Source organism: Vicia villosa, linkage group LG2 (genome assembly GCF_029867415.1).
Source record: "Vicia villosa cultivar HV-30 ecotype Madison, WI linkage group LG2, Vvil1.0, whole genome shotgun sequence".
Lineage (NCBI taxonomy): Eukaryota > Viridiplantae > Streptophyta > Magnoliopsida > Fabales > Fabaceae > Vicia > Vicia villosa.
In genome coordinates, this window is record NC_081181.1 from 205,449,954 (window position 1) to 205,522,042 (window position 72,089).

The window sequence follows — 72,089 nt, forward strand, 5'->3', positions numbered from 1 at the left end:
CCGAGCTTTTTGAAGGTAGATAACGGCATTAAGCTCACACTAGCACCCGAATCAATTAGAACCTTCATGAAAGCTCTGTTTTTTATCGTGCACGGTATTGCAACTGATCCAGGATCTTTTTGCTTGATTGGTATTCTCTTCTCTGGTGAGATTGCACAACATTTCTCCTTCTTAACTACCCCTTCACCCCTTGTTGGTTTCTTTTTAGATATCACTTCCTTCATGAACTTCCTGTACATTGGCATTTTCTCGAGTGCATCAAAGAATGGAATATTGCTCTCTAACTTTTTGAAGTATGTGGCAAACTTCTCAAAGTCTTGCTCTTTTTGGTCCTTCTTTGCTACTCGAGAAGGATACGGCAACTTAATCAATGGTGTCAGCTCTTTTTCTCTTTTCTCTTCAGTTGGCTTCACAGGTTGTATCACCTCCTCTGGCACTTTCTTATTTTCACGCACTTCAAGATCTACTTCGATGATATCATACTCGATTTCATTTTTTTCTTCTGGTTTTGATCTCCTCAGACTTCTTGTTGAGATGACATTCACATTCTGATGCTCCCTTGGGTTTGTAACAGTTCCACTAGGTAAGGCACCTTGTGGTTGAGCATTGGCGAGTTGTTGTGCTATTTGACTCATCTGAACCTCAAGATTTTTGATGGATGCACCCGTGTTACGAAAATTACTCCTTGTTTCTTCTTGAAACTGAGAGCTTTGAGCTGCCATTTTTTCGATGGCAATCTCCCAATCTGCTTTTCTGGGGGCCTGTTGCTGAGGTTGTTGATAATGTTGTTGAGGAGTTCTATACTGTTGCTGCGACTGCTGACCTTGATATGGAATAACCTCTTGTTTAGGAGCATTCCCTGGTTGATCCTTCCATGAAAAATTTGGATGATTTTTCCACCCCGGATTGTAGGTATTTGAGTAGGGGTTGTTTTGCTTCAAGAACTTTATTTCCTCCACTTGCTGAGCTGTAGCAACACACTGAACAGTAAAATGAGGTCCTCCACATATTTCACACCCCACCGGTTGACTTGCTTGAGCCGGTTGAACTTGTGCTACTGTTTGTTTTTCAAGACCCATCTGTTTCAATCTCCGCTCAACTTCCGCATCTACCTGATCTTCTATTTTCACAACTTGCGTTGACAATTTCATATCCACTAATCCTTCAGGTTGGCTAACACTACGGTCATATAACTCCAAGTGTTCATTGGCCGCAATAGCTTCTATGATTTTTTTAACACCAGTGGCTGTTGAAAAGTTGGATGAGCCACCAGCTGCTGTGTCAATCAATTGCTTAGTCTTCATTTTAAGACCATTCAGAAAATTCTGCATTTGTTCAGTGACATCCATGTTGTGAGTTGGGCATGCCACCAATAACCTCTTGAATCTCTTATACGCATCTCCGAGTGATTCTCCTTCCTTCTGTTTAAAGTTAACAATATCATATCTTTTACGAATATAAACAGCAGCCGGAAAATACTCATTTAGGAAGGTTGACTCCATTTGTTGCCATGTGGTAATACTCCCAGCAGGTAATGAGTAGAACCACTCTTCAGCGTCATCCGCTAATGTGAACGGAAACATAACCAACTTCTTTGCTTCTTCAGAGTGTCCTTCTATCTTTAGAGAAGTTGTCATGGTGAGAAACCTTTGTAAATGCTTATTAGCATCTTCATTTATTCTTCCCGAAAATGGTTTCTTCTCCAGATGTCGAATTGTTGCTGGGTGTAGCTGAAAGTGAGCAACATCGACCGGTTGATTTACAATTGTCATCCGGCCAGCTGGTGCATTTGCTCCACCATAATCACCTAATAGCCTTTCTACGGGAGCTGCCATCGTTTCAGCCTCCGAATCTGAATGCTCAGAATGAATAGAGAGAATTTCCTCGTTATCAGATTCCGAAGCTGTCAGAATGTCTTCTAACGCTTCCAGTTGTTCTTGCTTCGCTTTTCGAAGCCTAGCTCGCAATGATCGTTCTGGCTCTGCGTCAAAAATAAATTCTGCTGAGGCCTTACCTCGCATACAAAGGTTAGACGATTGTTAGTAATAAGCAAATGAATGACAAAAAAAATAAAATAACAGAAAAATAATTTTAGTTGCAAAGCAACAAAAATTCAATTGAACTATTCTTCAACTTATAATTTGGCAGTCCCCGGCAACGGCGCCAAAAACTTGATCGGAAAATAGCAAGTGTACTATTTTTACCGATGTAGTAATAAGTGGATTAATTTTCCCAAATATCGAACTCGCGGACTGCGTAGGAATTATACGTTTAAGAATAGTGCAATGGAATAAAAAGTCATCGGGGTGTTTGAATTTGGTTATTTAATTGAAACAACAGCTTAAATAGAATAAAGTGCTTAAATGTTTTGACTAATGAAAGAGTATGAAACTAGTTAGGATGGATGTATGAATTGCTCTGTAATGAAATAACTACCGATTAACAGATTTACTTTAGAAATTCTCAACTATCGACACCGAACATTGATTTCCCTAATTCCTTAGTGAAAACCTCTTGAGACAAAAACCCTCTCTTAATTCCTTAACAAGATAATTATATCTCAAGATTCTAAAAGACATAATCCGGATAATTTGATCGCTACGCATCAAACCCTTATTCCTAAGTGATTCTTAATTATAGCGTTATGATTAAAAATGCCTTGAGGTAGTTTTCCGACAAAACCCCAACCGTAAATCAACACATATATTTTCCAATATATTGAAGCAATAAGAACTTTTAATCATACAATGAATTTCATAAAGATAATCCGAAAATTAACGGTAAATAATATTCATTACATCACATGATCCAGGGACATCAATCCTAACAAGTAAAGAGCTTAGCTACTCATGGCAATTATCAAGATAACAATGATTAAAGATGAAGACATTACAATTGGTTGAATCGGAATTGATCTTCAATCGCGGATGCTCTTGAAGATTTCTTCGCTCCAAGCCCTAGTGCTCTCAATCTCTATTTTCACGTTCTCCGACCGTCAAAAAGTGATTTTCTTCTTTCCAAACAGTGACTAAATACCTCACAGCAAATATTCTCATACGAAAAGTCCATCATACCCTTACTTAAGTGACAGATTTCATAAGTTAAAAATCAGAATTTTTCTGCGCACATGTCTGACACGGCCGTGTCATGGGACACGGGTGGCCGTGTCAGACCCCTGACTTCTTGGTTCCAAGATTTCTCAACTTTTTCTCTTCAGCATGTCTGACACGGCCGTGTCATGGGACACGGGTGGCAGTGTCACAACTCTGTCTTCTTGGTTTTCATATTTTCAAGTTCTTCTCTTCAGCAAGTCTGACACGGCCGTGTCCCATGACACGGGTGGCCGTGTCACAGCTCTGTCTCACCAAAATTCACTTTTTCTTGCCTCGAATCGTGCCCTGTATCTGCTTAACTTAAAACACTACCAACACAAGATCAAAAGCAATGGAAAAACGACAGAAACTAGAAAAGATAACACACCAGATTCAAATACAAAGGTAAACAAAACTAATTAAGAACTAGACTAAAACGACTTAAAATACCACCGAATGAAGTGCTTTTCCATTGATTCGAACATAGGAACAAGGTGAAATTGGTGGCCGATCACAACCCCAAACTTAGCTCATTACTTGTCCTCAAGTGATGGACGAGAAAACAAGAGGACACCTATGAATTTTTCTTATTCTCCACACCACAACTGATGCTTCCACACTTGATAATTACTTCGTGTCAAAGTGTTCGATCCCCCTCCCCGAACTTTTCCGTTGTACTTCAATTTTGACTCATTCTTTTACCTGCAAGCTCAATCACACTCTCACAACTTCTCTCGGGGTTAAGTGTTTCACTCGCTCATCAAGGCATACATATCTACTCTTTGTTTTGTAAACATTCTAACATACTTCCACAATATCAACAACACACACTTTTAGAGGACTTATGGGTTGTAACGGGGCTTGGGGTAGGCAGGATAAACAAAGAAAGTAGGTACTATGGTTTATGGTTCGGTATTAACTAATTAGTCCGATATCTTTTTGCACATTACATCATGTTTGGGGTGTTTAGCGCTTTTTTCGCTTTCCGGACTCTTAACTTCTTTACATGATGGCAAGTGTGTATCGAAATCATTTTTTTCTCTTTTTTTTTTCACAACACATCTCTTTTCATGTGTTCTTTTTTTTTTTCACACTTGCCTCCTTCTTTTGCTACCGGACTCGGTTACCCCAAACTTAATTTTTGCTATCGGACTCGGACTTATAGTTCATACCAAATATAGAGAAAACAAGAGGGGCTATAAAAAAAAATAATTTTTTTGTTTTTTTTTTTTTTATTACTAAAAGAACAACAAGGATGATGGGTAAAGATTGGTTAACGAGGGATAAAAGATAACAAGGTTGGGTAAGAAAGGCTCAGGGTTAAACAAACAATAGTGCCTCAGTGTGTGTGATCAATTTGTGTACTATATGAAGAACAAATGCAAAATTAGAGTGATGATGCCATACCTGATGCTCTCTCATGATGAAATGATGTGTTTGGCTTGTATATTCTCACATGTTAGGTATTGCTTACAGGTTCAACAATGGTCTCCATTTTGTACAACTTCATGTCCGGTTCGGGTTGCTCTAAACTCATTCACTTGGCACCATCAAGTTGCGTCTAGCATTTTCTTCAGTTGTGTCAACTTTCACAGGTGCCCAGGGAACCAATTTAGGATGCGTCTTTCCCCTTTTTCACCTTCATTCTCATGATCCTTTTCTCTAGAATTACACTCATCCTGGTGCACAAAATACTCAAAACACACATGCAAATAACAAAAACAGAAATAACATGAAATAACTTAAAATGAAAGAACCTCCCCCACACTTGGATTTAACATTGTCCTCAATGTGTAAGCAAGCATAAGGGAGACTTACAGTGCTCACTGAGGCGAAGGTGGAGGGTTGATAGGGGGCCCACCACTATGAAAACGACTTTGTCAAAAAAAATTGCGTTTCTGTCTGACACGGCCGTGTCACGGGACACGGGTGGCCGTGTCAGAACTCTTCCACTCTTCCAAAAATTGATTTCAAAAGAAAATCCTTCAGGGTCTGTGACACGGCCGTGTCACATGACACGGGTGCCCGTGTCACACCTCTGATTTCCCAAACTTGATTTTTTTTGCGCCACTTCTTCAGGATCTGTGACACGGCCGTGTCACATGACACGGGTGCCCGTGTCAGACCCCTGACTCTTCCACAATTTGAATTCTTTTCTCTAACCGCTTCTCGCCTCGCAAAAGACACACTGTTTGTACCTACAGAATAAAAAATGCAAAAACACATAAAACTATTAAAAAGAAATCCCGTGGGTTGCCTCCCACGAAGCGCTTCGTTTAACGTCGCATGGCTCGACGGTCCATTCCCTTCTGTTATGGGGGATACTTCCTCTTCCACACCATGTTGCTTGTCCTTTCCGCAACCCAGAACTCATCTAGATTTAAAGGATGGGCCACTTTATGCCTCAAGTCACTTTCAACTTCCATCTCCTTACCTTGATGTTCCTTTTTCTTTCTTTCCTTGATTTCTTTATTGGACTTTGGAGTTTTTATATGAGATGCCGCCACCTGAGAGATTATGCTTGAGACCTTTTTTGGGGTTGGTGTCATACCCCAATTTTTGACCTAAGATACCACCTCATATCATCTGCATATGCATCATTTGCATCTCTAACAAATTGCATAGCTTGTGTTTGCTACTTGTGACTCAGCAGGATTTAATCAGGAAATCACTCATCAATACAAGTAACAATCAATTAGGGTTTTGTTCTCCCTTCATTTCAAATGAATCATCTTCATCAACAATTAACATTTGGTCCTCAGAGATTCATTTCAACAAGCTCAAAGACTTTGAATCGACTGAGTTAGGGTTTTGACTGAAGACAGCATACTCTTGACTTTTGCTCAGAATTTGACCTAATGGCTTGGGACATGATATCAAGACCTCAAGTGCATCATTTTGACCTAATCCATTGGCTCATAACATCTCCTACACAAAGATTGATCAGACAAATCCTCAGATCAGGGTTTTAAACTATCAGGGACTGAAATCAGGGATCACATTTGGGAAACCATAAAAACCCCCAGGAAGTCAATCAAAGGTTTCAATCATCCTCAAATAATCCCTATGACAACATCCAATGGAAATTACATCTCAATTCAAGATCCACAGTCATCAATTTCATCAGGTCGACAATTAGGGTTTTTGACCTAATTCACTGAGCAACTGACTTTTTAATCAGGACATGGTGTCACAACTCAAACCATGGCTCAATATCCTCTAATGCTTCAATATGATCCATTCATACCATTCATATGGTGAGGATGGCCTGTTTCATTTGAAATCTCCAGAAACGCGATTCGTCTGAAAAAGTCAACTCAACAAGATCACCATTGACTTTTGGGGAATTTTGGTCAACCATGACTTTTGAAGTTTTGAATCATCAATATATGATATATGAAGTCATTTGATCAAGAAAAATCAAGAAAATCAATCAAGAATCAAAAAGTCAAAGTTTGACTTTTCATACTTAGAAATTTTTCTAAGTGTTTTTCATGGTTTTTTCCAAACTTTGAAAGGGAATTTCTCAAAATTTCACCTACAAACTGAAAAAAACTTCCAACATGAAAGTTGTAGATTTTGATCCAATAAACAACTTTGACACATATAAATTTTTTCCATAAGATCAACCATTTAAGAGATATGGTGCTTCAAAGTTGGTACTTTTTGAAAGTTTCACTTGAAATCTCATTTTCTTCAAAGTTCATGGATCTTTTTCACCCACTTCCTTAAGGATCTTGAAGAAACTTTCAACTAAGCTTTTGAAGTGTGTAACATGAGCTTTCCAAAATGTCCAAGAGCATGAAAAAATATGGAGTGTAGCTATGGTTTTGAATTATGCATTTAGTGATCATTTTCACTTGAATTTTCACCATTTTTCACTAAGTTTCAAGACTACATGACCTATAATTCAAGCAATGATGCAAAGAAGCAATGATTGAGAGATATTTTCTGGTTTAAGATCAGATAGGAAAGAGATAAGAAGCTTGGCCAAAATAACCATGGTTTAGTTACTTTAACCATTTGCATTTAATGTGAAAGATTCCATTTTATCTCTTAAGCCAAATCATCATTCTTGAAGCCACTTGCAAGAGCTCTTCATTCAGAATCCTTGGCCTATAAATAGAGGTTCAAATCATCTTCAAATTCACACCAAAACCTCACAATTATAGGTTTTCTCCCTTCTTTCTTAAGTTGCAAGTTTCAAGTTTCAAAGTGAGGTAGAAATCCCAACCTCCAAACCTTTGAATTTCTGGCCAAAGTGATGGTTCTAACAACTCATAAACATCATATGGGATGTGTTTGAACCACTCACACACCCCAAAAACACCTAAATCTCAGAATCACTCTTCAACCACCATGTTTGCATAAAGAGAGCCTTATCATGCCAAAATCAAATCCAGGCCATTTCTGTCCAAACTATCACTTCTAACACCTTCCATATACTTCATATGAATGATCCAAACACTCACATATGACCTGTAACATCTCCATCTTCAAATTCGATTCATACTTGAAGCAACTGCAGTTCAGGTTCCATAGCTTAGCTCAGGTGAATTCAAACTGTTCCAAGCATTCAAACATGTTCCATAAGGTCCATTGATGCTGTCCAGATCAAGAAACAACATCTGTAACACCTCCAGGCACGATTTCAATTTCCAGTTTGGCCGTTTTTGAAGGTAAGCCTCATGAACTTCAAACTCTATCATACATGCATCATAAATGAAAAACTGCCATACTATCTTGTTTCTGCACATGCATAGATCATTAACCCTCAATCAATTGCCAATTATCTTGCACAAACACGATTTCAGATTGAATTAGGGAATTAGGGTTCTTCATGTTCATCAGAAAATTAATGATTTTAGAGTGAAAATAAATGGAATTAAATGGTACCATCATGTTCCTCGTCCAAAATCGAGCAAGATAGGCTATTCACTTGATCAAAACAATCCAGTTTTCAGAATTTTCAAATTTGAATTGGGTTTGTGTTCTTGGCGCCATATTTTTGAAACTGAAATTTGGAAATTGATTCAAAATATATTTTAATTCGTTGCAAGTATTAACAGACCACGCGCGTGGTCCAGTTGGCTAAGTTTTTGAATGGTAACCTCAAGGTCACGAGTTCAACACTCCAAGGGACCAAACCTTCTTTTTTAGCACTATTTTTCTTTCAATTTTTTACAAACTTCATCTAATTATTTAACTAACCAAATCAATTCATTTTCTCTTCATTTTTTACACACCTCTTATTTAATATGTATATTTTGACAATATCAAAAAAAAATCACAAAAAAAATATTTATTTGATACATTTTTAATTGGTTTTAAAATGACTTGTTTTTAAGTAATTTTAATACTTTTAAATATTATTTTTCATTTGATTTTCAAATTTAATCACTTGTAAATATTTTTTGAAGCAAACCCTAATCATCTAAATGTTATTTGAAGACAATCTTCTTGTTTATCTTGATTAAATTGATTTCTTTCAAAATTCAAATCGTTTTAAAAACGAGCAATCACGATTCTTTTCAAAAACGGTAAACCATTTCTTTTTGATTTTCAAAGGAAACTATTGATTAAATCCTTTTAATTGATCAATTGATTTTCAAAACGATGTGGGGCCTCTCGAATATTAGAGAGTATAAGTCCCTTTCGTCTTTCTTTGTACAGAAAACTTTTTTCCAAATAAACTTCCAAACAGTTTTTTTTAACAAACAAATCTTTCAACTCTTTTTTAAACCATCCACCATGTTTTATGAAAATAAAACATGGGCCTCTCGAATATTAGAGAGTATAAGTCCCTTTCCTTTTCTTTATACAGTTTTTTCTTTGTACAGAAAACTCTTTCAAAACAAATCTTCAAACAGTTTTTCAAAAGCGAAACCTCGCGTCTGTAAATAAACAGTCAACCATGTTTTGTAAATAAAACACGGGCCTCCACGTAGGTATAAGTCCCAAGCCCCTTTCGTACATACCCACTCAAGTACATGAAATTAGGTATTTCATTGTACGCCTTTTGTACATATCTCAATCAATGTGTTTTTTAACTTTGAATGACAAACCAAAAATGAAGGTTTCTTTAAATCTTCCCAAAAATATACCATGGGCCTCCATGTAGGTATAAGTCCCAAGCCCTTTTGTGAATACCTGTTTACATAGTTTTGAATAAACTCAAATGGACCTCTCCCCGAGTGTGAGTCCCGAGCCCTGTGTATACAAATGGATCATGCTTACAGGTATATTTCCTTCATAAACTCCATTATATACACACACTTTGTCATATATGTATAACTGTTCATATTTGTTCATGTACTTGTTCATGTTTGTTCGTACTTGTTCATACTTGTGATTGTGTTATATGCTTGTTCAACTTAGTATAACACTAGGTTCCCCATAGCCTCCTATTGGGCTTCGTGCAAAGAATCTCCACTAGTTTAGGTTAGGACATAGAGTATGGTTTCCCGGTGAAATCGCTCTAAGAACTCAAACCAACTATACCATGCCTCCCCTTGGGCTTTGTACAAACGAGTGACCCTCCCATAGCCTCCTCTTGGGCTTACAATGCAAGGACCCCGGATTGTCCCTCCCATAGCCTCCTCTTGGGCTTACAATGCAAGGACCCTCGGATAGCCTCCTCTTGGGCTTCGTACAAGGATCCACGGGCTTCTTATAAGCATCCCCAATATCCAAATCAAATACCCTAGGAGATTAGACATTTTTCATCTCTATGCTAGGAGTATCTCTTATATATCATCACAAACAATCAATCAATCAAAAATCAAACCTTTTTGCCACAAGGCTGGCTAATCAATCAAACTGTTTTACCACCGTACTGGATGATTAATCAAAGTTTTTGTCACAAGGCTGACTTCATTGAAACTTTTGCCACAAGGCTGGCTGATTAATCAAAGTTTTTGTCACAAGGCTGACTTCATTAAAACTTTTGCCACAAGGCTGGTTAAACAAACAAAAACATCTTTATCATTCTAAGCACCCTAAGTGGCATGGCCCCGGGCTTATAATGAAAAGATTTTTAAACAAAATCAAACAGATGTATGTGATGATATAGATTAGATACATCTAGCATTTAGACGACATTTGTCTATTTTTCTTTGCTTCCACTAGCATAAGTGGGAACTACGATTGCTCTGACTTTCCCAACATCCCTTTGAGAATACGTAGGCACAAGGTCGATCCTTGGCGAGCAAAACAAAACAAAAAAACCATTCAAACCTTAGCACCCGTAGACCCCGAGCTACAGATGCTCTGATTCCCTCTAGGGGATATGTATGCAGAGGATCGCGATGATCTTTGCGAGCATAATCAAACAAACACCTTAGGTCCCACCTCTTTCTCACAAGAACCTCCACCACAACAAGAATGGAATAAAACATAACAAAGAAACCTATAGAGTACTATAGATATGTTGGGTGCTAATACCTTCCCTTCGTATAACCAACCCTCTTACCCAAAGATCTCTCCCCCCACTTTTAGGTTATTGCAGCTTTTTTCCTTTTCCTCCTTTGGAAATAATAAAAAGTTTGGTCGGTACAAAAGAAAAATCATTTTTTATGAGCACCCGAGCCCAAAGAAGGCATCAGGTGTCTCATCCCACAAAAAGAGGCACAAAAACGGTTTTTCGCCCGCGACACATATCATCTTATCAATAAGCGGCTGGCAGTTTGCAATGGTGAGCTTCTTGCTATCAAGTAACACCCTCTAGGTATTTGAAGGGCATCTTGCCAATTTGGAAACCAGTTTCCTCCAAAATAAATCTTGCTCTTTGGTTTGCTCATATGAAGACCTGTGGCTTGGGAGAACCCCCTAATCTTGCTCATGATAAGTCTGACAGAAGTGATATCAGCCCTGGAAAACAATAAAGTATCACCAACAAAACATATATTCACAATATTCAATTTGGCACACTTTGGGTGAAAATTGAAGTCAGGGATATCTTTCAAAGTCTGTAGAACTCTGTACAGATATTCCATAATTAGAACAAAAAGCATAGGGGAGATGGGGTCCCCTGCCTCAACCCTCTCCTAGCCTTGAGAATACCACTTGGTTCACCATTGATGGAGAATTTGTAAGAAACAGAAGTGACACATGCCATAGTCCAATCAACAAACTTATAGGGGGAAATTTGTATTAAATTTGTTTTGTTATGCGCATTTCCTTATTGAGTGTGTTAAGAAAATCATACTTAAGAGATTTGTATTAAATTTTAGACAGAAGTATGATTAAAACCTATGGGTTTTTTTGTACAGTAAATATGAATTCCATTGTGTTAGTTTATCTGAACAACAAGTAATTTTTTTTCTATAAACGTCTATCAAAATAAATTCTCAATACCATTTGTATATTCACGTAAATCTCATGTAATTCGAAGACAATTGCGGAATGAACTTACTAATCTTCAACAGACCAATCTTGGCCCTTGGTGCACAATATATAATTTAATTGCAATTGTTGGTTTCCATGAGAAATTTCGTAGATGCCCTCCAAAATAAAACTTCCACAAATGAGTTTCTTACTTGGACCAATTGAAGGAAAAGTGTTGATTACTCTCTTGTTAGGCATGAAGTTAAAGAGATACAAATTTTGATTAATGATGCATGTTATAATGATTATTTTGGATAAGAGGAAAAAATGCTCAAATTCTATTAGATAAGGCATTGCATATGCATGACAAATTTTAAAGAAACGAGATAAGGAATAATTGGTTTAAAAATAGATAAGATAGGAATACAAAGTTTTTTCACAATACAATTAAATTGTGATATGCGAGTAAAAAAATCACTAAACTAAGACATGAAAATAATTTTTTTAGAAGAGAACATTGCATTATATAATCTTGTTATTAAATTTTACAAAAATTTGCTTAGCTCAAAAAACAATTGCAATTATATTGATTTGGTTGAGAGAACTACCCCACATTTTATAACTCATGCAGATAATGAATATCTCACTATAATGCCTTAGTTGAAGGAAATTAAGAATACAATTCACAATATGGATGATAATTATGCTACAGGCCCTGATGGATTTGGGTGGTGTTTTTTCCAAGCCTATTGGGATATAATAGGGACTGGTGTAATCAATTCAGTGTATCAATTCTTCGATCAAGGTTGGATCCTTCTTAATCTTAATTATTTAATGTGACTTTGATACCTAAACAATATGAAGCATATTCTATAATGCAATATAGACCTCTTGCACTTGCAAATTTTCAATTCAAAATCATCACTAAGTTCATTGCAGACAGGTTGGAAATCTTAACTCCTAAAACTTTTCAGAAGACTAAAGAGGCTTCACTATGGGAAAACTTATTTATGAGTGCATTTAGATTACTTCAAAAGCCATTAATATGTTGGAAAAGAAATCCTTTAGAGGTAGTATGAATTTGAAAATAGACATCAAAAAAATCTTTGATACTTTATATTGGAAATATCTTATTAAAGAGAGACTTAGGAGACAATTATATATGTTGGTGGATTAGGATATATTGACATGTTTATCAGTTGGTATGACACTAATTTCTAACCACATTTTTTTGAATCTGACCTTATGATATTTTGTAAAACTACTAGAGAAAGTGCTCAAGTCATTAACCATTTTCTCCAAGAATATGGTTAGAATTATAGTCAACACATTAGTTCAACTAAATGCAATCTTTCTGGATGGGATACTTTTGAATATATGTTAAGGCACATTGCAGATATGCTTGGATTCACTGTGGAATAAACACCATTTAACTATCTTGGGATTCCTATATTCAAATGTAAGCGTAGAACTCATCATCTTCAAGTCATAGTAGATAGAGTATTGGTCAATCTATCTACTTGTAAGGGCCACCTTCTTTCTATGATAGGTAGGATCCAATTGGTTCAATCAGTCATCACGTACATACTTTTGTGTAGTCTTAGGATTTATGAATGACCAATCAATTTTGTTAAAAAAACTAAATTCTTGCATCATTAATTTGTATGGATAGGTAGCTTAGACAATAGAAATTTGATTACTAGTCTTGTAATGTTATTCGCCCACCTTTGTTTGAAGGGGGCTTTGGTCTGGCAGATATTAAAAAAAATAAAAGAGCTACTTGTTTATCTCTTTATTGAAAGTTGATGACTATATATAATCAATGGTCTTCTAAGCTTATTATTAGATACTTCAAGCACATAAAATTAATCATGCATCATATTTCTTCTTCAATATGTCATGACGTGAAGCATTCATTATTTTCTTTATGGAGGAACATAATAAATGGCAGGTCGGTAATGAGAAAAATATTAATTTATGGACTGACAATTGGTTGGGATACAAAATTAAAGATTTGCACATAGTCTTGTAAATTGATATTCAACTTATGCAAACTACTAAGGTCAATTAAATTATCCAAGACTTCAATTAGAATATTTCTCTTGGATTATCCATTTTTCCTCCTTAAATTTGTTGAAGACATTTTAAAGATTAATTTGTTATTTGATAATAATACTACTGCTGATAACTCATTGGAACAAGATCTACAAATGTTGTTCTATCTTTTAAAGATGTCTACATATGTAATAAAAGGGATTACACCAAGCGTTCTTGGACAAAATTAATTCATTTGGCTTTCCTACATACTACTTGCTAAGTCATTACTCATTAGTAACTTGGAATCTAATGTATATTGTTATTGCAATATTAGACAAACTAATTCGAAGGAAAATGCATATGTTTTTGAGGTGCTCTCTCTACCATCATAATGTGAAAATTAGCGTGTAAAATTCTTTTATACTATTATCATAAAAGTTTGAATAAGCCAGTCTGACCAATATATGACCTGGTGTACATTAGATCCAAATCACGCAAGTCTTTCTTTTAAAATATAGAACATTTAGGCTTTAATAAAAATATTTAATTGAAAAGACTATGTCACATACCATAGTAAATTCATTTAAGACTATAATAGTAATAATAATAATAATAATAATAATAATAATAATAATAATAATAATAATAATAATAATAATAATAATAATAATAATAATGTGAAAAAGTATAATTTAATTTTATAAAATTTCAAATTAAATATCAATTTTCATTATCTCGAAAACCTTAAAAAAAATTCAAAACAATTTATGAATAATGACTTTGTTTCTATAAATTCTCTCAAATAAAACGAAATAGTTTCATAAATTTTGTGTCATTAGGTAAGATTAAATATATCAATCAAAATAAATTTTTAAGAGGCTTATCTCTCTATGTCAGACTCTATATCCCCTCATTGTTTTTCCATACCTTATTTTATTTATTTATTGACTTTGATAGTTAAAAAATAATAATTTTTAAGATGATTAATAAATCAATCAAATTTTCATAAGGTCATTCTAAAATAAATCTACGACGAATTTCAGACCCATACCTAAATTATCACACATAAGTTTGACAAAACCAAGCACAATCTATTTTTATCTCTAACTGCATAAAAATTAATCTTTGCTTTTTCTTCAAGTTATTATTACCTTTTAATGATAATCCTAGAAGTAGAAAATACACTTTCTTTAAACCTAAGCATAGACATTTTTTTTATATAGGTTTATATGATTTTCTCCTAGAGTCTTCATTTGTTTTAGAAAGTAAAACAAAATTGATAATGACGGGCATATACTTTATTCAAAACTAGGACCATATGTGTCCTCTTCAAAAAAAAATATTAGGATATAATATAAATAGTTTTTCTTCTTTATACACATACTTCCAATAGAAGCCCCTATGTGTGGCCATTCGGTATAAAGCATAAAGCATGTGGAAAAGCATCTAACAAAAATATCAATATATTTTTTCTAATTAAATCCTTGTGCAAAATAATAAACATTTTAATTGAAAAAAACATATTAAAAATCTAAAGTGGGAATGTGTGGACCCCCCTCTGACTTCCACTTACTTATTCCAATGATATAAACAAATAAAAAGTTAGATTTCCAATCAAATGAAGTATCCCTTCACTTACTCCTTCTACAATATTTCTATATTTCAATGATTCCTTCAAATTAATTTTCTTTTTTTTTTTCTTGAACTAAAGTTAGTGCCAGCTCTATTCACAATATATAGCATCAAAAAATTAGTAAAGTATCTCCTTTATTTTCTTCTAACAGTACTTTTTCTTTAAAATCTAACAACATATTTTATTTGTGTAGTCATTTAAGTTTTTTTAATAACAAAATTAAGTCAACAAAAAAGAGAATAAATTTATAAAATGAGTTTGTAAAAATGCAAGTACATATAGCACTGAAATCTAATACAACCAAAATAACAACTAGTATTAAATCAAGAAAACTTTAAATTTAGAACTAATACAATGAGTTGATACACAAATGTAAGGGTTGAAAAGTTTTTGGATCAAGTTCTGAATAAATTCAGATATTGATCCAATAACTTTGTAGTCGTGATAGATAATCTAAGTATTTCTCTCATCTCATGTTAAGTCTAAAAAAATTAAAACTTTCTCTATTTTAATCAACTTTCCCATTCCTAATCTTAATCTTATGCTTGTAAGCATAACACTTCAATTATTACAACTCTAAATGGTCCCAAATATTTTCCAAACCCTAAATAATTCTAAATGTAGTTGGCCCATCAATGGTTATCTTTTGAAGAGTCACTTCCTTTTCTTTCTCTTTCAACTAAAAAAAATTCCTTTTCCCCACTCTCTTTTTCCATTTCCCTCATAAGAACTAACTAACTTTAGATTTTTAAGTGGGCATTCTTTGTCTTTTTTTCATGTTTCTTCTCCTTTCTTTTATCTTATCATTCCCAACTTGGCTAGGTTTGATAAGGTAGATAAATGCATGCCCTAGTTGTAGGGTATTGGTTTAATTAATTATCTTGATGTTCCTCCAAATGTTGGTGTCCAAAAATCAACTGTTGTTTCATGAGTCACTGGAAATGTGCTTGAAATCGGTACCAAACATAGACCTCGACTTCTTAGATCTTGCTTCGCGCCATCGGATTTTTTTGTTTTACCCGAATTCTGCATTTATAAAATGTTTAAACGCATTATAAGACAATTAGGGTTGGATAATTATATTATGCTACCGCAACTGAAATTTTAATGCAAAATTATTTTGTATAGTTTAAAATTGCATAAGTTAGAAGTTGGAACATTAATTAATGTGTATAATAATAATAATAATAATAATAATAATAATAATAATAATAATAATAATAATAATAATAATAATAATAATAATAATAATAATAATAATAATAATAATAATAATAATAATAATAATAATAATAATAATAATAATAATAAATTCCTATGTATGAAGATATTATATATTCTACCTGTTGAATCTCTGATGAAGCTCCACTTTTCATATATGGAGTGCTCAAAAGCTGTTTGGTAAAAACAAAAACACAGCACAAATACATGAGATGAAAATCTTGTTATTGAGTTAAATAATTTTTTAATCTTGTAAAATATTATATTATCAAGTTTATTGACATTAGGGTCACAATTTAGTGATTTCAAAAATAACAAATAAATTTGAATAATGGGACTTACTGTAACCTGTTCATGAAGAAATTTGATGTATTCAATGGCTTCAGAAAGCACTGAGGCTGTATCAGTCTGACAAAAACAACACATTTTTTTTTATATTTTATCAATAAATTTAAAGCATATAATAATAATACATCATGCATATATAAAAATAAATAAAAAAAAGATCAACAAAATTCACTTAGAATAATTTGATTAACGAACCTTTCCAAAAGGAGACACCAATTGTTGGAGTGCAGTGATTCTGTCTCCCATCTTTTCTTTTCTGACCTAAGAGGCAAGAAAGTTTTGAAATAAATTTTTGATAAATTGATATGTCAAAGGGTTTATGGACTGAAAGAAAAAAAGAAACAAAAAGAAAAAAGAAAAAGATATTAAAAAAAAAAGTTTAAAGAGCTTTCCCTTATTGTTAAAAGGTTAGTTGCACTTATTGTACCTTAAAAGCTGGCAAAGTTGATGGAGTTTCGTTACGAGTCCTTTTGGGTGCTGGCTCACTCCCACTTTTCTTCACCACAGTATTCACTTCACTTATATTCTGCAAAATTATTCCCACTTTTTTAATTCATTTAAATAATAATAAAGACAACTAAATCAACTCATTAGTCGCATATATATAGACGCTAATAAATATCGTGTTTGTTGTTTGTGATTTGCATTCTTATCAACTTGAATGGTGAGTTGAGCAATGGCAAAAGAGTACTAATCATGAGCATAATTTTAAATTACGGTAGTTTCTGCAATCGCATCAGGCCATATTTAAATTATGATTTTAAATAATATGTTTTGGCTCGCTTAAGGAACCATATTAAACAATTTCAATTGTGTGTATATAATTCTTCTCACCAAAAATTAAAACTTCATAATTTCAAATCCTAATCTTCCTCTAATGTAATGAAAAGTCTTAACTATAATAGCCTCTCAATTATCTATTTCAAGCATATCTTAATCAAATTTCACGCTGCAACAACAATACACATCACAACATGTTCAATAGCCGCAGTCGCAACACGAGCAATTGTAATTGCATCTGCGGCCGCAATTTCAAGCCGAGATCGGGAGGTTCATAATTAAAGCAAAAATTCTAAAAACCAACATAATGTACTAATATTAATGAAATGCATTAATGTAATACCTTTGAGTGTGAATCAAAATTTGGTGTGGAGAATTGAGGTTGCAAAGAGGGGAAGAAACTTGACCTAACATCCTTAATAGAATTAGGAGCCTCAGAAGCATTCCAAAAAGGGGTGTTATTAGTAAAATGCAACTGGTTATTTGTTGATGATTGTTTTGGAGGTGAAGTTCTCATCAAAAACTGAGGAACTTTATTGTTAGACCAATTATTACAAGGCATGTTCATATTCAACTCATTATTCGAGTTCAATAATCCATAGTTATTTGTTGCATATGGAAAACTACTCATAGATGAGCCTTGTAAAATTGATGGTGTTCCATATAAAGCTGAAGAATCCATTTGAATAACATTGCTGTCTCCAGAACTATATTGAGGACTAAACTGGTTTTGATCCAAAGAAAAATTTCTATTCACTTGTTGACACATTCCCATCACATTTTCTTGCTCGAAATTGTTCCTTGTTGAACTCAAATTCTCTTCCAATATTGACCTGAAACTGTTTTCTGTTCCCTTTTCATCACCTCTTCTATATCACCATCAAAATAAACACAAAAAAATGTCTCAATTTAAATTTCATGAAAATTAATTTTGACCAATTTATCTAAAATTTTGATATAATCAAACGCATTTTACCGCAATATAAAAATTTGCAAAAAAACTACAACTGCAACTATAACCGCAATTTAAACTTATTTGAGTATGGTAATACATTTTAGAAACAATTAGACTAAAAGATGAAAAATATCTTCTTAAATCGAATATTTGGATTTTGAGGGAGAAAATCTTTCCCTTTAAATCTAATAGTTCAATTTTGAGATAGGAATTTTTCTCTCTAACATCACCATATTCCATAGAAGATTTTGAGTAGGCTTGAAATATTTTTTTCCTAAATAGTTAATTATTATCATATTAAAAATCTAAATATTTCACTTACATCAAAGATGGCTGATTCCACTCCATGGAATGAGAAGAAAGTCCCAAACCCATCATATGCAAGTTGGGGTCAGTAGAATTCGAAGAATCTTGATTTTGTTCGAGTTTCCGAGTATCATGAAAAACCACAGAAGAATTATCCAAGGAAGATCTTGGTTTAATCTCAACCATATCTGAATTTTGCCAACCAAAATCAACAATATTATTGTTGGTGATGGCAGAAGAAGAAGATTGTTGTGATGTTCCACCACTTTGATCAAATCTCATGTTTCTTGATGCTGATTCCCACCAGTTTCCACTTGTATGATGAAATTGATCATCATCAGCCATAGTTTGATGAACTAAATATTCCAAAAAAAATGCAAAATCTTGAATAGATAAATAATGAAAATTTAGTATATAGTTTTTGTGATGTGATAATATAAGTTTGGTTGTATATGAATGAGTGAGAGAGTTAAGAGTTTGAGAAAAATGAATGGAAAACGATTCTTGAGTTGTGATGTATTTATATTGGAAGGTGAAGAGAGAAAGACAATGAGAAAAATTAATGAAGGAATTTTTTTTGTAACCGACTAACAGGAATATGGTTGACACTTTGATAATTCAAAGGGTCATTGATAAGACTTATTAGGAATTAAAATCTATTCAGGTTTATTTTTCTTTATAGACTTTTGTTTTGTTGTCACTTTAATTAATAAAGTTGTAGGTCTTCCAGCTGTTTGTTGTCTTAGATTTTTCAATAAAATTGATTTTTTTTATTTGAAAATGACACATCTATGTAAAGGTTATAAACAAATAATAATAATAATATTAATAATAATAATAATAATAATAGTAATAATAATAATAATAATAATAATAATATAGATAAATAGATAGACAAATAAAGTGCTTTTGAAAAGATTTATGTATATTGTAAAACTTAATTTTACTTAATTTTATTCATTAATCTCAATCCTTGAAGTTGAGGCCTATAACACAAGAGCTTTTTTAAGAAAAATACTGTATTATAGATAAAGAAGCGGAATAAATTTTTTTAATCTAAAATTTCAATTTTTTATATTATAATATATGTTTTTGATGTTAATAAAAAATAAAATAATTTAGTATAAAAATTTATGTTTAATGTGTAAAAAGTAAGTCAAGATGTAAATCTTTAATGCAAGGTCTAAATGTATTGGACTAAGATTTTAAGAAATGATCTTTCCATAAAAATATCTAATGAAATTTAAAAGACTTAGGAAGATTATTAAATTAAACATAAAATAAAAATTATTTGCTTTTAATAAATAAATCATAAAATGTGATAGTACAACGTCAGTGTCTGGTTTAATAAATAGGAGGTCTGCAAATGAATTTTCTTTGAAGTGTGGCTTGGGATAGGAGACCCATAATCCCCTTTTATATATTTTTTTTCTCATCTACTATATATCTATTGTATAGCTAATCTACTATATAGTTATCTAATATCAACTCTACTATATAGCTAATATTAAGAAATTGGCCAAAATATCAAAATTACCTTTTCTACTAAAAAATATTACACTATAAATTGGACAAAATAGTAACTAACAAAATCATTCGACCACTTTTCTGTTGTCCAATAAAAATCAATGTTTTTGCCAAGTGTCAATTGCATATTTATGATTCCATTTTTTCTCCCCAACACACATCTTCTCTCTCACTTCAAATTTCTTTCGCATTTTATTTTCCCACACTTTCTTACTTTCATTTTGATTTTTCTCCATTTATTTATTATAAAAAAATATTAATAATCTATTTTTAAATTTTAATAACATTAAATATTTATTTATCCCACAGGTCACTGTCAACACAATATTTTATTTTTTAATCGATCATTACACACTTTCTCTATCTTAATTAAAATTTCAAATTTCTTTCACATTTCATTTTCTCACACTTTCTTACTTTCATTTTAATTTTTCTCCATTTATTTATTATAAAAAAAATATTAATAATCTATTTTTAAATTTCTATAAAATTAAATTTTTGTTTATCTCACGGGTCACTATCAACACAATATTTAATTTTGTTTAATCGATCATCACACACTTTCTCTATCTTAATTAAAATTTCAAATTTCTCTCATCTTTTCCACACTTTCTTACTTTCATTTTGATTTTTTTCTCTATTTTTTTATTATCCCTAAAAATATAATTTATTTTTTGATTTTAATAAAATTAAAAATTTTGTTATCTCACGGGTCACTATCAACACAATGTCTATTTTATTTTAATCAATCACTGTATTTATTTGAGAGATAATATCCTTATTTTTATTTCTTTTTCTTTCTCCATCTCACGATTCTTTTTTTTATGATTATTTAATACAATTAAATTTATATGATTATTTTTTATTTTACATTTGTATTTAAATATATTTTATATCGCACCAAATAATTTTTTATTTCACCGGTCATTATCAACACAATAGCTATTTTATTTTAATCAACCATTACTATTAATTGAGAGACAACTTTTATTTTTTTAATGTTAATATTTCATTTTTACTATCTCCATCTTACAGATTTTTTTATAGGATTATTTAACATAATTGAATTTATAGGATATTTTTCATTTATAATTAAACCATTCATTTTAAATTTATACGTATCTAATTAAATTTTATACAATATCAAATAAATTTACCCGTGCTTCTGCACGGGTATCTTACTAGTATATCTATAAAAAGTTTGAATGTACTATTTTGTTGCTTAAGAGTTTTAAATATATTTTTTAGAGAGGACATCTCAATCCATCCCTTGATTCTCTTAACTACTCGGCGAAATTCCAATTATACCTCCTGTTTTTTGGAAATATATATTAGAAAGCATTTTTATTTGACAAAAAATTAGTTTTTTCCAGAGGTGTATCTACGAAAGTAGTTTAAAATCGTAAACGTTGGAAAATTTTCATAATACTCTACTATCTATCCTTTTCTAGAAGATTGACCAAATTTTCATTATTGTCATTTCCTAAAAAAAAAAATTACACTACAAATTGGACAAAATGGTAACTAACAAAATCACACTACCACTTTTCTATTTTTCATTCAGTATTGGCACTACCAAAACTTCTACCATCTATTCTCACTTTTCTCTATTCTCTCTCTTACTTCATTATATCCTCACCATTTCTCTATTGTCTCTCTTACTTTATTTTAAAATGTAATAAATCAATATTTTTTATCATATTTTTTACTTATAATCATTAAAAATGTATTCATAAAATTGAATAATACTATATAGTCATTCAAACAACTAACTCTTTATCTTACGGGTCACTATCAAATTATTACCTTAATTTGAAAATAAAATTCATATTTTCAAATGTCAATTTTTTTCTTTCTCTATGTCTCAAGTTTTTTATTATTATTTAATACAATTGAGTTTATATAGTAATTGTTTATTTTACAATTATGTAATTTAAGTTAACATGTGTATCTAAATACATCATTAGTCAATTTTATCATTATATTTTGTATAATCATATTATTTGTTGTAATATTTTGATTTCATAATTTTTCATTGTACTTTCACAATAAAAATGATTTTTCATATGTATATCTAAAATAATTATTACGTCAAAATTAAAATAAATTCACTCGTGCGGACGCACGGGTACGTACCTTCTCTGTTGAAAACAGTCTAAGAAAGGAGTGCATAATTGAATAAAATCTTTTCACCACTGGTAGATGATTTCTTTTCTGAATGAACAAAGTAGATTTTCATGTCTTTCTGAAATGTTCACATGTGAAATTATTTTAACTCAGAACCTAATATTCATACTACTTATATCTTATTAGTAAAAAAAATATTGTGGATCATTATTTTAACTTAGAACCTAATTTTTTTTGTGGATCATTATTTAAACTTAAAACCTAATTTTCATACTAATAATATCTTATTAGTAAAAAAAATTAAATGATTAATTTACATTTTATAAATGCAATTTGGTCAAACTTCTTTACTTCACATTTTTCATACCGTTCATAAAATATTACACCTCAGATGACACACATACATTTACATGATACTAATATAGGTTACTAGACAACAACCCAAGATAAATTAGTTTAAATCATAAGAATATAGAAAGCAAGCGGCCCAACATGAACGGATGTCATTTATATCTTCTCGTGTGAATGGTGTCACATCGTTAAACAACTATAATTTGAACAAAATTTTAATTAGATTTACACAACAACAACAACAAAAACAACAACAACAACAACAACAACAACAACAACATTATTTAACTTCCAATCTCCACAATAAGAACAACAACATAAACATTTTTACTAACTAACAACAACAATAATAACTTAACTAATATAAATAAATTACATGCATATGAATAAAGTGATTAACATAGCCCATGAATCCCTAATGTCTCTAGAGATAATATACAACATATATTTCATAACATAATATTCATAACCATACCCGTTTGGTCTTCTTTGTGTCTACAAATAATTTGTATATAGGGGTTAATACACACAAAGCACAACATTAGCAAAAATTTAAAGAATTTCACAAATAATACCACTTATATTTAGGAAAATAAAGTTTGACTATTTATTTCTTTGATTACGACACATAAGATTGTATCCCTCCATACCTCTACATGTTGGAAAAAATTAAACATAAATAAAAATTATTGAAGGTAACATTTTACTATTACAAAGAAGACCACTTACGTGTTAGTAATTCTTTTCATCCTTGAATGAAGACTATAGCGTAACGAAAATTTCATAATTACACAATTTTGCTCTGGACAAATAATTATTTGTTGTCAATGATTATTTGCATAAACATCCATAATACTTAACAATGGGCACAAAAATTGAATATTAAATAAGAGAAAACACAATGTGAAGCTAATGTACCATTAGGGTTTTTCAAACATCGAATCCTACAACATAAATAAAATTTCATTACCAAATTGAATTAAACAATTAATAATGTTGAAAAAAGAATTTACTTACAATCTTATCAGCAACTCTGTGTGTTGTTAGACGGTAACAGTTTATCTAGAGGGGTGAATACATCCCCAAATTTAAATTTCAAATTTTAAAGGTTTTGAAAACTTTTAAACTATGGCGAATGGAAGTGTCGTGTTTAGATCGAAAGTCGTCTAAACCGAACAGGTTATTGGAACCTCGGATATGCGCACAACATTAGTATAGGATAATATAATACAAATGATTAACGAATTAAATTCTCAATCAACCGTTCTAATGTGATCACTAAGCAACCAATTTCTAATGAAATTTAACACAAAAATTCAAAGTGTAAAATTATCGAACACTTGGCGTGCGAGTGATTTTTGAGATTTTCCTTTAAGTTTGTTGATATAAAAATAATACTTTAAATATTTAACGGAAAATCTTTACGAATCAATCGCTCAATCAATGTGTGTAACAGCTTGATAATGAAAATTCAAATTTCAAGAGATAAAGAGATACAGAGAGAGAGGACACGAGGAGTTGTTTAGGAAGTTCACTGATCATCCTTTCTACGATTACATCTACCCCCTATTCCAATTTAGAATTGAGATATTAATTTTACCATGCAATTTTTTTTTACAATTGATGTGAAGCAATCCAATCCTACAAACTCTATGTTTGATGTTTATCCTTGCACTTATTATCCCTTGATCTGAGATTGATCAAGTCACCCAACAAACACCAAGTGATTCACTATCTCTCCCTATTCCTTTACAAGAAACCACCATTCTTCAAAGCTTTCACTCGGTCGAATCCAAATTACGATTTGTTGTCACCCAAGATTACCAATTGATTCATCAACTCACGCTACTCCTTTGCAAGAATCTCACGTTCTTTAAATCACTTTACTCGATCGAATTCAATTGCGTAACTCTTGTCGAAAACCCCGTAAATAAACACCTTGATCTAGGAGTAAAAACACACACAGTTTTTTCGATGAAACCCCATATGATTCTCAACCCTACCTTAGGTTACAACAAATCTAAATTGAAAATTTTCAACCAAGTTTAGATTGCACCCAAACAATGAATGATTATGTGTACTTAGTTTGTGTGTATGCGTAAATGAGATGTTGAAGATAATGAGAAACCTTAGTATGTGCTTATAGTTTCTTCAAATTGAAAAAGATGCTTGTATGATGTAGTTATAGTAGTCTAAGTTAGAGGCAAAAGGGAAACCTAAAAATAGGAAAAGGGATGCAAATTTTTAGAAAAACAACATCATGTGTTGACACATGTAATTCATGTGTCGACCTATGTTAATGCATGTGTCGACCTGTGTCAGATCATGTGTCAACTCATTCAAGCAGAGGCTACAGGCTTTAAAACTATAACACATGTGTCGACCTGAAAATTGTATATATCGACACATACACGTAATTTTTTTAGTATGTGTCGACACATTCCAACAAAAGCTACAAGCTTTATTATTGTAGTACATGTGTCGATCTATGAATGGTATGTGTCGACACATACACTTGTGTTTTGAGCAAAAAGTGATTTTTTTTATGCTTGCAATTGATTTTTAATGCTATGTAATTTATTTTTTTATGCATGATACCTGTTCCAAACATGTTCTAGGTGCATTCCAAGATCCCTAATGCTAAGGTGCACATGACGACTCAGAGATACCGTTCAATGTACATAAATGATAAAGTTTTTTATTTTCTATATCATTCAAAACATCTAATGGGAAAGTGCACTCACATATATAGTCTCTTATGTGGACTCGCCTCCATGTCTTTGACATGTTTTATTCTATTTCTCATGACGTGATAGTGAAGATGGGCTAAGATCAAGACTTATAGGAGGATATCTGAACTCTTGTTCTCTTTGCTTTCTTTTTTCTTTTATCACTATGTCCCCCTATTTATCATATCCTTCACCAGATAAACTCTAAGGATATATATTTTTTCCCATTATCCTTTCCTTTTTTACTCTTAGTCAAGAAATCAGGAGTTTTTCAAAATTCAACAAAGCTCTATAAAGTGTTCTTATAAATAAAATTATAAGTCACTTATAGAGGCTTTAAGTCATTACTCTTTTAATCTATAATATAATCCTCTGTAATCTATGTCTTAAAGCCCCTCCAACTCTCACCAACATATGATATCCATTTTATTCCAGCTTATCATCGTTTGGAAGAATAAAGTCATTTTACATTTACATAATAACGTTGGTATTAGTATTAAATAAATCATATACTTGTAAAACAAATCATGAAAGTTAAAATATATACCCCTAAGATCTATTCATATACTTGCTTTCAAGTAACCATCAATATGGTTTCAATCATCTAACAACATGTTCACTTTAATTCTACCAAGTAATGTTAGGTAACTCTTAAAAGTCGTAGGATTTTCCCATAGCACTTACCACTTTGTAAACAAAAATCGACCAACAACCTAACAATGATGTTACAGGATTTTTTTAACCTAGCCATAATCGTGCCACCTCTAGTATTTCTTTTACATTTAGTCTTAGTAGATGTGGTTGTAGAAGAGGTGGTGGTTAAATCTTTCCTCTTTGCTTAAACAACAACAACAAACATTTTACTTAAAAAAACATCAACACTTCCTAAGAAAATTTTATAAGTATAACCTCATAATCATTTTATTTAACAAAATATTAACAAGAAAACCTAAGAATTTTATCAACAAAGACACCTAATGTGATATTCATGGTACATATGGTATGTATTACTTAACAAATTCCTAACAACACTTCATTAGAATAACATCATAAACATTTTACTTAAAACAACATCAACAAAATCAACACTAAAAAGGGAAGAAGAAAAAACTTATTTCACTCAACTCGTGCTACATATGAACTTTACTTAACTCAAGGTATATATTAACTTTGTCAACTTCAACACAAAAAAAGAAAATCCTATTTCCATTTTTATCAACATAATTAGAATAATATAATCAATAAGCAATGAACTTTAATGGCGTAATGACGTTCAAAGGGAGGAAACATACGTGTGTGGGAAGAGTTTTGATATTCGAAAACTTACGTGTGTTGGAAGGGGTGGAGTTTTAAAAGCGGTCAGAGAATATAGGTTTAGATGTCAGGTCGTTTAGATAGAGATGGTGAGGATGAAAAATTTCTAGAGTATATTTTTGTAAAAGAAACGGTTCGGTTTCGCAAGAGAATAAAGATAAACTAAGTGTTGAAAAGTAGATTAATAGCTAGAGTATAGTTCTGAGAAATACATCTAAAAGATATTTCCTCTCGTTTGGACGGTCCAACCGAAGGAATAAATACAATAAAAAAATTTTAAATAAAAAATAAGAGAAAAAATATTTTTAAATAAATGACTGATATTTCCTCTCTGATCGATAAATCGACTGAGGGAATTGATACATTTAAAATAAAAAAATGTGCCAATTTAAAAAAAATAGAGAAATCATTTTAAAAATCTCTCAACTATTATTGGAAACTCTCAAGATCATTTAATTGGGAGAGGAGTAGGTTTTTTTATTTGACTGAACCTTTATTATTCTTGGTGTTCATCTTTTCCCTTAACTTTTATTTTTCTGCAATTTATTTTCTGCATTTATTCTTCCCACTAGTTAGTTTTTGAAAATAATTTTAAACTCTAATTTTACTTTCCAATAGTTTTCAAAACCCAGTTTTTTCAAATCACACAATTCACTCACCTTTTTATGTGTGAAGTCTCAAGTCAAACAAGTTGTATCGGAGTCTAACTCTTGTTTAAGGACTAATCATCTCAAGAGGAAGATGACTTCTAACATAATATCTTTTTTAAATAAACCACCACTTTTTGAAAATAGCAGTTTTAATAATTGGAAAGCTAAATTAAAAATTTTTATTCAAAGTGTATATCATAAATTGTTGGAAATAATAGTAAATGGTCTAGTTTTCCCTACTCATCAAGAAGATGATGAAATAATGAAAAACCTTATTCTCTTTGAACCGGAGAATTTTATAATAATGTCTTTAGATAATAGTAAATTTTTTTGATGTTCACCATTGTAAAACCGCCAAGGAAATATGGGATACTCTGGAAAAGATATATGGAGTTTCTCCAAGTATCAAACAAGAGAAGATGAACACACAAGGCAAAGAAGATATAGATATTAATCTTGGATGTTTTGCTAAATTTAGAAATATAATAGTTTTTTTTTTGGAAATTGTTTTACTGACAGATATCTAAGAATTAAGAATTGAAAATTTAATCCAACTCTTAAATCTGTAGATGGGTATCTTCATAAATTTCAGGAAAAATAGAGAAAGAAAGAAATCATATAGAAGATGAACAAGATGGTTCAAATACTCAAAGATGAGGGAATCCAAAATGAAGAATCATCATCCTCATTTTGCTCCTATCATACAACTTTTGTGCAATCGTTCAAAAGAACATACTCAGTAGTTGAACGACCTTCGAAAGATTCAACATAAAATGAAGGACACGCTTTTTTAAGGAATAATAAACAAGATGGCTAAGATTTTTCAACATTTAAACAAAGAAGAGGAGAAGAAACTTCAATCTCAAGGAGAAACATAAAATAATCTTTATCCAACAAAGAAGATAAAGCATGCTCAAAGACATCCAACGAGGGAGAAAGCCTCAAGCCTATAAATAGAGGCTCATTTTCTCGTTTCAAACCATCCATAATTTTATTTTAAAAATTTCATCTCTCTTTCTCTTTCTAAAGTTTTATTTAACTTTCTCTCATTATATATTTTAGCTAAATGCCTTTGTGAGAAAAGTTCCTTTGTGAATGAGGATATATTTGTAATTTTGGAAAAGATTGAACTAAAGGGAATCTTTTGTATACACATTGGTTGAATACTGTCCATTTATAAATTTATTTGGGATATAAGCATATCCTATAAAAAGATTATATTTGGAGATTGTGCGACCAGTTCTAAGTTTAGTTAAAGATTAGCTAGTGTTAAAATTTTCCTAGGTTCATGGTCATCCCGATTAAAACCAAGATAGGTTGAATCTCTGTCCAATATTAAAAGCTTCATAGGTTCAAGATCATCCTGATTAAAATCTCACAGGTTTTTGGTTAGATCGGTTAAAATCAAGGTATTTAGCTTTTTTTTAACTTGAAGACTAATCGCCCTAAGGTTTTGTGTTCGCAGAAAGAAGACTAACTGCTTTAATCCACCATTGGGAAGAAAGACTAGCCACTTCACTCTTAACACTCTAATGAAGAAAACACACAAATTCCCGCATCCATCATCTTGTAATAATTGGTTGAAGTTCAACCATTATTTCCTTGTATAAGGGGGTTCACAAGTCTTTCCTACCAAAAGCTCTCAACTATTAATGGAAACTCTCAAGATCAATTATTGGAGAAAGGAGTAAGTCCTTTTGATTTGAATGAACCTATATACCTCTTGGTGTTCCTCTTTTCCCTTAACTTTTATTTTTCCGCAATTTATTTCCTGCTCCTTAGTTTTTGAAAATAATATTAAACTCTGATTTTTTTTCAAACCACCCAATTCACCCTCTCTTTTGTGAGAAGTCTCAAGTCCAACAATTGGGATAAGAGATAAGTTCAAAAATATTGAGAAATTGAAGAAGAAGGTTGAGAGTGGAACGAAGAATGTGAAGTTACTTCTATGTGTTTTTTTTTCTTGGGTTTTTCTATTCTATTTTATAAGTGTGTGCAACCAAAGGGAGGGAAACCATGAATGTAATTTCAATAATGTTCATTAAAATTTGATGTTCAATGTTCAATGTATTTGGATATTAAATATTAAATGTAATTTAATGTTCAAATGATTTCCAATAATAAAAAACTTATAATTGTTTTGGTAACTATTGTTTCTGTATTTTAATGTTTGTTTTGACACTAATATAGCCTTTTATTGTGCACGATTGACAAAATTTTAGCACTATTATATAAAGAATTATGCATTATACTTTTATCACTATTAAAGTTAGAATAATGCATTAGAATTTTTTCACTTTTTTATATAATTTTAGCACTATTTTAGAACGTGCGATGCAAAATAATTTTAGAATATATTATGTAAAATATTCTATTAGAATTTGTACTTGTAAAAAAGTACAGAATGTGTGGCACCCCTATGCTGGTAGGGGTGGTCAGAGACCTTAGTAGTTTTTTGTGGGTTAGAGATTGTTCATGTGTCTAGTTCTTTGAGCTCTGCTAGAGTCTGCTTGACTTCTGACTTCTTCTTGTCGGACTTCTCTTTCAACTTCACTAGTTGTTTCTTCATATAAGATTCTCACTGAATCCTTCTTAACATTTTTAGTCTAATCTCATTCCTTATGCTCATCTATGATCACGTTCCTGTTGATCATAACTTGCTTGTTCACTGGGTCGAACAACTTGTATCCACCAGTCGAGTGATATCCTATTAGGATAATATAACTCGACTTGTCATCAAGTTTTCTTCTCAACTGATCAAACACATGTCTATCTGCTATAGATCCAAATATCTTCATATGACTTAATCTAGACTTGACACCAACCCAACATTCTTATGGCGTAATTCCTTCTAACTTCTTCGTCGAACATCTGTTTAATATGTATGTTGCAGTCGACAGAGTTTCACCCCAAAATTCCTTAGGTAAATGCTTGCCTTTCAACATACTTCTCACCATGTTCATGATGGTTCGATTATTCTTTTCTGCAGTTCAATTATGTTGTGGAGTGTAGGGTAGCACTACCTCATGCACAGTCCTTTCTTTCTAAAATAATATGTCGAAGCCTTTCGAAACATATTCTCCACCACCATCAATCCTCATAATCTTGAGCTTTCAATCACTTTGCCTTTTGACCATAGATTTAAACTTGGCAAATACCCCGATCACTTAACTTTTCTTCTTGATTAGGTTCGACCATAGTTTTTTACTAAAATCATATATGAATGTGACAAAGTATCTATTACCTCCAATTGAATATGTCTGGATTGGTACACACGCATCAGAGTATATGACTTCAAGGATTTCCTTCAACTTGCTTCATGCATCCTTGCTAAAGCTTTTTTTTTGTTGCTTTGCCTGCACACATTCCTCACACACTTTCGTTTGAAATGTCGATTATTGGTAATCCTGAAACCATATTTCTTCTTTTCAAATCTTTGATGTCTCTGAAATTGAGATGTCAAAGTCGATAATGCCATATCCACCCATCCTTGCTAGCTGCAGTTTCCACGCACTTGTTCTCCATCACATTAAGTTCAATCTTGAAGGTTCTATTCTGATACATAAAAGCCTTCAAGCTTAACCTTCCACCTGAGTCAATAACTTTCATCAGCTTGTCTTCAATTGACACTTTGTAGTTATTTTCAACCAACTTCCATATGCTGAACAAGTTACTTTTCATGTCTGGTATGTATAATATGATTGAAATTATCGACCTTTTGCCATCTTTCCATATAATTAGAACATCATCAATACCTTCAGCAGCTGAAGTATTGTCATTTAAAAATTTCACCATCTTCTTCATCGAGGGCTTTATGTTGACAAACCAATCTTTCCTTCCAAACATGTGTGATAAGCATCCTTAATCTAAGGAGCATTGATCCTCAAATCTCTCTTCATCTCTTGTTGTGACCATCAACGTCATCTCTTCTTCTTCTTTATGTTTTGCAAACTTTGCATCATTTTCTTGATTCTTCTATTTTTCAGGACAATCACTAGATTAGTGACCATACTTCTAACAATTGAAACACCAAATGTGACTTTTGTAATGTTTTCGACCACCACCTATTTCTCTACCTGCTACAACACTGCTTTAGTTTCTTTGGTATGCTAACTTTCTCTTATTCGAATAACTTCCTTCTCGCTCACTCCAACCAATTATTGTAGCCTCATCTACCTTTGTCTCCATTCCAACTTCCTTTGCCTTTCTTTTCTTTTGCTGACTGAGCCTGAAAGTCCACATCACTCTTCGACTTTCCTGCATATATTTTAGCCTTTTTTTGTTTATGAGATTCAAGCACCCGTTGAACCTCTTCCTTTATCAATGTTGACAAATCTTTTGACTCTTCTAAGCCAACTACCACATGGTTGAACTTTGGAGCAAATGACCTCAAGATCTTTGCAACAACTGATCTTGATGTCAACACTTCTCCATATACCTTGATTTCATTCACAAATTTTGTAACCCAAATGAAAAAATCAGTTATGCTTTCACTTTCTTCCATCTGAAGCAATTCATACGTTATTTTGTGAGTTTGTAACCTCACCTCTTTCACCTTTTTTGCGCCTCCAAACGATTTTTCCAGAATTTCGCATGCTTCTTTCGTTGATTCAAAATCACTCAACTTTTCAAAATTATCTGGATCAACACGTTGACAAATAATAACAAGAGAATATCTTCTTCAATTATTTGTGTGCTGCTTTTTCTTCATTTTCCGCGTCTTCTTTAAGCGGTGTTACCTTCTTTCACGAGATCCCAAAAATCTTCATAACAGAAGACAACTTTCATATTTACACAAATTCTTGTAATTCTGACCCTTCAGAATTTAGAGAGTCTATGGAAAATTCCCATTCGGATGATTCATTGCCATCGTATTTTTCTTCCCACAAATCGCTCATCCAATGCTCTAGATACCATATGTTGGAATTACACCAAACCTAAGGAGAATTCCTAATCAATCTTGATGAACAAGATTCAATCATACCGATCGAATTCCCTCTTGTTCTTCACTCATCAATCGAGTGAATCAACAAACCTTGGTTGCAAGATGATTTCGCTGCACAATTGTTAATGGAAGAAGAAAATAAAAGATGAATTGGGGAAGAAAGAAAATTAGTTTTTGAACAAAATAAGGGGAAGAAGACATTTCTGCAGAGTTTCTCTCTACCCTTAAAACTGAAGTTTATTCTTTACAACTACAAGTATTCAAGAGTATGCAATAATAGGGGTTACTCCCTACTTATAGTCGAGCTTGCTTGCTCCCTAAGTAAAGCCAAAAATAAAATAGTCCAAAATACCTAATTATGTTAACTACAAAAGTTAACCTAATTCGAAATCATGTCGAGGCAACTCCTTCGACAATTCGACACACACTAGACTATTTTCAACACAACCTTGTTTCTGTTAAGTAACATGCTTCGACACAAGGAATTACAATCTCAACAAAATATAGAATCTTCAAATCTCAGGGAAAAATCTATATTTGTTAAAAAATATTTTTTCGGACTCGTCATATATAAAACTGGGCAAATTGATGATTAACCCTTGATATTATATCTCGGGTATCACTAGACACGGTCTTGTTATGATTTGTCATTTTATTATCTGGTCAGTTTGCGTGGATGATGAAAGTTTTGATTGGTGTGTCAATAATAGTGAAAGAAATGGGGGAAAAGAGTTTTTTTTCCTCAAAATAATATTTCGGTATATCAAAAGTGAATTTATGCACTTTTTCTAACTAGTTTCATAACACTACCATCTTTCTAAACTTATAGTTGATAGAGTATTTTGTCTTAATTTTAAGATTAGTTTGAGTATGTGGTTTTTACTGGTTCTTTGAATGGATTCTGATCTATTAATGGTGATTATGTTGGTTTAATATTTAGCTGAAACTTCTTTCAGTGGTGTTTTTGTTTAGTTGAATTTTTTGGTTCTCTTAACTCTACGTTTGTTTTTTTCTTTCTTATTGGTGATCAATTTGACCTATCTTGTGCGATCTGAAAACATTTCTTTTGTAGTCTCTTGGTTTTAACATATTACTACTTCGCAAAATTTTTTAAGGTTATCATTATGAAATTTAACAAGTTCAAGTTAATCCAACCACATTGATACGTCACACATAAACTATTCCAAAAAGAAGAGTAAAATAAAATAATAGACAATTGGGAAACATGTGTCAACTAGGTAGGACCCAACAGGCGTGCAGGCGTGCGACGATTTTCAAAAGTCTCACTCGTTTTCCGCTGTAGAGCCTGTCAACTATCAACACCATTTCTTCTCTTGAGAGTCAGAGCCATGAAAATGACCCTTATGTCTTTTTTCACACTACTAGTACTAGTAAAATACTTTCTTTTTTTCAAAATTATTCTGCTGTCTTAATCATTTGCACATTGGCCACTAATTATCTATAGGGTTAACATGTTTTTTTATACCTGAAAATTCAAGGAAGAACCATTACTTTAACATTTGAAATTTGTGTCACACACTCACTAGTACATATTAATATGAACATAGATAAGAATCATGGATTTGAGTGTTGCTAATAATTTAGTGAATGAACTCCCCCAAAAAATGAAGACTCCACTTCAACTCTGATTTGGTTCATCTCTCACTGATTGAATGTATAATTTTTGTAATGAGTGGGAGTGGCTGACAATTGAGAAGTCAAACATGATGGAACATATATCCGCTATATTCATGGAGTTTTAATAAGGGTACAATTGACTAATGTTTGGAGTAAACATTTGATCTTTTTATTTTTATTTTTATTTTGGGTAAATATTCAACTTTGACCAAAAATTATATAATTATATAATTTAAATACTGATATTATATTAAAATAACTGAATTATATCAACTTACTGAAATATCTAAGTGATCTATGCATTAATTTACGTTCAAATAGAATTTTTAAAAAAATTATGATGCAATTAAAACTAGCTTCAACTTTTTACATTGATTCTCAAAACTTTAAGACACCTTTGGTAAGTATCTAATGAAACTCTAGGAGAATCAGAATATTCACTATTTTTTTTATATAATTTTCATATGATAATATTTTAAAGTAATATTATTTACTCAATCTTCATTTCATTTTTATTATAATTGTAGTAAATAAAAATAAAGAAATAAATTTGATTATAACTATTTTATAATTTTAAATATTATTTTAAAATATTAAAAATAAATAAGATCATATTTATACAATCGTGTAATTTTAACTTTTATAGTAAATATATTTTCTGCTTGTTGATTTTTTTGGGTGAGAAATAGTATCTGCGCGTAATTATAAAGTTTCCTAATATTTTATATCGAAAGAATTATAATGGAAAATAAAGCTCGGTATCAAGAGAACTTAACACTATTCTAATGGTTACTAATTTTAGTTGTACTGTTATTTGACTTTTTAATAGTGACAATAGTAATTTGACTTTGTAAATAGTCTAATAAGATATTTTGAGAGACCTCTAATGGATATTGGGATCCAACACAACATAGAATATGCTATAGCAAACGTGGAAGTCACCAAGATGTCAAAGGAATACAAGACAAAATTCCGGTTAGAATATTTTATTGAACTATAGAAGATCATCAAACCAATAGTATTAATTTTTTTCTTGGTTAAAATATCAATGTAGTTTGATTAATAAAAATTAGATAAAATTAGCTTATTTGCGAGTAATTTCTAATACATTTTGAGATTTGAGAAGAAATTTAAAATAAAGCTTTTCTTAATGTAATATTAATATTATAGTCAAATTAATAAATATTTGATTAAATATTATGTTTTAGATATTTTGAATTTAAAATTATTTATTAAAACATTGTAATCAATTATGCTTAATATTTCTTGATTAAAATCAACCCATCTAAGTCGCCTCATTTAAAAAAACAGTCATAATAGAGAAAACATTGTTAAAAAATTTAAAAATACTTAAAATAGTTAGATATAAAATTTCTATTATATAAAAGCGTTAAAAAAAAATTATATCTGTGAAAGTGATTTTAAAATTAATATCATAAGAGCACATTCTAAATAAATGATAGTACTTAATTATCATGAAAAGTAATTAAGGCCCTATGTGGAGTTCAAATTTATTTAAGAAAAGACACATGTTGGAATCAAATTTGTAATAATACATTAAAATATATACTATGCCCTAATAATACTTAACTTATTTTTATAGTATTCCTTATAACTTTTTTAGGAAAAATTTACAATATATTACAAATATTAATATTCAAATTAAAAATAAAACATTATATCTTATTTTTTTCAACATTGTATCCAATCGAGAAAGACATACCACATATTTCAAAAGCTACCATATGAAGTATAGTAGCCGGAGGAATTGGATGAGAGACTCGTCCCCACGACATGGAAATCCATCCACTAAAATTATTATTATAATTAAGTTATTTACGAGTTGTTAGAAGGGGCATGATGCCCATCTATGTGTGAATTTTTTAATATTTATGGGAAAGAAGAATAGTTTGGGTTTCTTTGTTAAGTATATTGAAATTTCACAGGAAGATCCTGGTCGCCTCTTACGCCAATACATAATAGATGGACTTCCACAAGAAGATCATTTAAACCTCTTAAGGTAATATATGAATGATAGACTTCAACCAAAAGTCCTTTGCCGCCTCCTAAGGCCTTACATGAATGTTAGACTTTCACAGGAAGATCTTTGTCGTCTCGTAAGGCAATACATGAATGATTAACTTCCACTTATATATCATTTCCGCTTCTTAAGGAAATACATGAACATTGGACCTCCTTAAGGATATCCTTTCCTTCCTCAACAGAAATACAAAGAACTTATATATGGAGAAATCGACTCATCTAAATGTCTCACCTAAGGAACCTAGAGACTCATCATATAGACTCTTCTAAATGCCTAACCTGAGGGACTTAGAGTATTATTAGACAGGCTCATATAAACGCCTAGCCTAATAGACTTAGAGTCTCGTCAGACAGGCTCATCAAAATGTCTCACCTGAGGGACTTAAAGTCTTATCATTCAGGCTCATCCAAAATGCTTAACCTAAGGGAATTAGAGTCTCGTTAGATAGACTTGTCTAAATGCCTCGCCTCAAGGACTTAGAGTTTTTCAAATAGGCTCATCTAAATGCCTCGCCCGAGGGATTTAAAGTCTTGACAAATAGGCTCATCTAAAAGGTTCACCCGAGGAACTTAGATTCTCGTTAGATAGGTTCATCTAAAAGCCTCGCTTGAGGTACTTTGAGTCTTATTATGAAGGCTCATCTAAACGCCTCGCTTAAAGGGACTTAAACTTTCCTTAAATAGGCCCATTAAAACACCTCGGATAAGAGAATTAGAGTCTCATTAGATAGGCTCATCTAAGCACATCGCTGAGAGACTAAGAGTCTCATTAAACATTCTCATTTAAATGCCTCACCTGAGGGACTAATAATCTCATAAGACGGGCTCATCCAAGTGACTCACTTAAGAGAATAAGATTCTCATCAAACGTGCTCATCTCAATGCCCCACTTAAGGGTCTAAAAGTATCATTAGACATGCTCATATAAACACCTTGATTGAGAAACTAAAAGTCACGTCACATAGGCTCACCTACATGCCTCGCTTGAGGGACTTAGAGTCTCATCAAACACACTCATCTAAACTCATCGAATGATGGACTTAGAGTCTCATTAGACAAACTCATCTAAGTGCACCACCTAAGAGACTAAGAGTCTCATCAGACAGACTCATCTAAACATCACACTTGAAAGACTAAGATTCCTATCATGCATATTCATCTAAGCGCATCGCTCATTGGCCTAGGCTCCACTAACACAAATTCAATTAAGTAATGTGTCCTTTACCAAACTCTTATGCTTGAGGAACAATGTAGTGATATATTTTGTAAGGCTCGCAAAATGCTATAAGATCTTATTGCCCACAAGGGGTAACGAGATCATATCGCCCACGACAGGAAGATATCGCCCGCGACTATGGGTGTGTATGGTTGGTTATTTTCAAAAACTAAACCATAACAATTTTAAAACCATTTAAATGGTTTGGATATATAACCAAAACCAAATTTTAATCAAATTTAGTTATAAAACCGATTATAAATTTGGTTATGATTATATAACCGATTTTTTTTTAAAAATCCAGTTTTAAAAATTATTTTTTTGAAAAAAATTTTTCAAAAAAAAAAAATTATTTTGAGAATTAAATAATTGGATTTGGATATTAACCGGATTATAACCAAATCCAAAATAATTTAACCGGTTAATAACCATTTAATTATATCTGGATTATATGAACGGATAACCAAGCCATTAATAACTAAACCGGTTAATAACCATTCTATTATATCCGGATATTTAAAAATGGTTTAGGTTTGGTTATGGATTTGGGCATCACATCCAGATATTTTACACACCCCTACCCGCGACACGCCCCACTCGTCCAAGGTAGAAAATTGTGAGAAGTGACTTGTCATGATCAGAGATAATGCAGGAAAGGAGTCAAGGGAATAATCCACGTCTCCTTATGACATAATGATTCAACGGTTCACTATCATTACTAAAACGGACGGTTTCTATTTCCGAGAAATCCTAAATCCAAGCTCATATGCCTTTATAAATATCTCAACTTTAGGGTTGAGGAAGCAGATTACGATATTCACCAAAGAATACCCTTGTAACAAAGTTTTTCACCTCGTGAGTTTGCTCTAATCCCACAAAAAATATATCTAAAACAGGGCTCCCACTCTCGTGAGTTTGCCATAACATCCAAAAACACTTAAGGATCTAGCAACTTTAACTAGCGTAGGGTTGCTACAAATCTCTACTTTTTTTAACAAGTACAATAGATAGTTTTGTCATTTTACATATAATATACAACAAATTTTAACATGTCATAACTAACTGATATAATAAATTATTTATTTACTCATATTTTTGAAAAATAAAATGATTTATATTATTATTGTCGATGAATTTTATAAAAGTTATTGAAATTTTTCATAACATATAGATTGTTTGTATTTTGTATTTATTTATTATATTTAAAAATGATTTAAAGTTAATTTTAAAAATCCGTATTTATTTTTGCAATAGTAATTTTATAATTTGAATATATATATATATATATATATATATATATATATATATATATATATATATATATATATATATATATATATATATATATATATATATATATATATATATGGGTATCAAACACATACAATAAAATATTAATGATATCATTTGTGTGCATTAAATTAAATACACAAAAGAATATGTCTATCATATTAGAATTATATCATATTATGTTATATCATATCACTTTAAAGCTTTTTATTGAATTTTATCTTTACTATAGAGAAACTCTTACTACACCTCTTAGATTTCTTACGCACCATGTGTGCTTTCAATAATAATTTTCTGCTTCTGTAAATGTATTTCCGAAAATATTTTTTATACTTGCGTGAAAATGTTATGTAGATGCACATTCGAAACACGCTGTAGGTACATCTACGAAATAAACTCATAACCAGTAAACCAAAAAAACAATATTTGTACTGAATCTATGTGAGCATGTTTTTCCGACCATCAAACTGTTGCTTATTATTAAAGTCACCATCGACATCGACCGCCTTTACAACTACCCCTTCAACCTTCGGTGAAACTTCGACAGAAGGAACTAATTCTCTTGAGATATTATCAGGGTGCATCGTACCTATTCGTAACCAATAACAGATAACACAAAATTATAAGACTGCTGCAAAAAAACAACATAGACACCTTCCGTAGATGCACCTCTGGAACATGTTCATCTTCAGCACGTTCCGTGGATGTACCTACGGCAACAACATAACTTCTTTTTTTTTATAGAAAATTGATGCATAATGTGGACAATGCAATGTATAAAGATGACTATTTACCTGAAATCCAGTCTTCTCTTGCTCCCTTTGATTTGTTGCACCAAAAAGTTGGAGCTTTGGAGTGGAAAATAATATTGATTAAGTAGGGATTTTTAGAGTGGTGAGAGTGAGTGTTGAAGAAAAAATGTGGCAATGGGAGAGTGATCATGCTGGTTCAAACTATATCAGATGCTTCTGTAGGTACATCTACGGAATATTCTGGCGCTAAGCCATTACGTAAATGTACCTACGGAACAATCCCGAACTGAATTTATTTGTAGTTTTTGCCAACTAACACTAGTTTAAAATGCTTCCGTATGTGTAACTACGGAAAAAAATCATTTTTTTTTTTAAAAAATAAGGTGCTTTTGAATGTACATCTACGGAAGCATGAGACATAATTGGAATTTCGTCTGGTGTCTAAGAGACCTAATGGGTGTAATATATTCTCTTATTTTATCATGTACACCAAAGAAACCATAAATTATTCTAATTTTTTCTAATTAGACGATATGAATAAAAGCAAGATAGGAGAAAAGGGAAAGAACATATTGGATCATAATGGATACCACTAAGATATCCGTGCATCCACACGAGTAAATTTATTCAATACGATATAAATTTTATTTAAATATTAATATAAATTTAAAATGAATGATTAAATTATAAAATTAATAATAATAATAATATAAATTCAATTTTGACATTTGAAAGTAATTTTTTTTTTTAAATAGAGACAATTGTTAACTAAAATAAAATCGGTATTTTGTTGATAGTGGTCCGTAAAATAAATATAAATTTTGATATTTAAAAATAAGAATTTTGTATCTAAAATAAAGATAAATGTTAATTAAAATAAAATAGATATTTTGCTGAGAGCGGCCGGTGAGAAAAATAGAAATTTTGACATTTGAAAATAAGAATTTTGGATCTCAAATAAAGACAAATGTCAATTAAATAAAATATATATTTTGTTGATAATGGCCCGTAAGAAAAATAAAAAATTTTGACATTTAAAAATAAGAATTCAGTATCTCAAATAAAGACAATTGCTAATTAAAATAAAATAGGTATTTTTCTTATAGTAGCCCGTGAAAAAAATAAAAAATTTGACATTTAAAAATAATTTTTTAACAATCATAAAATAATTATATTTTCAGTTAAGTAAATTTTTATGTATTCCTCTTCATTCTATTAAAAAAGATTCTATTTATTTATGCTTAGAAAAAATTAGAAAAGGAAAATGGAGATAGAGAAAATTAAAATGAAAATAAAAAAAATATAGGAAAGAGAAATGTGAGTGAAATTTAAAATTTGAAAATCTAATGGAACCACAAGTCATGTTTATGTTGATTTAGAATGAGAATAATACATACAATAAACTATTACTAAAAATCTCTAATGTAATATAAATATTATTAATATTAAAAGGTAATATAGGGCATTTAGTAATATCTTTCTTTAATGGATATATAATTGATTGATAGTCTATGGTTGAATGAAAGAAATTTGATCGTATTTTTCTTTAACGGATAGATAGATAGTTGCTTAGAAGTGAAAACGGACGATTTGAATTTAAGCAGTAGGGCTAAGTTTGGAGACAAAAAGTAGTGAAGGGTGACCTTCCCCATATAAATAAGAAACAAGAAATGATTAGCGCAAATTGAGCCACACGAGTAAGCAAAAACGTGAAAAATAGCTATAAATCATGTAGTTTTTCTGCCTTAAATTATAAATCGTGTTGACAATTCTACATAAGTTAAAAACTTAATTAATTTATAAGAAAAAATTCTATGAATTATTTTACAAAAATAATTAATAATATCACAAGAAAAGAATCATTTAAAAAACAGAAATGAATAACAAAAAATATAATAAAAATATTATTAATTTTTTAATAATTTTATAAAATGATTTATAATTTAGCACGTGTGTTTATGGCAATCCAGCAACGTGTTTGACTTTGCCATATCCTTTACGAGTATACCAGTACTAATTTTTAATCTTTTTAATGTTGCAAAAAGTCAACTAGTGTGATAGTATTGAGTTGAAAATCTTTTTGTGCCTTATAGACCAAGTAGTCACATATACTCATAATAACTTGGTTTACTTTTCGTCTTCACCAAACTCTGTTTAATTCTGTCTCCATGAGCATCAAGTAGATATCACCAAAACTTCCATGAGCATCAAGTAGATATCACCAAAACTTTTTTTGGTCTACGAGATTAAAAAAAAAATGATAATTTCTTTCTTCACATTCCTATGAGGTTGACCTCCAGCGAAAACCCCTAAATACCACTACTTTGGAAATTTCGAAATAACTTTTTTTTTTCAAATTTTCTCAAAATTCGGAAATGCATTTCCGAAATCCAATTTTTGAGATTTCAGAAGTACACTTCCGAAAAAACCCAGAAGTTTTGAAGTATAGAATTATTTTGAAATGGTGGTTTAAAATTAAGATCTTCAAAGATTTATACTATTTATTAGTTAATAAATTGACAATAATGTTTATTATGACAAATATATCGATTTTAATTATAGGGAACAACTATTTTAAATTTTGGACCAATCAAATAAAACATCTTATAAATGGAATATTTTAGAATAAAAAAAGATATTTTAATGATTTTGGAAATTTGTTATATTGAATTAATAATGATACACAAAATTAGAATGAATTTATTATATTAGAATGACCCAAAAACTGTCATATTCAGTTCATTTTATTTCTATCAATTAATAATTTTTTTTTCATTTTGATGCTTTGTTTCTTTATTCTTTTGAATCTATCAACTATTATTTTTAGTATATTAAAAAAATTATAAATTTTGATTCCTCTAAATTATTTGCTACTATTTTAATTAATTTTTTTTTTTGCAAAGTTTCACGTGGTGCACTTGTGTATTTCAAATGATTTTTTTATGACATTTCATCAGTACAAATTTAAATTATTATTAGTTTAATAATTTTCCTATTTAAATTTTAAATTTTACTAATTTATTTATAAATTTGAGTTAAGCTTTAATTGTTAAAATTAAAATTTTATTTGAATTTTTTAATAAATTTTATTAGTTTTAGATATTTTATAATTAACGTAATAAATTTTAATTAAAGTTAAAATTATATTTTGTAATTAACTATTAAACTATTTATATTTATAATTTAGCTATTTTATAATTAATGTAATAATTTTTAGATAATCTCAATAGTTTAGTTAAATAGTTACAATTTTATAAATAATTTATTTAATAATTCAACTATTTACTTTTTAAATAGTTAATAATAGTTAAAAAATAAATTAATAAAAATTAAAGTTATAAATAATTAAATTAGTACAATAATAATATTTTAAAGTTTTATCAATGATATACTCACGGTACTTGTATATTCAGTATATTAAAAATATATAATTTTTTTGATTAATTTATATGTTCTAATGATTATTTAATGATAAAATATATATTAAAAAAATAAATGAAGATTAGAAAATAAACAATTAAATTAAGAAAATAAAATTTTTATCAAAATGAAAAGAATTAATATTTAAAAAGAAAAGATTGAATAATTATTTTTACTAATTTAAAATTTTATGTATAGAATTAAAGTACCAAAATTAAAAGAATTAGTAATTGGCAGACATAAATATAATTAAATATAAATTTTTATTTTTTTAAAGAACACTAAATCTAATATTGGAAATTAATCAATTAATTTTATTAGGCAATTATATAATCAATTAATTTTAATCTAATCTTGGTAATTATATAATTTTAATTAATACAATTGATTCACCTTGATTTTTGTTTTTTTGTATCAGACAATATTTCGGAAGTGTACTTCCGAAATATTCCAGGGGAGATGAAATCGGAAGTGCATCTCCGAATTTACCTTTTTATTGGAAAAAAATGGTGTTTTTGGAAATACATCTTCGAAAACACCTTTTTTTTTCATAAAAATAAAGTGTTTTCTGAAGTGCACTTCCGAAATTAATCTTTTTTCAAAAAAAAGTGGTTTCGAAAATGCATTTCCGAAATATAAGGACATTTTAGAATTTTCGCCGGAAGTGACCAAGAAGGTTGGGAGGTTGATAAAGAAATTTCCAAAAAAATTGAAACCGTTAACTTGGAAATTTTGATTTTCAATTTTTTTCATTATTCAAGTTGGGATTTTTTTAAAGTATTTTACAATACCTTTCCTCCAATATCCAAGTTCGATTTTATTTAAATTCAATACTTTGATACAAATTCTATAATGGCATTTTGAATTAGTTTCACTTTATTAAAGTGTTTTCTTAGTATTTTATTCTCATAGGCATTTAAGAAAATTTGTTGCCTTGAAAATTTTCAATTAGAAGGATACATTCTAAGATTGTTTTTATCAAAATTGAACAACAATTTCTTAGAAACGTCATAGTGCCTTAATGAATTGGGCCTCTAACATTTGTAATTTTCATTTGAGAATTTCTTTATAGACTCGTATAGGGTGAAAAATATTTATGAAAATTTTAAAATATCTTTCAGATATGCATATTCGAACATACATTTTTTTACATTTTAAAATATTTTGGATATGTATATTCAAAATAACATTTTTTTACAATGATTTATGATTTAATAGATGAAATTAAAATATGAGGTTTTTTCGCATATGCATATCCGAAATCACCTAAAAAGGGGTATAATAGATATGCACATGCGAATTTTGCTCTGAATCAGTCATTTTTGTAAAACACTTCAACATTACTTTGATAAAATCGGAGAAACAGAATAACTAAATTTGATACCTTTTATCCGATAAAATGAATTGGAAATAACAACTACGTAAAATAAAATAAAATATAAAAATACGGTACAAATGTTGTTCTGAAAGTGCAAAAAGTACAAATATTACAACACGAAATAAAAGTCATAAAACTTAGGCTAATGCTACTATCGAGTATGCCTAATCCTAATCCCCTGCGACCTCCACTGCCTCCTATAGGCCGCCGCACTAGATGTCTCACTGACCATCCTCTCAATTATGACAATCGCCTTTGCACCGCTCTCCTGAATGATCCCTCTGTCCAATGGCTCCTGCCCAATCAACTGTATCAGATGACCTATCGACAAGAGATCAATGGAATGGTCATCCTCGGCTTGCTGATTATCCAATAGCTCCTCATGCTTTGGCCTAGGTGGACGCCCTAGAGCATCAGGTGTCATGATAGGATGTGACACTTTAAAAAACCATGTCACGTATCCATCAAATTGTGCCAGCTTTGGGATGCCCGCATACCCCGATACTCCTCTGGCACCAAATGATGTTCCAAATCCTGAAAGATATTAGTGAGAGCTCATAGGGTAATGGTGTCGGGAGCAACCTCAAATGGAGATCTAGGTATCATCTGCACGCGTCCAAACTGTCTGATGCACCGTTCTGACAGATACCTAACCATGGTGTTAGTCCCACATGCTAACCAACCGGAATATAATGAGATGCGGTCGAAGGGGACAATATGCGGTAATCACCGACGGGCGTCCAGTTTATGTTATCGTGAGCAGTACGATTGAGGTATACCCGATATGGCGCCACTTAATGATTCCCCCTTTCGAGGACATATCGTGCAACCCTAGGCATGTTGTCAGTGTACAACGGATCAGGATCGTAGCCATGAATGCGATGGAAGTAAGAGATGATCCAGCTCTAAAACACAAATAGCAAAATATGTTAGTACAAGTTAATAAATAACAGATTAAATGTCATATAATTGAAAAGAAATGTACTGTGAGGAGTGTGCAAGAGCCTGTCAACTGTCAGGTCCTCCAGGTGCTTAATTCATTCAGCTTCTGGTATAGGTATACCAGAATGGCGGCGCCCTAGTTCCACTCATGAACTGTATTCAAATCCATAAAATATCGAAGGTATGTCACGTCCACATAGGTTGCACTTTTTTCCACACAGAGGGACGTGTCAACCAAGAACATGAACCAACACCTCAAAGCACAACCGCGATGGTAATCAATAAAAACCGCATCACCTCCATCCTCGGCCTCAACTGCCGCCACCAAGTGGTGCTCATAAATCTATTTCAGGATGGAGAACCTGACATTCGCTCCATTCGTTGTTCTACACTCATAATCGGCCATAAATGGGTCCATACCCAGATAATCCACCATCCACTCGATGACCTCAACTCTCTGTATCCGAGAATAGTCCAGTAACCTCCCTCTGATAGGAAGGTGGAACAGACAAGCCACATCATGGAGGGTGATCGTCAACTCCCCAACCGGAAAGTGGAAATACGACGTCTTCTTGTGCCACCTTTCGGCAAATTCCCCCTGCATGTCGTGGCTTATGGTAACATATTCGGTATAGCATAATCTGCAAAGTCTGGATCCAGCAACAACATCATTAAACCACTCAACTTGCGGTTTAAAGAGATCAAAGATTTTTCGTGAAGAGTTCACAGATTTTATGGGCATTCGTTCCTGTCACAAAAAAACAATGTTAGTTGTTGTTGGATCATGAATAAACCGGTTAAATTCATCCCAAATATTTGTATGTAAACAATTTAAATTAAAAAGTGCAATAAGAAAATAACCTCGCCATCCCAAATATGATGAGCGGCATGGTCATGATAGTATATCAACACAAACGTGTCAGAAGGCCTTCATGGGTAGCTGATGTTTCCCCCCTCCTGTGCATCATGTACATCCTCCTGAGCAGCATCGTCATGCTCAGGGTGAACCTCCTCCTCAGGTACCTCACCATGCTCAGGTACCTCCCGAGTAACCTCACGAGAGGAAGACACCCGAGACATGCGACTCCTCGGTGCATATGAGGATCCTGCAGGCGCTTCCTCCATGCTGACTCGATCTCGTCCCTGATTTATCCCTTGCTACGCGGCTCTCTCTCGCCGAGCTGAGGCTATTTGGCTTGGCCTCCCCTGTCTTAGTGGATCGGTCGGTACCTGGTTGTCAGCCATTTTTTCTTAAAAATGTGACTAGTTAATAAGAGTTAAGGTAAGGGAATGATCTAACATCCATTTAATGAAACAAATTTGAAAATTAAAAAAAAATCAACTCAGTTAACATTTTGCAAGTACATATTTGAAACTGGTTAGAGTGGATTTCAAATATGTACTTGCGAAATAACCTGCGAACATCCATTTTTAAGAAACTTCCACTTCTTGCCCTAACTCATCCAAAATTCAATTTTTAACATCCAAACACTAATATTTAACAACAATAACATCAACCTATTCATTGTACTAGATTTTAACAAACCTAATAACAACTTTGAGGATTAGGTAATGAGTAGAGAAAACTTACAAATTTTTTGAGCTTTGAGTTGTAGTTGGAAAGGTGAATGCTTGTATGAATCTTCAATAGAGTCTTTCTACTTCAATGTAGTGTTAGGAAAAAATATTTTTTTATTTGGGATGTATTTGGTGTTTGAAGAGAATGCAAATAGTGGGGGTGTCTGTTTGCGCTTTCTAAAATAAGTCAAATTACTTCGGATATGCATATGCGAAGGCACATATTTTCTAAAAAAATGTGACTTCGCATATGCATATTCGAAATCACCCATTGTTTTCAAAAAAAAAAAGGTGACTTTGGATCTGCTTATGCAAAGTCACTTTTTTTTAGATAAAATGTGTCTTCGCATATGCATATCCGAAATATAGGAGTATTTTGGGGTTTCCACTAGGAATCTCTAAGAGAGTGTATGGGTGCATAAAGAAATTCTCTTTTTATTTAAGTGGTTGATAACTAAACGGGAATCTCTTAGAACTATTACTTTTGATACTATGAATTCTTGAAACAATTTGAATCCTATAATTAAAGCTTCATATTCAACAATACTATTTGAACAATGAGCAAATAACATGTTAGAGCTTAATACAATCCACTGCATAATTGGCCAAAAAATATGTTAATGAGAATGATCTGTAGAATGAAAATGATCTAAAAATATTACACGCTAAGATAATTATAAATTCAAAAGAAAAAATTAATAAAAATTTCATAAACATAATGTCACCTAGTAATGATACTTTCATCTTAGGTTCGAGTGGTTTGTCTAACGAACTCAATGTAGTTACCATATTCGTCCGAAGAGATAGGATAATCAATTGAAAATGATCTCTGAATAAATAATACAAGCATACATAATTGGTATTTGGTAAGACATGAAAACTAATTATAATAGATAAATCATAATTTTAAAATTAATCACTTATATAGGAATGTACCTAAATGGTTAAACAAAATACAAAAAACACATGAGGAATTATTTCTATACAAAATAATGAATGTACCATAATGAGATATAATTACATGCACCGAATTTGTAGTAACCTTATGTCCAGCCACCGGTTTTCAACGATCATATCCTTTATATCTTTAGAAAATATGATGAAACTATATAATCCCTCTATATCTAGATCATGTTCTAGTGCAAGAGTAAATGTGCATCCTGTTTTCGTGGCGCATAATTGTATATAACATTTTGGAATATTTCCCTTCAGAGGATTCAACCACCCGTTGTCGATATCGTTACCGGTGGGGTGGCTAACCAACACCCTTTTGTGCTTGCACCACATACAATATTTCTATCAGGCAATTGATCATCATCATCTTCATTCGTATACTGTGGGACGGTTCCACTTATTCTCTGCATCATAAAAAACACATGAACACAAAAAAGAATTAACACAATATTCTCATATACACAAAATAGAATTACACAAGATTCTCACATACATAAAACAGAATTATCACAATATTCTCACATACCGCATATAACTCTTTTATGTGTTCCAATTATTTTTAGGGAGTTTCCCGCTCCTCTTCTAATTTCTCTTCAAATTCTTTTTTTTAATTTCCAACTTCTTCTCAAAATCTTCTAATGTTTATTTTTGCACTTGTCTGGTGATTTTTCTAGATGAACCAAACCACACTCTCAGGCCGATGCCATTTCCAAAACCACATACACGCCTACCATGCTCCTTTGTTCTGATTGCTTCTACTAATATATCATGTTGTGGTTCCGAAACAAAGGAACCTTCACGGGCTAAGATAACCAACGAATCATACACAACATGATAAGACATACATTGTTAATTACCAAAGCAATTTAAATAACACTGAACATATGCACAACAAGTCCTACTTACAATTTTCTCAGCGATGATTCTTGAGGCCTCTGAAGTGTAGTCTCTATTTGACCTTTATCGAGCCCTCTTCCACTTCTCATGTGGTGATGGTTGAGATGGTTCGCAATCACAAATCATGGAGTCTGTATCTCCTAGTTGATGTCTTTTTTTAGCAATCATTGTTTTCTCAAGTTTTCTGTATCCCCCACGAGACAATCTATGTAGGTATTTGTTTTTAGCCTTGTTCACCTTTCCCGCTTTACTTTTAACCTATTTTAAACATAGGAAAAATATTAATGTCCATGGTTATATCTATAAAATTATCAAAAAATACAAATGGTACTAACCATGAACTTCTCATAACTACGAGACTTCACGAACTTTCCCAAAACCATCTTGTCGAGAAAAGGATATTTCATCTGCAGATTTTTTTTTAATTTTGCCATCATTGTGGCACCTCTTGGTTTTTTTCCCTGTTGTCTACCTACAGATTGAGAATCATTTGAATTTGTTTCATTTGAATACGTAGCTTCATCGCTACTATATGAAGAAGAGGCAGGGGCCATCTATAAAGACATAAAACAATCAACATTAGAACACAAACATAATTCACAATAGCATCATCAACACCACGGCATCATCAACACAACGACATCATCAACAAAAAAACATAAGCATGTGAATAATCATCAACATGTTGATACTGGTTTTGTTTCATTAGGGTTGCAATGTTGTATATTGGCCAGGAGTTGAAATGAATTTGTTTCGTAATGCAAATGAAAATATGGAATTGAATAGAAAAGTTAGCTAGCGCTGTTTTATTAAAGTGAATAAATCACATCACCACATTTGTTAACAAAAGGCGTTGTGATATTTGTAAATTTTATAAAAAAGCACCAGGTATTAAGCATTAAATTTTTAAAAAAAATACTGAATAATATATCAAAAACGGTTTTCTTTAATAAGCGTGGTGATATAAGATTTACATTAATGATATTTAATAAAAAAATCATTAGGTTTACCGTAATTAAAAATTTAAAAATTGGAAAATATGTCACAATGATCAGCATAAAGAACGGTGGTGATAATACTTTCGTTTTTTAACAAAACTGAAAGGCTTATCTGAAATACAGAAGAAATCACGAATTATGAGGCGCTGAGAATCGAACTCATGAAACGTATGAGATATGACTACCAGAGTATCTAAACCGCGGTAGTAAATTGACAATGTTTAATTAATATATATATATATATATATATATATATATATATATATATATATATATATATATATATATATATATATATATATATATATATATATATATATATGAGCGCCTGGAACTATAGATATCACCACGGTTCCCTGAAGGACTGTAGTAAAGGCGGCGGCGTTGTATGTGCTTTTCGTAGTAGTGTAGCAAGCTTTCAGCCATGTCATTCGAGAAAGGTACATATAAGTTCAACTTTTTTTCTTTGATTGAAGGTATCGTAGTTGAGGGATTGATGAAGTATCTCTTGATTTCTTTAAATGCCTTATGTTTTTCTGCGCCGCATTAGAAATTTTCTTCTTTCTTCAACTTCAACAAAGGAGTAAATACGTTTAGGTTTTGTGTCAGAGCTAATTTTTGGAGGATATTGAAAGACAAGACTTTGCAAGGTTGCGTCTATATTTTGAATGTCTTTGATATTTTTAAAAAGTTAAAAAAAACAATTTAATACATTAGCATATAAAATCATACTGCTTTTAATTTATTTTTAAATATCAAACATATCTCAAAATATACACGCAACCCTCCAAAAACAATCTCAATCTCAATCTCACTCAATCACAACAACATATAACATTTTCAATAACACAAAAACAATCTCAATCTTACTCAATCACAACAACATATAACATTAAACATCAACAAAAAACCTATTACTATATCAACCAAATGTAACATTCAATCACAAGCAAAATAACAAATAGCAAAAACTAAAACTCAATATGCCTTCTAACATGAATGGTGATGAAATATCTAACGTTCTGTAACTATGAAAAAGAGGAAGACGCCAAGAAATGATTTTTGTGTACGCTTCTTGAAATTACATCTTTCCTCTCATTGATTCGAACCTAAAATGATGGATTTTTCTTCGTGTTTTATGGATATTAGTCTCTGCTATCGTCTTCTTCAATTCTTTTGCTAGGTCACTGTTGTGTAATGAATGAAATAAACTAAAACATGTTATGTTTTAATTTTAGAGTAACATTTTTCACCACGGTTGACAAAAACAACCGTCGTGATATGTTATACTTATTACCTGGATTTCCCTTCACAACTGTGGTAAAATTATTTTGGAATTTGTCTATACAACTGAACAAGCACTTCTTTCCCTTTTTACTAAACCTAACTCATTCCACCTTCAACCTTTATATTTCATTCTTCAAAAATTAATACAAAAAATTGAAAATTATGGCTTAAAGATTAATATTAAGAGTCAGTTTATCAAGTGAACGATATGCTTGAACCTTAACATTTATCTTTAATGTCAAAATTTTCAAGGTAGTAAAAATGAATAAAGTTAGTGAAGCGTATATGAAACTATAAAAATTGTAATTGTCTGTAAAAACAAAACTATGTGAGATTGTGAAAACTAAACTCTCTAAGATTGAAAAAATGAACGTCACTTTTCACTACAGTTGGTAGAAATGACTGTGATAAAAGTATTTTAATATTAATATTAAAATAAACAATCCACATTAGATATAATAAACTCAACTGTATTTCTCATCGATTAAATGATACAACCGATGGTCAAGGTGTTCGAACCCATGACCATTAAATCTTTTTTCATATTTGAATTTCAACCGAAAGGTAAAGTGACACATTTTTAATGACGTTGTTCATTCCCGCCTATAAAATTAAGATAACTCTTCATATTTAACTTAGATAACACCTCATATCCTTCGTTACCTTACCTATAAAACTGAAATAAGATCTCATAATTAAATATGTTTTTCGTAGCCGTGTTGGTAATTAAAAGAAGTAACCAACAAACATGTTATTGAATTCCAAATGAACATATGATTGTTGTATTACTTTCAATCAAACCGACACCCCTAACTTTAATTAAACAAATAACAATAATACTAAATAAATTAACATTCACTTGTCACTAATTAAATCTATCTACATCCTCGATATCCTAAAATCCTATGATCACGACAAAACACAACTACATAGTGGAATTAACTTTTTAAATATTATTCCAAATTATTGTTAAATTTCGGCAAAAGAAATTTGGATATGTAGCATGTGTGCCCTATGTGACCATCTCTCTTGTCATTGACTTGTGTATAACTTTATTTTGAAAATTGATAATGCGTGAGATTTCAATTTTCAACCATTTATATATATAAAAGAAGGAAGATGAGTATGATTATGATGGTGATGACGATAAGGAAGAAAAATATAAAGAATTTGACTAACAATACAAAGTTAGTGGCTTATGTGTCTCTTCACCTAAAATATGAGTATATTTTATTGTTCATCCTATGGTGGAATGGGGTTGACATGAATCTTGACTCTCTTTGAAGAAACATTCTTTGGAGTCATTATTTGGCCCCCACTCAAACACTCTATAAGTCATTCCTTAAAATCTTACAATATTTGAGAACCGTCTTTGAATTTAAAGATGTTTCTTTCTTTGTCTTGTTGTGAGCTATTATTCTTCCTACTTTTCTTTATTTTATTTTGTGTTCACTCTATGTCTTTTAGAAACCATTTCTGTTTTCTTTTACTTTGTCTCCAGCTGTTTGATCATTAAACAAGAATATCTTATATATCTTATACATATTAGTGAATTAATTAATGAGTAACTTTAAGAAAGCTAATATGCAAATGTGACAATTTTCTAAAACATGTATAGCGATATTCCGTTCTTGCTTTCTTAGTGGTTCAAATAAACTATGATTTTAGGTTTGTCTTTTGTTTCTCCTTTAAAATGTTTTTTACAGACAAAATTAATCAGATATCCGTGTGATCGCGCAAGGAAATTTATTAAACACAATTTAAAATATATTTAAATTAAATTTATTAGACACGATTTAAAATATATTTAAATGTATATTTAAATTTTAAGTTAGCTATTAATTTAAAATGAATAATAACTATATAAATTAAATTGTATTAAAATAGAAAGAAAAAAAATCGTACAAGAAAAAAAAAAGAAATATTGAACATTTGAAATAAGGATTTTATCTTTTAAATTAAAATAAACTATGTATTATACTGATAGTTACCTGTAAAATAGGTTTATTTGATACAATATAAAATGTATTTATATACAGATGTAAATTTGAAATGAATTTTTTAATTATAAAATAAAAAATAATTATATAAACTCAATTGTATTAAATAATCATTCAAAAAATAACTTGCTCCAAGTCTTCGTATGTGGCGATCCACAATAACCTGCTCCAAGTCTTCGTATGTGGCGATCCACCATGATCCCACTGATTTCTTGTCTAAATGATTGTCATTAGTTAATCGTTGAATTAGACAACTTCCAACTGTCTACGAACAATATTTACACGACTTCCCCAAAGTTGGAAAACTTCCAACTCCATCTTAAGATCATACTGTACTCGACCTCACCAAAGTATTCAATAAAGTATAGTGAAATTCTCTCCTTGATGGATAATATACAGTCCAAAACACTTTCAAGAGACGACCTTTGCACTTGTTAAAAACAACAAACTTCACACAAAAATATTAGATACCTTAATGCACCACTAGTCTACCTCTAACACTCAATCTTTAGAGATCAAGGTCCACAACGATGGATAAGGACTAAGGTTGAAGATGATAAACAATGCCAAAGAATCACACCCCCACACGCATTTTAATTCACAAGATATCAACAACGAATTTGATGTTGGTTGTAACACCACAATTCTACCCCGCAATTATAAGCGAAAATCAGAGTGCATTTAAAAAATATTCATCAAACAATGGGATGTCACATTTCGACTTAACCAAACAAACATACTTATATTGCATTTAACAAAGATACATAACACTCAGAACAAAACTTCAGTCACCACTTACAACTTTAATTTATAGACATCTTTCAATTCAACTTAAAACAAATATGAACATAGAATACAACAATTAAACAATAACGACTAATCCCTCCCGAGTGCTACGTATCAGAGCAATGAACCCAACTCGACTTGCCATAAAGCAACGTAAAGACTTCACATAATTAATCTCGAACATCCACGACTAATCTTGAGTACCTGCCCATTTCCCATGGTAGGGGAAATATCAGCAAACGGGTGAGATATCTTACAATATAAAGGAATGCATGATAACTAATATAGGAGATATAGATCATACATAATTTTACCACTTCGCATCACACAACATCTTATAACAAACTTTCATCGCCAACAACTTATCAATATAATACAACTTTCAAAAACGGTAACAATGTCATTAACCAATTAAGACAACATATTCAAATTCAAAATTATAATATGATCATGTCACAACAAACGTCTCATCATTACGTTACAACAAACATCTCATCATCTCAATAATCCAAACACAATTCAAATGCAATTCAAATGCGACTCGAACGCGACTCAAACTTATGCACATGCATGTGGTACCATTGGAGCAAAACTCCCGTCTCTAACAGTTTGCCATTGGGCCGTCTCAAACATTTGCCACAAGGGCCGTCTCAAACATTTGCCACAAGGGCCGTCTCAAACAATGCAATGGATGCGACTCAATAATGCACATCCATAATCACAACTTAAACCACTTAATCAACTTAAACGACGTAATCAACTTGAAGGACATAATCAACTTAAACAACATAAGCAACACAAACAACTTAAGCAACACGTCATGCATCGTCTCAACAACCAACTCAATGCCAAGGTTCTATGGTAATAACCTTATCATTACTATCATAGTAATTCATTACGTCTCAATCACGTCTTTAAGTCATATCATTATACAACATTAATTCACTTCATAATACATCACAATATAAAGCAATTCAATTCAAGGAAAGGGTTTATAAAGATTTCCAAGGATATCTAAAGCATATACCATGGATAGACATCAATTATAGCTTCATGGAAGTTCAAACAACATTTAAAAATAAGCTACGGTTCAAAAGATACATCATGTCAAAGTTCGAACAAGTTTTGCGCAGCAAGGTCTGCTTAGCGGCCTTCAAGCGCGCTTATGAAAATACAATTTCAATAACCCCGCTTCAAGCGGACTAAAATAGTAGCGAAATACAAACCAGGCTCCGCTTAGCGGACTGGCTCTGCTTAGCAAGCCATCTTTATTTTTCAAAAATAAACAGCATATAATCATTCACACTCATCATGAATATCATATCACATATCATGCCAACAATATTGTTATCAATCAACACCAATTCACATTTACCTAAATACGGTTCAAGTAGCATGTTATCACTCACATATAAATAATACTCATAGTATTCACCAATTCAACACCTCATTATACATATAGTAAACAATTGCCAATACATTTTTGCACATCTTCATCAATTCATTACGGTATACAATATTAATAAATTACAACATACCATATCAACACATATTATTCACATTTCATCAAGCCATTACACATATTAACATACATAGATGTTATTTGAACAACCACATCATAATTAAGTCATCAAGTAATCATTCTCCACAAGAACATTCAATTAGCACATATTCATTCACACACATCATGAATATTACACCACATAACATGCCATCACAATGTTATTCACAAAGTATCAAGTTATAACGCACATATATATAATTACATGTTAACCACATCATAACTAATACATAATGTGCTAACCATTTCACATCTATCATAAAGATAATTTCATTAGTTTCCCAATGCTTCGAACGGCGCATAAAACGGAGTTACGAATCAAAAGATACGTCATTTCAAATTTTCAAAAATATTTTGACAGCAGGGTCCGCTCTGCGGGTTGCCAGCGGGCTCCGCTCAGCGGAGCCAGGTCCGCTTAACAGAGGCGTGATTATGCAGAAATATAATAGAGCGAACAGACCTGCGTAAATCCACTTCTACCACCCCCAAACCCTTCTCAAACTGTTATTTGAAGCATATAACAATACCACCTAACATCATTCATCATTAATAATCATTCAAAACATATTTTCAACCACAAATCCATGGAATCTAGCATAAACCCTAACATTACAAAACTATGAAATTGAAAGATTAAAGGTTGAACACCAATCACAACATCATCCACTCATCTAAACCTCTAATAATACATCAAATTTGCAGCAATCATTTATCAATTCCAACATTCATCAACATTGCAATTTTTCACACATTCATGGATTCTAATTATGAGACCTAACTTCTACCATACCCATCATCATGCCAACTCTTAGAGAGTAAGAACCCCACCCTTACCTTAGCAAAAGCTTCACTTTCTTCAATGGAGTTCTTCTCCTTCATGCCCAAGCTTCCTCTCTTCTTCTCTTCTTTCTCTTCTTTCACCAAATGAGAGTTATGTCTCTAAAACCCTAACTCTCTTACTATCCTTCTTTTCTTGATTGGGCTTAGTCCATAATCCAATCTCATTGTGTTATATTTCTTCCACTTAGGCCCAATTTATAATATTCCTCTAATTACTCAATTAAGCCAAATAACACACATAAATAAATAATCACATAACATAACGAATATTATTTCCAATAAAATTCCACAACTACAATTGATCCATAACGCAAATAATACCGACTCAAAATTGTATTTCCCCAACTAATCCGACCACAACTTAACTGCTCAAATCGACACATTAATCCATTACGCTTTTACAATAATATCGATAAATCCCGACTTCGACTAATTCTAACGAATAAATCCTTGATCAATTTAATTAAATAATTAATTAAATTCGGGGCGTTACATTGGTGAATGAAGAACACACACAAAGGTTCTCTCAAGTTTATGGATAAAATTGGTTATGGATATTAATGGTTACGATGAGCTTGATCAAAGGTGAATCATTACAAGATTGATCAACTCTCTTTCTCCGATTTTTCCTAAAAACAACAAATTACACACACAACATGTCACAAAAAGGAGATACAATCTAACATGGATTAACACTTAAGAATTTGTTCTTCAAATAAGAGAAAGAAAACAAGAAACTGGGAATAGACACACTAGAGAAGAAAAGAAAAATTTACATTTTTATCTTATGGTTTCACCAAAGCTTTCATCATGAAAAATAATCACAATGATAGATTCTTTTCTCTTTATGAATGACTCTCATCACTTGTTTTAGATAAAAGAAACAAATATTTAAATCAAAGGTGGAAATTTGGAAATTTAACCAATTATTCGAATTAAGTAGAAATCATGATTCGAGTCATATTGTGTTGCGTTTCAAGTCAAATTCAACTTATGATTCAAATCAAATTAGGCAAAGCCTAATTCTAGAAATTATGGAGAGCAATGATTTGATTCAAGTTCATCTCACAACTAGAAATATAGTCATTTTAACTCGGACGCGAATGAGATTTACCTCAGTTACAAAGGCGAGGAAACAAAGTGGGTCAGGAAAAACCTGCTACCTTACCCCTCGGTTTCTGAATAATCGAGGGGATAGGTGAAAAGTTTACTTGTTCGACCCATATATTTCTAAGTTTTTATTTATAACCGAGGGGAAATGCCAATATTTACGTCAGATTTTGATGATAATCGAGGGGTATAACCAATTTTTATGTTTTAAATCTCATATTGACTGACCTGTATTAATTTTAACACATAACCAACAAGTTATGTGACAAAGTCAGATCATTTGTATTTTATACAGAACATAACACCAAATACCAAATTTACATTGTTTACAAAATCTTAGGTACATACTTGCAGGAGAACCTAAAATTACATTGGAATACAAAAAACCTCGACCAAGAGAATCTATACATATTTTAAACTATACATACTTGCGCCTATAATGACAAAACCTTTATACAATACTAGTATATAGATGTAAATAAAAAAATAGTGCTTACTAGATTCATGATAAGATAGTAAGACGACATCGGCTGAACGTGAACGGATGTCATCTATATCTTCTTGTGGGAATGGTGTTTCGTCGCTAAACCCTTATAATTTGGACAAGAGTTAATTTATGATAAGTTAACAACAACATTAACCTAACAAATATACATAAATTACATGTATATGGATAATTAATACTTTAGTCCATGAATTGATAATGCTTTTGGATACAAACATATGTCTCATAACATAGTATCCACATTCGTAGTCGTTAGGTTGTTTTTGCGACTACAAATAATTTTCATATTGTCACTATTTAATACACACAAGACACAAGTAATACATTAGCAAAAATAAAAGAATCTAAAAAAGCATAGCTACTGCATACATGGGGTTCTGTGAACTTTAATTTTTTTTTACCAAGTATATTAAAATTTTACAAAATTGCATCACTCCTTAGCTCCACATGTCAAAAAAAAATTAAACATAAATAAAAATTATTCAAAATTAAATATAAAATTTACAAATAATACTACTTATCCACTCAAAACCTTTTACATATCTTCATCAAGATCATAGTGTAACGAGCATAACATAACTACAGTATTTTATTTCCAACATACAATAATTAGAAAGAACAATATCTATTATAAGTCCAACACAATAAATCAACCCCCTTAACAAGAAATAATAGAGAACTTCTAATGAAGTTGGGATATAGAATATGAGAAATAAGAGAAATCGCTTGCTTTGATTTGTTAACAAAAGGCACGGCGGTTGGGAAAAAAAATTGCGGAACCGCTGTAATGTTGAAACATGGACGATTTTGGTAGAATCGCCATACTCATTGTATAGCAATACTAAGAATTTCTTGTCGTGATTCGTGAATCTGCATGAATTTCAATACACATAAAGTAAGTGACAACTATCTTATGAATCTTTAAAATGGAAAATTAATATATACTTGATAAAATTCATTTATTTTATGTCATACTGATGATGAAGAAAATAAAAAATTACTAAAGTTTGATAGTAATAGTGATATGTGTCGTGCAAGTCTATATGCAACATAAAATTTAACACATACATAATGCAGAGGTGCTATATTGACACCAAATTAATAACACCGTATCAATACACCGTAGCTGCTACATTTCATACCGTAGCTGCTACATTTCATACCGTAGCTGCACAAATCCCAATACACTAAATTTGGTGTCATTTCTCATGTGAAAAAAAATTAGAGAATTTCTTTACCCACCTCCCTATGGAGTCACTCCCAGCGAAAACCCCATTTTACCCCGTTTCGGAAATTTATTTCTAAAATATTTTTTTTCTAAATTTTTCGAGACTTCGAAAATGCATTTCCGAAAAAATCACAAAAATTAGAATTTCGACTAATTCGGAGATGCATCTCCGAAACAACAAAAAAAAAATTAAAAAAATCTCAAAAATTAATTTTAGGATATTAATTAATTCATATATCATATTCATATTTTAAAATTTAAAATAATTTTAATTAAAATAATTAAAATAATTTCACTTACAAAATAAGTTATAATTTTTTATTTATATATTTATAATAATTGTTATATATTTATAAAAAAAATTAAAAAAATGAGTGTTTTAATTTATATATTTATATAATAATTATAATAATTATTATATATTTATTAAAATTATTATATATTTATATATTAATATAATAATTATAAAAATTAAAAAAATGAGTGTTTTAATTTATAATAATTATTATATATTTATATATTTATATAATAATTTTTATATATTTATATATTATATATTTATATATTTCACTTACAAAATTAATAATTATGATTATATATTTATATATTTCTATTCTGATTCATAATTAAAAATGAGTTATAATTTTTTATTTAGTTTTAAAAAATTAAAAAAATATTTTGTCTTAATTTTATTTAATGAATAAATTTTATATAATTCAAAATTTACTTATGAAATTAAGATTTTTTGATTTATATAAGTTAGTAAAATAATTTTTAACTTTAAAATTGTTTAGGAAATTTTGATTCACCTTGATTTTATTGATTCACCTTCATTTTATTGATTCACTTTCATTTTATACCTATTAATTGTATTGATTCACCTTGATTTTAATTTTTTAATAATTATTGAATTCTTTCGGAAGTGTATATCCCAAATATTCCAAGACGAATTTGGTCTTGGAATATTTCGGATATGCATCTCCGAAAACACCCTTCTCCCAAAAAGGGGTGTTTTCGGAAATGCATTTCCGAAAACTCAAAAAAGGGGATGTTTTTGGAAATGTATCTCCGAAAACACTTTTTTTTCTTGTTTTCGGAAGTGCATTTCCGAAAACATTTTTTTTTTCAATAAAAATACTTTTTCGAAAATGTATTTCCGAAATAAGGAGTATTTTGGTAAATTCGCCAGAGGTGACTAAGAAAGTTAGGAGATAGGTAAAGAAATTCTCAAAAATTACCAATTCAAATAAGAGGCTTGTTATGTGTACACCCAAATTTAACACCCTATCACTACACCGTATCAAAATATAGCCATGGCCATGGCCATGTGCTTGTTTGTGTCACAATAAATAAAAAATAATTATTAAAGATTTACAAAATTTCAAACCCTATTTTTATACGGTGTAGGAGTAATGTTGAGTGTAAAGCTAACATTTCTCTTCAAATAAAGACCCAAACTCTCCATTAAGAAGGAACATGATTTGACAATTCATCTTAAAATAAAAACATGTTGGTTAGCATAATATAAGAGCTATTCTTGTAGGAACATAAGTGCAACACTGAAATAAGGGAACATGCAAGAATAGTCCATTTAAAAAAATATAATACTTAAAATATAAATCAAAGGATAAACCACACAAAATATTCTCTCACTCACATATGCATAACAAATAGAAGAGATGGAAAGATTTTTCCATAAACACCATTTCACATTCAATTTTAATTTGATACAATCATTCATATACCATGCCTTTTATTGGCTTACATCTCGCAAGTGATAATCATATATACTTATTGATACACAAAAATACATGCCGCAAGCCCAATCCATTTAACAAATAGAGTAAAAGGTCCATAAAACTATAGAAGTCAACAGCCAACCAAACGTTCCCTAAAGCCCAATCCATTTAACAAATAGAGTAAAAGGTCCATAAAACTATAGAAGTCAACAGCCAACCAAACGTTCCCTAAAGCCACAAAAACCTAGGTAAATCTCAAATGGTGGTATTTTTCAATGAGTTCTCCAACTAGACATTAATATAATAATTAAATATTGAATCAATTTTCCATGTCATAGTAGAGTTGCATTGCAATGCAACTAGTAAAAAATTGTGGTACCCAATCAAATTAATTTATGAGGTAAAGTTGTGGGACCCATTTGAATTACACCAATAAAATAAATATTAAATAAATTATTTTGATATGATATGTCTGGTGGGACCCATAAAGAACTCAAAAATGGGTTGCACCATTGGAGATAGTCATAAGAAGTCTTTAAAGTTGAAAAAAATAAAACCCGAATTTGCAAAATCTGTCAAAACACAATGCAAAACAGTATCTAATTAAAAATCATGCAGACCCTGCAATAAATAGATCAATGAGCATAAAAAAGAGTAAAATTAGTTGCAGTTCAGGGACTTCAACCATACAAATAAGCTTCATACACAAAGTTGACAAGGAGATTATAAGAAAGGTTGACAAGGAATGTGTTCCTCACAATTAGAAGTACACAAAGGACCTGTTGAGTTAGAATATGAACACAAACAGGTCTAGAAGGGAGGGGAATAGACCTATCCCCACGTAGACAATTTCAAAAACATTTTAGGTTCCATAAACGATATCAGAGATTTTAAGATATGCGGAAGCAAAACACAACACGAAGAAAGCTTAGAAGTTTCTTAATGAATTAATCCAACAAAATCATTACAAAATATCACTAAAGACATGATTCTTTCTAATGAAAAAATAATAACAAGATAACTAAAGTCGCTTTACGTAGAAATTCATTCAAGACGTAATTTGATTTATTATGATTCAATATGTTTGATACACCGTAGACCTAATCTTACACATTAAATCTCTATAATCCAGATTTAATCTAAATAATATACAAACGATACAATAATGCAATAGTTATTGTAATTAATACATAAAATTAAAGGAGATAAGAAAAGATACACACAGGCCCGTCCCAAGGGGTAGGCAATCTAGGCCACCGCCTTGGGCCTCCAAATTATATTTTTCTATTCTTGTTTGTATTGATCAAATTGCAATACACTATAATTAGTATCTCTGCATAGTGTACGGTGCTGTGAAATTGTTAACAAAAAGCTTTAAAATAAATAAAACTAATGATTCCCAAGAAAAAATAATTGATACATAATACATGCATATAGGCAAGCTTTATTTGATCCCAGGGGGTAAAAAAATTTATCTTATTTTACTAAGGTGGTACAAAACAAAAGAAATAATAGTTAAATTTAAAACAAGTAAAATTTTATTTAAGACCAGCTTTTTTTCAATCTACGTTGGATAAAATGAATCTATTATCTATTTAAAAATTATTAAATAAAATTGATTTAAACTTTAATATATATATATATATATATATATATATATATATATATATATATATATATATATATATATATATATATATATATATATATATATATATATATATATATATATATATATGGGGAAGTGAGAGCATTTTTAAATGAGAGATGAGAGGAATAAATATCAACCATTGGATCCATCAAGAGAGAATGTAATAGCCACCCTCCCCCATTCATTTTACCCTAATCTTCTTCCAAACTCAGCCTCTCTTCAAAATTTCTGCAAAAAGCAAGTGTGAAGTATCAGAGATTGCCAAAATCTTCTTCCAGTCTCAACCTAAATCATCTTAAACTCTATTAGTGGTAAGTTTATCAATTTTTTTTCAATTTTTAGATCCATTATTCATATCTCTATTAGGGTGTTTAGAAATTGCAAAAATCACATTAAGATAGGTTGGTACTGCTATTTAGGTTGTTTAGAATGAATAAAAGTAGTTTTGATTTAGGATTTTGGGGTCTGCCATTGAAGTTGCAGAAAACTTCTTCGCAGGGGTGTTTCGGAAGTTCATTTCCGAAAACACCTCTATTCCCAGTTTCGGAAATGAACTTCCGAAGTGTATCAGAATTTCAATTTCTTTTAGTTTTTTCTGTTGTCTCGCATATTAATCGATTTCAATTGTTTTCAGGAACATGTCAGGCAACCAAGCACGCATCAGACAGGGTAGAGAGACCCAGACTGCGTCGGCTAGACGCGAGCGGGCGGCGCAGCTGGCGTCGACGCAGGGACGGGGGCAGGGCCGGGGACGTGTGCGAGTTCCCGTGTAGATGGACGAGGGTATCTCTACATCTGGATCGAGGAGTCCTCTGGCTCGGGTATCTTCTTCCCGCCAGCGAGAGGAGGAGGAGGAGGCAGTGCCATACCACGAGGCGGAGGAGGTACCGGATGTTGACCCTTCACTCGGGGAAGAGGATGAGCAGGAGGAGGGCTACCCGGGAGGGCCCAGTGACACTTCCGTGCTGCTTACCTACCACGAGCACGTCGCTCGGCGTATCTGGGAGGGAGAGATATTTTTTATAATTTGCCCGACTATATTATTTAACCGTTTATAATTTAGCCGTTTATTCAATATTTTCTTAGCGGTCTATTTAACATACTTTTTTATTTGTTTTTTTTGTAACAGGAGAGAGCCTTTGAAAATGGTGAACCACTCCCGGAGGGTTTTCAGTTTGTTTAAACCAACTGCAGAGTGGTTTAACGACGCGGTGAGAGCTTCAGGGCTTAGTGGGCTCTGCATGACGGGGTATACCACCATCAGCCACGACATGCAGGGGGCCTTTGTGGAGCGGTGGCACAGGGAGACGTCTTCTTTCCACTTACCGGTTGGGGAGATGACGATCACCTTGCATGATGTGCAGTGTCTTCTCCACTTGCCGATCAGGGGGCGCTGTTGCACCACTCCCGGATCCAGAGGATCGAAGCCAGTGAGTGGATGGCGCTCTATTTGGGTATGGAGCCCGAAGTTGCTGACTATGAGTGCATCACGACATCTGGGCCTCATATCCGGTTCACCACACTGAGCGCTTATTTCGAGCACCACCTGGTGTCGGCGGCCAAATCCGAGGATGCGGGTGACGACCTATTTACACAATATCACTGTGGCTGCGCTCTCCGGTGCTGGTACATGTTTGTGGTAGACGCTGCGATCTTTGTGGACAAGAGTGTGAGGTACGTCGACATGACCTACCTCCGCTACTTCATGGACTTGACCACCGTTCACCAGTGGAACTGGGGGTAGCTACTCTGGCATACCTATACCAGAAGCTGAATGAGGTCTCCAAGTGGAGGACGAGGCAGTTGATCGGATCCTGCATACTACTTACGGTACGTTTCATTTTAATTGTTTCGTATTTATTTATGTTTCGTGTTTATTTTTAATACATTATCGTGTTTGTGTTTCATAGTTGGATCATCTCTTACTTCTCCCGCATCCACGGCTTCCACATTGATCCTGAGTACGATGATGCCATGCCCAGGGCCGCCAGATACGTTCTTCAGAGGGGGAACAATGCAGTGGGACCATACCGTGGGTACCTGGACCACACGATGCACGATGACGTCACTTGGAGGCCATTCAGCGACTACACTCATGTTGTCCCCTTTGACGGCATATCTTTATATTCTAGCTGATTGGCATGCGGGACCAGCACCATGGTCCGATATCTCCCTGAGCGGTGCATGCGACAGTTTGGGTTTGTGCAGATGATACCCAGGTCACCTTTTGAGGCTGCTCACGACACAGTGACCCGAGTGCAGCTCACTGGCATATTTGAGGATTGGGAGTGTCATGTGGTACCGGAGGAGTATCGTCGCATTCGGGTCACCCAGGACTGGCACAGTGTGGAAGGGTACGTCACATGGTTCTACCGGGTGTCACATCCTCTGCTGATACCCGACGCTCCCGGCGCACCTAAGCTAGCACACGAGGAGATCTTGGAGAACCAGCAGGCCGAGGATGACCACGCCATTGATCTCCTGCCGATCTGCCAGCGGATAGAGATGCTTGGGCGGGACGCGTTGGATCGAGGTGTCGTTCATCAAGGCGGTCCAGAGGCAGTCGCCGTGATGGAGATGATCGTCACTGATGCGGACCGTGCGGCGGCATACAGGCGACAGAGGAGGTCCCAGGGAGAGAGGGTTAGGCATACCCAGTAGGAGTCCGAGTTTATTTTTTTTGTTTTCGGATTGTATCATTCGCACACTATTACTATTTGGATCGGCTTGTATATATTATTTGGATTTGATTTATCATATTAGTATCTTCTGTTTATATGTCGCTTATTTTATTTGACATTTTCCTTTAATTAAAAATACGAGACTGTTTCGAAAAACATAAAAAAAAACACAGTTTCTGCATAATTCGGAAGTGCATTTCCGAAACCCCCCAAAATCTGAAAAAAGGTGTTTTCGGAAGTGCATCTCCGAAAACACCCCCCATTTGGTATTTTCGGAGATGCACTTCCGAAGTCTGAAAAAATTTTAAAAAAAAAAATTTCAGAAATGCATTTCCGAAGCAGGGGTAAAATGGGGTTTTCGCTGGGGGTGACTCCATAGGGAGGTGGGTAAAGAAATTTTATATATATATATATATATATATATATATATATATATATATATATATATATATATATATAGATTATTTCTAAGGTGAGGTATCGATTAAGACCCTCACCCATGTACCACTCATATTAACCGTTAGATCAAATAAACCTATCTAATTATATAATCCATTGTGACACTCGATTATTGTCTCTCCCATAAGCACCCACACACCTTCCTCTATCTCTCACTTACTAGACCAAAACAACAAACTGTGTAGTGTGATACTACTATACAAATCATAATTCAATAATTTATTCATTTCTTTGAAAAAATTATACACTAACATGGATAAATTTCAAAATACTACAGTTCAATTAAAATAAAATAAAAAGAAGATGGAATTGTCGCCAATAAAATAATTTTCATTGAAGCCATGCATTAACTTTGAATTTAAAAAAATTGATAATCCTAGTTTAAGACCACAAATAAACTGAGTTTTCTTTCTTTTGTAACTGTTACCACATACAAGATTGTAACAGAGTTTAATGAGATATTTACGGTGTTATTTTGGCTCAAATCTGTGTAGCTTGTGACAAAGACTGAAGGTTGTTGTGTACAAGTTGGGAATAGTCTGTATAGAGGAAAATCAATGATATACGAGAGCTATGGTGGTGGTACATGGTGTCGTGGAAAAAATGCCGCAAGAGTTATGTCAGTTTTCCTGAATAAAGTTACTTAACCTTGAGGGAGAGTGTAAGGTAAGAAATTGTGTAGAAAAAGATACATGTGCTCTTCATTTATTTTTAACCCATTTGAAACCTTTAAACAAATCTAATGGTTTAGAAAAGTGAATCACCGGTGTATCACTTAAGTGATGGTTCATTTTAGATGTCACCATATATATAATTTTGATAATTTTATTTTAAAATTTGTCTCAGGCCTCGATACGTGTTGGGCCGGCCCTTGATACACAAAGATGTTAGAACATGAAATGTTCTGATCAATATTTCTAGTTTTGATGATAACATTATATATGAATTTTGTATAAGACAATGTGGTACTCTAATTATTCACGTTTTCCATTTCAGGAAAAGTCTAAAAGAGTATGGACTAAATCATCATTCAGAAGCTCTGACCTAGAAGATCTGGATGGCTTCATCAGAACATGGTCTGGAACACATAAGAAGACGGTCTTAAGGAAATCAGAACATGTTCTTGAAGGCATCAGAAGATGGCAGTCAGAAGCAAGGCTCTGAAGATATGATGGTATCACGCTACAAAGAACTTCCAAAGTCTGATGATTGAAGTTGCATCTGCACCAACGCTGAAGACTCTGATATTCAAACGTCATTCTAATAGTCTGAGTCCAGAAGCAAGTACAAGATGAAAAATGATACAACGTCAAATCTGTCTGACTGACAAAAGGAACGTTAGAAGCTACAAAAGGCAAAGTCAGCAATAGCAGTTGAAGCATGGCTCGAGGTAGTTGACAAAAGAGTGAAACATTAAATGCAGCAGTGTACTATTCACGCAAAGCATTAAATGCTACTCAACGGTGACATTTATCACTGCCTATATAAAAGAAGTTCTGATTGCTGAAGCAGATATAACACACGCTCTAAGTAACCTTACGCTGCCAAATTAACTCTTAACGTTATCACACAAAAACAGCAAAGAAACTTCATCTTCAACCTCACAACTTGTAATATCTTAGTGAGTGTTAGAACTTAATCTTGAGAGAAAAATCACTTGGTGATTATAGCTTATTAAGAAGCACATTATACTCTTGTAATATTATTTACTTTTGTAAAAGGAAATTCCTAGAGTGATCAAGTTGTGATATGTATACTCTAGAAGACTTAGAAGTTGTCTAAGTGGAAAACCATTGTAATCAAGGTTGATTAGTGGATTAAATCCTCAGTTGAGGTAAATCATTCTATAAGGGGTGGACTGGAGTAGTTTGGTTAACAACGAACCAGGATAAAAATAACTGTGTGATTATTTTTATCTGCCGTTTTTAGAAACAACCCTTATTCAATCCCCCCTTTCTAAGTGTTTTTCACTCCTTCAAAAGATATATAGTGGTTTAGCGTTCATCATCGCTTTGCCTACTCCTCTATTCAAGGGTGTTAAAATCTTCAGGAAATAATCATGATCTTCCACTATTTGATAAGTTTGATGCAAGAATTCCGGTTACAACTGCAACAAAATATCACACGATAATTTCCTCTATTGATGCAGAGGCTTCATCTGATAACAAACACAAGATACTCAATGATCTTGTTGCAATAATTTTGCTATCCACAATAACATTCTCCAAGTCTTCGCATATGGTGATCCACCTTGATCTCATTGATTTCTTGTCTAAGTGATTACCATTAGGTAAGCGTTGAATTAGAAAACTTCCAACTTTGTCAATGAACAGTCTTTACACACCAAAGTTGGACAACTTCCAACTCCGTCTTAAGAACAGTTTGTACTCGACCTCACCAAAGTCTTCAATGGAATATAGTGAAACTCTCTTCTTTATGGATAACATACAATCCAAACCACATTCAAGATACAATCTCTGCACCTGGTACAAGCAACAAACTTCACAGAAAAAAATTAAATGCTCTAATGTTCCACTAGTCTCCCCGGATATTCAATCTTTAGAGATGAACGTCCACAAAAATAGATAAGGTCTAACGTTGAAGATGATGAACAATTCCCGGGGAATAATCCACCAGTCAGAGTCTAGAATCTTGAGAACATTGCTTCAATGTTTTCATCTTCCTCCATCTTGAAAGCTTCATACTTCTGGATTAAGGCAAGAGCTTTTGTCTCCTTGACTTGGGCATTACCTTCATGAGTCGTCTTCAAGGATTCAAAGATTTCATAAGCAGTTTCTCTGTTTGTTATTTTCTCATATTCAGCATGAGAAATAGCATTCAGCAGAATAGTCCTTGACTTATGATGATTTTTGAATTGTTTCTTTTGATCATCACTCATTTCTTGTCTTGACATCCTTACTCCACGAGCATTTACAGGATGTCTGTAACCATCCAAGACTAGATCCCACAAGTCACCATCTTGACAAAGAAAGTAACTTTCAAGTCTGTCCTTCCAATACTCAAAATTTTCACCATCAAAGACTGGTGGTCTATTGTAACCATTGAAGCTACTGCTTCCATTGTTACTATTGTTGTTTTGTTTAGTGGAAGTAGTTGGAATAACTGGATCAACCATTTTGACATTGTGTTTTTTTCTTCCTGAATCTTTTATCTAACACGGTTAAGTGCTTGCACCTAGAACCGGCGCTCTGATGCCAATTGAAGGATAGAAAAACACTTAGAAAGGGGTGGTTTGAATAAGTGTGACTTTAAAAACTTGTAAGATAAAAATAATGAACACAATTATTTTTATCCTGGTTCGTTGTTAACGAAAATACTCCAGTCCACCCCCTTAGAGTGATTTACCTCAACTGAAGATTTAATCCACTAATCCAACTGATTACAATGGTTTTCCACTTAGACAACTTCTAAGTCTTCTAGAGTATACAGATCACAACTTGATCACTCTAGGAATTCACCACTTAGAAAACTTCTAAGTCTTCTAGAGTCTATAGATCACAACTAGATCACTCTAGGAACCTTTTACAAGCAATGTAAAATAATGTTTACAAGAGTAAGATTGCTTCTTATAAAGCTATAATCACAACAGTGATATTTCTCTTAAGTTCTAAGCTTAACACTCACTAAATATTACAAGAGTTTGTGAGGTTGAAGATGAAGTTCGTGAGCTTTGATTTTGACAGCGTTTCAGTATTTTGCGCAAGTGTTCTCTATGCTCCTTCTGATCAGAACTTCTATTTATAGGCGTTGAGAGAAGATGACCGTTGGATTACATTTAATGCTTTGCGTGAATAGTACAACGCTGCATTTAATGTTTCACACTTTTGTCAACTACCTCGAGCCATGCTTTTGCTGCTTTTACTAACTTTGCCTTTTGTAGCTTCTAACGTTCCTTTTGTCAGTCAGAGATTAGACTTAATAGCCTGTCATCTTGTACTTGCTTCTGAACTCAGATTTGTAGATAACAACGTTTGAATATCAGAGTCAATCAGCTTGGTGCACAGCATCTTCTTGTCTTCTGACTTTGAAGAGCTTGAGCGTGATACCATTCAGAACATCGGTGCTTCTGCTTCTGACTTCATGTTCTTCTGATGCTTCATAGTTCATGTTCTGATTCTGCTTGACCATCTTCTGATGTCTTGCCAGAGCATGTTCTGATGTAGCCATCCAGAACCTTCTGAGTCAGTGCTTCTTAGCGCTGATTTGTGCATACTCTTTATATATTTCCTGAAATGGAAAATGCAAAGGATTAGAGTACCACATTGTCTTATACAAAATTCATATATAATGTTATCATCAAAACATAGAATATTGATCAGAACAAATCTTGTTCTAACATATATATATATATATATATATATATATATATATATATATATATATATATAACATAGTCATTCACCCCCTGCCGTATAGGCGAGTTTTGATTTACTCCCCTTTGTCAAAACTCGCCTATATAGCGGGGGAGAGGGGTAAATGACTATTAACCCTACTAAATGACTACTATATATATAATGTGAATTTGCGGTGTTTAGATTTTGATTGATGACTATTTATATATTATATACAATGTCAATTTGTATTTTTTAAATTTTTGCCAGGCTTCATAATTTTTCTGGCTCCGCCACTGTTAACAACTAGTGACAAAACACATAAGAGAACTTTTGGACGACCTACAAGACTTTGCATTTTGGTTATTGCTTTTGATGGTTTACCATTTGGAAATGGTTATTGCATTCGTTTTAATTTAATGTAAAATTATGAGATGTACATGTGCCATTTTGGCTTTGCAAATGATGTAAACAATGAATATTTATGGTACAATGATTTTGTTTGAGAAAACTTGGTGTAAACAATGAATATTTATGGTGTACAATGATTTTGTTTGAGAAATGGACAAAAGGTACATAGTATCTATTTTATAAATGTCAAAATATGGTTCTGTAATAACGTTCCTATTTGACAAATGGCCAAAATATGATTCTGTAATACAGATTAAAATCAAAATATATAAGAAAAAAATAACCAGGGGGTGCGCCATTCAGTTCTGAAATAATAAAATGCAGAAGCTAGGGATCGAACCCATGTGAAGAACACTTTACCCCTCGGTTTTACAATAACCAATGGGTAACGTATGACGACCTTCTTTACTTTGCATTTGTAATCAAGGTTAAAGCTCTTTCGCGTTTGAGGTCAAATCCCTTTTTTGTAATAGTGTCATTTCCATTTCCACTGACTTTGTAGTGTTTATTTGAGTTACTTTGAGTGTTCGCATTGGTTAGTAGATCAGTGACTAAATGAACAATTTGCATTGCGAGATTTTTTATTGAAGCATCTACTCTTTTTCAATGTTTTAAAAAAAGTTGCGGTCGTGTTTCGGTTGATTTCTCTACTTTATTTAATATATTTATGCAACAGACAAAATAATATAATTTCTTATATAATATTTTTTTATTAATATTTTTGAATCAAAATATTAAATAATGAGAAGAGAAGAAAAATAATAAATTGAGATTTTTTTCTCTACTTTATTTGATATGTCAATGAACCGAATAAAAATAGTATAATTTTTATTATAACATTTTTTTGATATATAACATATTGATATTATATTTATGAATTAAAATATTAAATAATAAGAAAGAGAGTAAAAATTAATTTTTTTATATTTTGTTGATGATTAGTGTTTGGGACAAAAAGTTGTCCCATGGTTTACTGAGTATAAAAAAGTTATTCTATCCGATACCATATTTTTTGTTCAGTACTATGATTAGTTTCTCCATCAAACAAAGTATAAAAAAGTTATTCTATCCGGTACCTCATTTTTTTAGCAAATTAAACACACCCTAAAAATTACATTTACAGTCCTTTGAGATATAACATTACGATGCATGAGGCTTTCAACTCTAATAGATAAAGATGCCACATTCAACGGAATGTTGCTGAGGTAGTTGTGTAATTTGGTATGCTAACTTAATCGTAATCGGCTTGTTTTGGTTTTATTTTGGCATTTCAGCTCAGGAACAAGCGGTGGTGAGAGTAAGTTGATACCAGCAACAGAAGAAAAATTTGGAAGAAGATCTTTACTAAATAGTCTGTGGATGCCAATAATTAATCAATTTGTTCCTGACCTGGATAAAGGAAAAGCAATGTACCTAATGTTTACAAAAATTGAATCTAAAACACCAGGAGGCATTAAAGCTTGTCCAGCCCTTTCAACATATTACAAAAGTTCTCATTTTATAAACAAACCTAACGATCCATACATGAATTTCACAAGTCCAAATGAAACTGTTCTATGTCTTGACTCATACCAAAGCATGTACTCACAACTTTTATGAGGTCTTTGTCAAAACAACGAGGTCCTTCGTGTCGGTGCTGCTTTCGCTCCAAGTTTCATTCGTGCCATTCGGTTCCTTGAGAAAAATTGGTCACTTCTCTGTGATGATATAAGAAAAGGAACAGTTAATCCTCTCATCACTGACGTTTCAGTGAGAGAGGCTGTTATGAAAATTCTTAAATCTGATAAAAATCTTGCTGATTTTATTCAGTGTGAGTGTAGCAAGGTTTCTTGGCAAGGAATTATTACTAGGTTGTGGCCTAATACTAAGTGTGTTACTGTTATTGTGACAGGATCAATGTCACAGCACGTTCCTACTTTGGATTACTATTGTAATGGTCTTCCACTTGTTTCTGCCATTTATGGTTCTAGTGAATATTACTTTGATGTTAACCTTAATCCTCTTTGTAAACCTTGTGATGTGTCTTATACACT

General features: G+C 31.9%; 1 protein-coding gene and 1 pseudogene across 4 annotated transcripts; one reads left to right on the forward strand and one right to left on the reverse strand.

Annotated features, from left to right (window-relative positions):
* Positions 1-15,381: 15,381 nt before the first annotated feature.
* LOC131648032 (transcription factor bHLH123-like) lies at positions 15,382-19,296 on the reverse strand. 4 transcript variants are annotated; one of them, XM_058917833.1, is made up of 7 exons: positions 18,714-19,296; positions 17,780-18,275; positions 17,084-17,182; positions 16,852-16,917; positions 16,651-16,716; positions 16,431-16,481; positions 15,382-16,113 (listed from the first exon to the last, which is right to left on the reverse strand). In XM_058917833.1, exons 1-7 carry the CDS (start codon positions 19,040-19,042, stop codon positions 15,964-15,966), a joined length of 1,257 nt encoding a protein of 418 aa, XP_058773816.1. In that variant the 5' UTR covers positions 19,043-19,296; the 3' UTR covers positions 15,382-15,963. The 4 variants fall into 4 exon arrangements, with proteins under 4 accessions (XP_058773816.1, XP_058773814.1, XP_058773815.1 ...); XM_058917831.1 differs by having other exon boundaries at positions 15,383-16,113; positions 17,780-18,302; positions 18,714-19,295; XM_058917832.1 differs by having other exon boundaries at positions 15,384-16,113; positions 16,657-16,716; positions 17,780-18,305; positions 18,714-19,293.
* A 51,909-nt stretch (positions 19,297-71,205) lies between these two features.
* The window catches only part of LOC131651146 (indole-3-acetic acid-amido synthetase GH3.6-like), a 1,758-nt pseudogene continuing 874 nt past the window's right edge, over positions 71,206-72,089 (forward strand).

Excerpts from the sequence above, each read along its gene's own strand:
- LOC131648032 (XM_058917830.1), bottom strand. The coding sequence starts at position 19,042 with ATGGCTGATGATGATCAATTTCATCATACAAGTGGAAACTGGTGGGAA. Across the intron at positions 16,918-17,083 it reads CAACTTTGCCAGCTTTTAAG|GTCAGAAAAGAAAAGATGGG; the intron begins GTACAATAAGTG and ends CTTGCCTCTTAG. Across the intron at positions 16,482-16,650 it reads TTCTTCATGAACAGGTTACA|CTTTTGAGCACTCCATATAT; the intron begins GTAAGTCCCATT and ends TTTACCAAACAG.